Source organism: Lathyrus oleraceus, chromosome 3, assembly GCF_024323335.1.
Source record: "Lathyrus oleraceus cultivar Zhongwan6 chromosome 3, CAAS_Psat_ZW6_1.0, whole genome shotgun sequence".
NCBI classification, from domain to species: Eukaryota; Viridiplantae; Streptophyta; class Magnoliopsida; order Fabales; family Fabaceae; genus Lathyrus; species Lathyrus oleraceus.
The window spans coordinates 156,839,805-156,911,893 of record NC_066581.1 but is presented as its reverse complement, the minus strand read 5'-3'; positions in this window follow the sequence as shown (position 1 = coordinate 156,911,893).

The window sequence follows — 72,089 nt, the reverse complement described above, 5'->3', positions numbered from 1 at the left end:
TTCTTGACTTTGCAATCTGTAAGACCCTAATTTTGACCCTAAGATCCCTCATGGCATCATTACGTTGCATTTGCATTGCCTCAAGGATCATAAGCATATTGGCTCTTTGCCTTTGGGGTGGGATCCCTTGTGAGTTGGTTTGAGATCACCAAGCATGCTTGAATTGTATATTATTGCTTTTATCATCTTATTCACTAACCAAAAGCACAAAAATATGCCACTAACATCTCTTGTTTGTAGCTTGAGTAGTCACAAGGTCAAAAGCTTCTAGGAGATCCTATGTGCAATGATATGGTGAAGAGGAGATGAAAGCAAACATGGCAATGGTTCCCATAGCTCTCATCCATCAAATATGCCTCCCAAGTATCTCAATTCATCATTTTTATCAAATCAAATCAAAGGGGCTTGAGGCTTGTTTCCCAAGGAAACCCTAATTCATTTGTTCATCAACTGCCTTGCTCATGAAGCAACCTTAACCCATGATCAAATGCAATCAAGGGAAGTTCCTTAGTTCATCATCTCATGCATATTTGAACTTATTTTAGTGTCCTCAATCATCCATTCATCAAGATATGAGTTTTGGACTTGAGAAGTTGATCAGTCAATTCATCTAACTATTTTGAAATACACTGAGACCTAACCTTTTATGTGTTGGTCTAATGGAGATTACCCCAAGAGAAACAATGTTATTAAGTACAATATGAACAACTTTAATGTTCATCAAAATTTGATTTTAAGCTTGGAAGGTCATCATCCATTCCAAGACATTATAGGTCATTTTGACTGAAACCCTAATTTTGGGTCAAATTCCCAAGAACATAACTCATTCATTTTTCATGTTTTTGAGGTGAGACTTAATGAATTGGAAATATTATTGTGTCTACTTAAAATGTTATGTTGAGCAAAATTGCAAAATCTCAAAAGAAATACATGTGATAATGCAAAACATTATAGGTCACTTTGGACCAAATGCATTGAAATGTGAAAAAGTCCAACTTCAAGTGCCCATAACTTCTTCATTAAAACTCCAAATGATGCAAAATTTAATTCCAAATTGATTGCCTTGAAAATATATACAACTTTCATGTTTAAGATTTTGTCATTTGGAGTTCGCATCATTGAGACAGAAGGGCTTGAACATTGGCCAAATTTGGAAATTTCACATATGCATGTTTTGCACCCTACACTTCAAGTTCAGTTTTCATTAATTTCCAAGGCCCAAATGAAGTTTTGATCAACATGACATTTGTTCCTTATGCAATAAGCTTTCCAACCATTACTCATAAGGTTGCATTTGGATTTTGGACATGGCATTTTCGAAGGCTTCAATGTAATAGTGCATTTTGTGAAAATCATTTCAATTGCCATGCATGAGCTCATTACATTACTTCTGCACGTCCATTCCATATAATTATGATATAAGCTTGCCATTCCAATCAGAATTGGGCCCTCCATGCGCCTGTACAGGCCCATGCATGGAGGCCCTCTTCTCCCATGCACACGATTTTGATCATGCTTGCAGCTCCCTTCATCTATAAATACAAGGCCTTGGCTTCATAATTTCTCAACCTTAAGGCGCCCTACATGCTGTGCAACTGAAATCCCACCCTCACACCAAAGGAACTCTCTCTTGTCTCTCAAAATTTCAGATCTAGAATTCAGTTTCCTCGACTATTTTCTTAGATCTAAAAGTTCCTAGACCTCTTCACCTTCATCCATAGATCACACTGCAAGCTTAAGCATCAAGAAATCGTGCTCTCAAATTCTCGATTTCAGAGGTTTACTTCAGATTTTGATTTCTTCGAATCTCATTGTACATTGCTTGTTTCTTGTTATTGCTGTGTTGTATGAAGTCCTCTTCATAGAGGCAATCATTTTGAGCTTTGAATTGTTGAAATCCATCAAGTTCCAGTTGGACACCACAAAATTCAAGCTCTGATTCCTCTTGCTATGGAAGCCTATAGCTGAATTGGTTGGTACAGGAGTGATGTACATCACTCCACCTTTCGTTTGGTACCTGGATCGCGCATTTTGGTGCACATTTATTTCTCTGTAATTTTTGACCTTCACCGGAGCTGGCCGGAGAAGACGGTGGCGGTGGTCACCGTCTGTTCTCCAGATTCAATCACAGCCTTCTATTTCATTTCCCAGATTGAATCTCAGTCGTGTCTTGTTATGACTTGCAATAATGCCACATGTGATGCATTGACTGAGAAACACGTTAGGCGTGCGCTTGTGGACTCTTGGATTTGCCAGCTCAATTAATGAGCCCAGATCCAATGGCTCACGCTTTTTCCCTTTTTTATTTTCTGATTTTAATTTCTTTTATTTCTTTTAATTCCATTTTATTTCTAAAATTCATATCTCTCTCGTTATTGGTCCAAAAATTATGGGACCAATTGTATTATTTCTCTTTTAATTTCTAATTTCTAAAAATGATTTTTAATATTTTTTATTTTATCATTTGATATTTTTCATGAATTTTCTCTTTTCTGGTCATTTTTAATTCATTTTAAATAGTTTTTGATATTCAAAAAATACAAAAATATTTTTCCAACCTCTTTGAATGATGATAGATCTATGAAAAATATTCTCATCAATTTATTAATTGATTTGAGATTTATTTGAGATTTTAGTTCAATTAGGTTATTTTTATGCATTTTTAATTGATTTAAAATAGTTTCTGACTTCTAAAAATGCTGAAATTTTTGTCAAATTTTGTTTGACCTTGTTGAACTTGGGATAATTAACTTGGACTTTTCAAAGTTGATTTGAAGTGAGTTTGAAGTTTGACATTTCTTTATTATTTTAATTCAAGTTTATTTTTAAATATTAAAATGCCAAAAATATTTTTATTTGTTTCTTGACTTTTAATCTTCATTTTTCTTCTGTTTTCTATTGTTTGACCTTGATTTTCTCTATCTTTGGTCATAGCTTGTTGATTATCTCATTCCATTTCATTTAATGCACTTTAGTTCTTCATCTCATTCTTCTCCTTCTTCTTTTTTTTCTTTTTTTGATCAATGAGTTAAAGATTGGTGGTTAGCATTGATTAGGAAGATTTAATCTTCCTTGATTCAAATCTAATTCATCTTGATCATGGATCAAGTGAATGGCTTTGCATTAAGGATAGATTGCTTCCTAAATCATGCAAAGAACCTAAATCAATACAAGATCATTTCTCATCTTCTTTTGGCATGGCAAGTTGTTGAAGTTTGATTCACTAATCAAGACCTCTAACTTGTGTTGTTGCCTACATTATTATTGACCGACCTCAGATAGTTGTGACTTCTACATAAGTCCAATTACGATTGCTTAACATAGCGCTAAATTTGCCTTATGGCACACTAACTATTAACACTAACTATTAACCATTAACATTTAATTCTTGCTCTTTACATTTGTGCAATTTACTATTCTTGTACATATTATTCATTTGCTTTTTCCTTTTCTCATTTGAGCACATGTCTATATTAATGCAATTTGCCTTTTGCTCACTTGAGCACATAATTGTGTATATATCATTGTGCTTGTGTTTTGTTTTGATTGTTGTGGACCAAATGCAAAGAAATGGACAAATGGACTTAGACTTTAGGACTTTTCCCTATGCAAATTTGGAGTCAAAGAGAAACTAGGCATTGGGCCTTTAGAATGCTATTGAAGTCAAAGAGCAACTAGGCATTGGGCCTTTAGAATGCTATAAATGTGGAAGAGGACTTTGAAAGGACCAATTTTTAAACTCCTTCTTGTTCATTCTTGATTTGTTTGATAGAACCTTTTAATGTGTGTGTTCTTGTGCTAGGGATTCCAACATTGGGACTAAGAGAGGAACCATTGCCATGAGCTTCTAAGAGAGAGAGACCTAAGAGCCATTGAGGAACTTTCCAAGAACTTGTTTGATCATGTTGATTGCTTGAGCTTACTATTATTTTGCTTGCATATTCCAAAGGATGGGAGCTACTTGGATCATCAATATGATCTCAAGAGAGGAACTCCATTTGTGGTCTTGCTTCTTATCCCTTATCTCTTGTATGATTAGGACTTTAGCCATTCTTCTTCTTCCCTCCACTCTAACCCAAGTCAAAACTTTTGTGCAAACATTTAACACTTCTTTTCCAACATTAGAAACCTAAGCATTATGCTTTTGATTTTCAAACTTTCTTTTCATAACAATTATTTTGAATTGGATCTTTAAATCAACTTTGACCATATTTTGTAAATACTTTTCATTGGTAAATATAACTCATCCAAATACTTTTGTGGTTTCAATGGCCACTTTCTTAATCAAAATTTTTCATAACCTTTAGCTATTAGGTTTGAGTTATCCTTAAGGTAGATGTAATACTCACCTATATCCTTAGTGATGGACAATGAGTCTTCCATGCTTATTATAGGGTTAACCCCTCACTAGCATGTTGAAGCTATCCTCACATGGTGGATTTGTGGTTTTAGGTTGAGTTTTCTCTGTTGGATAACAAAAAACCTTAAGGCTTTTGGACCAATCAATTCACCAACTCATTTTGAGATTTTTACCCCGAACTACGAGGTTTTGATCCTAATCTTTTTTAAGATGGTACGTAGGCAATGGGTTTATCCATCCAAACACAAAATGTAAATAACTTGTATATTCTCTTCTCATCTCTTCAATCATGTTTGCACAAATAAATTTTCACAAAATACCAACCTTACAACAAAATGTGAAAAGGGCTCCCTAGGAGTACCTAGGATGTTTTGGGTGCTTAAAACCTTCCCATTGCATAACCAACCCCCTTACCCCGATCTCTGACATTTTTACTAGTTTTTGATTCGATAAAACTTTTAGGTTTTTGTTCGCTTTCTAACCATTCCTTTCGATAAATAGAAGTGCGGTGGCGACTCGACTTGTATGGTTTACCTTGGATTTGGTCAATATCTCTAATGGTAACGAATACCCCGCTACAGAAAAGTGGCGACTCTGCTGGGGACATTTGCCTAGTGGGTTATGCCTACTTTTCATTTTTTTTGTATTGTATTGTATATTATTTTGTGATATATTTTTGTGCAATTTGGGATTACTGTATTGTATGTAATGATTGAATTGCTTGAATATTAATTCCTTGTATGCTTGGTGATCTTTGTGAGATGAGTTCTATACCCAAACTCGAGTGCACTTAGGATAGGAGAATGGCATAGTCTTGTTGACTTGTGTGGAGTTATTCCTTAGCAAGTTGACTTGCAAGTCCATTCACTTGGTGGAGGTCGTGTTGGGATCAATAATGTCACACAAGTAGTTGTGGTTAGACATTACTCTTTCCAATATAGACCTTAGAAGCCAAGGACCTTAGTTTACCAAGCCCATCTTGGCCTATTCATAGGATGTAGTGTGAAAGTCGTTCAAGTGTAAGATTTGATACGATTGTTACGCGATACTACACTCATAAGAGTCTCTCTTGAGAATATTTTTGGAATACGAGTAGTCGTTTATCCGATAATATCCGAAAGATGGGATGATGACTATGGGAACCTCTTGTAGAACATGTTTGGCAGGTTTAACCCTAGTATACTCCCTTTGGGTGGTTCTTAACCGAGACTCCATGCTCGTGACTTGCAACAAACCCTTGATTCATGGTTGATCCGTTCTTGTATCCTTAATATCAATGGACCTTGGGTGTTGATAAGGTGTAAGCCATAATCCACCAAAATGGATGATTGATATTAAGGATGACATGATCCATCCCATGACCTTTGTTTGCTGTGCTTTGCTTGATCCTTGAGTGTGATTGTTGCATTCATGCACCCATTTGCATCCATATCATCAATAATAAGAAAATTTTCAAGGAACTTAAGAGGTCTATTTGCAAATTTTCAGACATGGAAAGACAAAGAAGGAATACGAAGAAGTACAGTTTCAGACAACCCGACTTGAAAGAGCTAAGTGTCGCAACCTAAAAATTGCGAAACGAAACAACCGGCGGAAAAAAGAAGAAACAGAAGAGTCGCCACCGTTCGTTATTTATCCTAAAGGAGGGAAAGGAAACGATCGAAGAAAACCTAAAGAGAAAGGAAAAGACAAGGTCTCGCAACCAAATCTTGGGTTCGGGAGTCGATTATGCGAAGGGAAGGTATTAGCATCCCTACACATCCATAGTACTCTACGGGATCCACTCTTGTTGTTCTCGTCTAAAGGATGTGTGTTTATCTAAGGTACTATTTACTAAAAGAGGGGTCAAAATAAAATGACTCGCACGGATGTCGCGTCCACTGCATACATATCTCATCTGAACATGAGAATTAGAGTCTTCGTAGTTCGGCTACCTATGGGCTAAGATAAGTGTGCTCGCTAAGACATCGCGACTTATGCCTACGTATCTCATATGGAATGAGAATCAGAGTAAAACGTAGTTCAGCTAACTACGGGAACAAGTGTCTCGATTGCAACTAGGGCAAGAGAAAGGGAAGGTCTCGATCGCAACGAGGGTGAGAGAAAAGAATCGCAGCAAGGGCGAAAGCGAACAAGGAGTAGTTGTTAGTCGTCAGTCAAAAACTCGGCAAGACATCGCATCTCATGCCTACGTATCTCATCTGAACATGAGAATCAGAGTTGTCGTAGTTCGACTAACTAGGGGTTAAGGATTGGCATCTGAACATGGACTTCCAAAAGAGGACACCAGCTGTGTCAAAAGAGAGTGGGCAATGTGTTCACGTCCTAGCAGTAGGTGTCGCAGCTCACTGAATCGAGTCTTAGGTAGTTACCTCTTTGCGATAGAACATACTGACATGCCACAAGATCGGAGACGCACGGAAGGTCTAAAAGTGGGGAAGCTCCGTCCTAGAGTTGTCATGAAATGTGGACCTATGTGTTAGGATTTACAAATGGGAACATCTACCTAATGTTAGCATGCAAAGAATAAGGGAATTCTACATATGTTATCATACAAAGGGTTCTACCTAATGGGTGCTACCTAAACGAAACAAGAGTCGACGGATGAAGCAAGGAAAGGAACCACGGTTAAAGGGTAGATGGCGATGCCTGAGGCAATCGAATTACAGGTAGATGGCGATGCATGAAGCAATCGACTTACAAGAGAAATGGCGATGCCTGAGGCAATCGACTTACAAAAGGATGGATGAATACGTGCTGGTTCTGTTAAGTTTTGAAAATGATTACTCGACGTTGGATCGAGGTTTTGATCTTGTTTTTGAAATGGTTATCGGATGTTCGTTTTAATTCTTGTATTAACAGATGAATAAAGAATGAAAGAATAAGTATTATAGACTTCACGGGAGAGGGGTTCATTTGTTATGAATGGGGATGGTTCATGGCAATCAAACAATAAGAATATATGCCTCATACATCATACAAGTAGGCAACAGTTATCAATCAAACAGATAAGATAAGCAAACATGTATATAATCAAATCAAATGATCAAAGAATGGAATAATGAAGCATTAGAGAATGCATGTGAAGTATAAACATGTTAAACAATCAAACAATAGTATGCATGGATGAAAGAAATAGGTATAAGAGATAACAGATGAATCAGACAGATGAAACTATGCACACAAAGGATCACTGAATAATTTAATCGGGAATTGAAGTAAGGACCAAATAAAATCAAGATGAAAGGCCTCTAATACATGGCATATGAGATGAACAAGGGAGGATCAAAAGATCTCTTCAATTGCCTTAAGCAATCCCTAAGTCAAACATCAATTATAGAAAAGTCAACTGAAAAGTCAAGTCAACTTAAAAAATATGAAATAAATAGCAAATTAATCAAGAAAATTATAAAAAATTAAACTAAGTTAGGTGGGGTCAGGACATCATCATCCCCCAAAAATATTTAAAAATAATGTGAATTAGTGTATAAATTAATTGAAATAAAACAGAAGTCAAATGAAAAGTCAACCAAACAAACTAGGTCAAAAATAAATCCAAAATAAACTAAAAATGAGAAATAAAATTCCAAGAAAAGGTCAGGTTGACCATGAGACATTGGTCAACCCTCATCCCAAAAATCAGAACCTAAAAATAATTTTAAGTCATGAAAATAAAATCAAGAAATAAATGTGTATTAAAATGATCCACTTGAAATAAATAATTGAAATAAAATATTAACATTAAAATAAATATGAAAATAAAAATTAAATAAAATTAAATAAAACATTAAGAAATGTGGAAAATATTTTTGGTATTTTTATGAATAAATAAAATATTTTTGTTAATTAAAAACAAAACAGAAAAATAAAATAAGAATTAAAAATGGAAATGAAAATAAAGTGGTGTAATAGTGATGGGCCAGGCGTATGGGGTGCGGATAGCGTACAGGGGAAAAGCCCAGTCCAAACAATAATCAGGCGTGACATAAATAATGTACGTTTTATTACAAATATTCATGTGACTTGTGCATCAATTGGCCAAGTGGAGTTTAAGTACTACAAGACAAAACACGGCCTGGATGGACATGACAAAAATAGTGGCTTAAACATGAAGAAAAATGGACAGCAGCGTGGCCACATGCACACGGCTACAACATAAAACAATATCACAAACTCAAACTTAATAGCAATGCCTCATGTTGAGGGCTTTATAAGCATGCATAGCATAACATTAACATGGAAAATCATCATGAAACAAGCATGGCAATGGTATGAAAAAAACAGTAATGAACAAGGTAAGCATGGTATGAGCAAAGCCATAATCATGGGAATGGATTGAAAAGCTTACCTAGTGGATGTAAGGTCCACTGCCTCTTGGTATTGGAGAGGATGGAAGGAAGAATGTGTTGTTTCAATGCTTCAATGCTTTAACTTGAGAAATAAAAACAGCCTTCAATGCTTTCCTTGCTTGCCTTGCTCGAAAGTAACAGCCTCCTCCTTCAGATTAGGGTTTCAATGCTTTAAATATGTAGGGTTTAAAGTGTCTAATGGGCTGAAATGTTTGGTCTTGGTTATGTGCACTATGATACAAAAGGTGAGGTGGTGAAAGCAAGTTCTTGTTTTGGCAAAACTTAAGTTGGTGTAAACAAAAGTACATGGCCAAATAAGGAAAAACAACACATGTGCTGGTTTTATGGTCTGGCTGCAGCATGACATGGTTTGGAAATAAGTTCAAGAGGGTGACTTTATGACTATGTATCTTGATGAGTATATGACCAAATGGCAAGGCAATGCAAACAGTAGGAAGAGTGCACGAAGCTTAACATATTTCATGTTGGGCACAAGTTGAAATGATAAGTGGAAAGAGGTGAAAAATGGCCATAAAATCGTGTCTCATCATCTGCAAAATGGCTGGGCCAGTTTGGCCTAACATGCTGCCTAGAAATTTAGTTCATGATGCCAACTTTAGATGAGTGCATCTCTCAAACCAATGATCCAAATGGGATGATTCCAAAAGGAGGTGAAATAGGACATGGAAAGGTACAATTGTTATGAAGAAAGTATTTTCAAAAGATGCCTTGAAGTGCAAGAAATCTGGCCAAGAAGTCTTGACAAATTTTGAAGATTTTGGACTTAGAAAATTTTCTAAGTGTCCTAAAATAGTGTCTCACTTTGACCAAGGATAACTTTCTCAATATTGACCCAAATAGAGAAAACTTTATATCTCTAGAAAGCTTGGAACAAGAGGAACAACTTTCATGTTGGAGCAATTTTTAAATAGAGCTTGCATCTTGATGGAAAATGGGCTTAAATTTAGTGCAACAATCATGAAAACTTGCCCTAAATGGAAAGTCAACCATTTCCAAATTAGGTAACTTCTTCAATTCCTGATTAAATGATGAATCCATGATCCAACCTTGATAAAATTTCACATCTAGGCTCCCTTAGGCATGGATTTTGAGATTCCACTCTCAAAATGTCAGGAGTTGACTTTTCTGGTCCCACAGTTGACTTTTCCCAAACTATCTGATTCCCGATTCCATTGATCAATTGAAGCACCTCTGGCTCAAATGAAGAGCTGATTTTTTGTATGTAGACCCTTGTGGACATATGGAGGGCCATGGAAAATAGTTTCACCCAAAGAATCAGAAATAAACTGATTTTATACCAAACCCTAGTTTTAGGGCTGTAAGACCCCAATTTTGGGCCCTAAGATCCCTCATGGCCCATATCATTCATATCATAACCTCAAGGATCAATGCATGCCTTTGCTTTCCTCTTAGTGGATAGATTGCCTTGTGGGTTGTTTCTTGATCACCAAGCATACTTTGCATTTGTATATCTTTGCTTTCATATGTTTATCATTCAAAAAGTACAAAAATATTGTCAGTCTAATCTTTTTGCTTGCAGTTGAAGCAGTCATCAGCAATTAGGTCAAAATCAGTCATTGATCAGTCAAAGCAATGGATGATGGCCATTCTTGTGGAATTTGGGCATCATGATGAATAAGCAAGAGTTCATACAACTTGAGACATCATTTGAAGTCAAGTTCTCAAGGAATTAGGGTTTGGAAATCATCAGAAGTGGTCCAGTCACTCAAAACCCTAGAAAAGTCAAACTTGGTCAACTGTTGATTTAATCAGAGATTTGATGGATAGAATTGATCTGAAGGAGCTCCTTCATGCTTGTATAAGCCTCATCTATCATGTCCAACCTCATCATGGAAGAAAATCAAGTCAAATCAGAAAATTTTCCAGAAATAGAAAGTGGACCTGTAATTTCAACTGCCAAAAATGGAAACTTCTTGATCTTAAACTTACATCATGATACAAGCTTCAAATGAATTTTTGCCCAACATGAAAGTTGAAGATCTTGTCTTCCCATTTTCAAAAAGTCCAAGAACTCTCAAATCCCATGTGTGGTTGTCAAGATATGATCAAATCATTTTCACCAAATTTTGAACTTCAACAAGCCATATCTCTCAAACCATAAGGCCAAATTTGGTGGGGTTTTTTCCTACAAACCACATTTTTCATCCTCTTTCCAAAAATATAAATTTCATGACCTAAAACCTTACCATTCAAAATGGCATTTTTGGACCTTTTTCATTTAAATTCAAAGTTTGACCAAACTTTGACTTTTTGAGTTTTTGACTTTTTCTTGATTTGGTCATTTGGGAAGTGTTTCATATCACATTTGAAACTTGCCTCAAGTCCTAATTCATGGTCATACCACCATTACACCACCATTTGGTATTAAAATGCAAAAACTTGGAAATAAGCAAATAACCTCATTTGAGCAAATCAAGTACAGCAGCTCTGCAGCACACATAAGACAGCAATTAGCAAGGCCACTAGCAGCCTGTACCCAGCCCAAACGTGCAGCATACACCCTCCCATACTCACTTTTATGCCAATTAGCAAAAATGCAAATCATTCCATTAGAGCTAAACCAATTTATCATTCCTTAAACCAACCTAAAACAGACCATATAAAGTCTTTTTTCTGACATTGGCCAACCCTAGAAGCGGCAGCCACAGACCAAATACACATCACCTTCACATTTTGCATTTTGGCATTTTGGGAATTGTTTCTGCACCAACACTAAAAACCCTTGAACAATCTTCATTGTTCCTTCACTTGGACACGATTTGGGAGCATTTTTGGACTTCATTTCCCAACTGAAACCACATTATCAAGCTCTGTTTTCTTCAAGTCATTTCAATGGCAGCTCGCAAGTTACTCATTTCCAAGCAAGTTTGAGCTGAAGCACCTTCATCATCCATCATTTAGAGCTGGAATCTTCAACTGTTCGAGCAAATACCATCAAATGATCACTGTGCCATCGAGTTCTTCAAATTAAGTAAGTTTTTCGACCCTCTCTTTTCTCTTATCCATGCTATGCCATGTGAACTCCTTAACTTGCTGATGCCAGTAGATTTTAAACCATCGAAAATGATCCATTGTGTTAAGAGAAATATGGTTTTGAAGTTTTACGCTCAAACTTGTTTTTGTGTATTTCTCTGTCATGTGCTCGAGTAAATGAATTTGGTTAGTGGATTGTGCTTGTATTTGGCTTGCTGAAGCTATTGTTGTGCATGGTGTTAACTTCTGGGCACATTTGTTCATGTCGATTTTGAGAAAAATGATGCTGTTTGCTGTTGTTGCTTAAACATAACCTTGTCCAGAATTTGCTCATGATCTTGTTGGGATTGTATGCTGTATGAGAAACCTAGTATTGCATGAAAACCCATAAAATTCAAAGTTGATTGACTGCTGTTTATGTGCTATTGTGTGATCTGTTTGTTTCGAGTGTTAGTTGATGATTATGAGCATGAGGTGATGATGTTTGTTGCTGCTGTTATTTGAACTAAACACCATGTCCAGAAAATCCATGTGAAATATGTTGGTTTATTTGTTTGTTTGCTGTGTGAATGATGATGATTATTGTATGCTGGTCGAATGTTGTATGAACTTGGAAATGCCATGCTGTTGTTCTATGCTGCATGAGTATTACATTTGTGTTATCATGTTGGTTTGCGTGATTTTGTCGGAGGTTTGTTGGCCATGATAATTGTTTGAAGATGAGCATGTGCCCTGCTAGTAGAAACCCTAAGGTCTGCATGAGAATCCAGAAATTGTGAAGTTCATTGGCTGGTTGTTGCTTGTATTTGTATGAGCATATTGTTATTGCTGTGATGATTTGTATGCTGTAACTGATAATGAATGCTTGCTGCTGTTCAAACCTGACCATTGCCCAAAAAACCATTTGATTTATGCTGAATGCTGTTGTTTGTTGGCTGTGTGAGCATCACCATGAAAACCATGTTGCATTTTTTAAAACCCTCATTGATTTGTCAAGGCTATGCTGTTGGGTGGTGTGGTCGAATCATGTTGTTTAATGTTTGTTGATACCATGAAGATAATACCATGCTGTTGTTTATTTGGTTTGGTTGATAAATAATGATGAATGTGTGATTGGTGATGAACCATGTTGCTGTTGCTGCCAATGCCATGATTGGTTTGTTGCTGTCCATTTGATGTTATTTTGATAGATTACATGAGAAACAATACTGAGCTGCCATGCTATATGTACCTTGCTGCAGTTTAAAACATTATGAACATGCTTAGAAAGTTCGCATGAACCATGTTGAATGCTGTTGATTGCCTGCTGCTACACATTGCCAAATGCTTGCTACTTTGTGCTGTTGTTTGTTTTGCTTTGTTTGGTCGAATGAACATGATGATGAATGAATTATACTGCTGTCCAAACTTTTACCCTGCACCAGGATTCCTCATGTTTGTTGTTAGATTGTTGTGTATGATGAGCTTGCATGAAGAGCCTTACTACTACCATGCCGTGTGTTTGATTCAATTCGAATGTTGATTGCTTAATGTTGGATGAACTTTGAATGCTGAAACCCTGCTGTTGTATGCTTGGTCGGATTATGTCGCCTGATGTTGTCTAGCTACAATGATGAATGCTGTTATGCTATGCTACATTGCTGCTGTTTTGTTTGGTTCGATGATGATGCTGTTTGCCAAGCCATGCTGTCTGCTTGATGTTGTTTGTCCATGATCGTTGCTTAACATGCCATGATTATTTGTTGATGATGCTTGATGATGATGATGAATACCACTGCTGCATATGCCCTGCTGATGAAAAACTTCGAAATTGCTCATAAAATCTACATGTTTTTGTGCTAGCTGTATTTGGCCGTGGGTGTTTGATTGTTGCATAATGGTTATGATACATGTTGCTGTTCATTTGTTGTTGTTCTGGTTGATTGATTAAGACTGAATGATGAGCCATTGCTGTTGTTTGTTTTGTTTTGGATCAATACCATGAGCCATGCTGCATAAACCCTAAGGGTTTTGACCTTGAAACACAATTGGTTGTTTTGATAGAATTTCCTGCGTGTGTACTGTTTTATTGCCAGCCAACCAATCACAACATTTTATTCTGTTTGCCAAAACGCTGTAGTTTTAATTAGTGACTTCACTATTTACACAATTGCCATCGGTTGACTTGGTTTGACCCCATTCTCCATGCCATTTGTTCATATTTCATCCAAATGTTCATCAACTTCCACAATTCATTTTAAATTCATTTTAACTCCGAAAATTGTGAGATTTTTTGCATTTAACTCATGAATGTGTCTAGTATTTTATGGTGAATTTTAATTAATTTTTCATGTTCTGGATTTTAAATGATAAATGATTTCCCAACATGTATGCCAAAATGATACATTGTGCCATTCTTATTGTGAAATTGTCATATTGCATCCAATGAGTTTGAAATTTTTTGTAGTGAAACTAGACACATTGATCTTCATTTCCATATAGAGTTTGTGCATTTATCATTTGTGGGTTGAGAGTTATGATTTTCTGAAGTTATGTGTTACATTTGGTGCTATACCATGATCATGCATTTTCATATTTTTTGTTCACATGCTTCCTCTTATCCAATTGACCCCAAATTTTGCATGAACCATCCTTCATATGTCTAGTTTGTGTATGAATTTTCTTGGAATTAATCATGCTGTTTTCCATTTAATTGAGAATTTTCTTCCATACTTGGTCATTTGTTGACTTTTTGTGCTATGCCTTGCCAAATCTTTTGTGAAATTCTCAAATCTTATTGTATGACCATGAAATTTCATATGTGATAACTAGACTCTTTGAGCTTTGCATTGGTGTTAATCTCATTCATTTCTCTTCTGTTTTCAAATTGATATGATTTTTTGAAGTTGACCCATGCTTGTTGACTTTCACCATGCTTACTTGAATTTGGTTTAACTTCATGATTTTTGTTGACTGCCTTCCTCTCATCCAAATGCATTGAAATTTGACATGCTAGCCATGTTAGATGTTAGGATTGAGTGTGATTTATTTCATGATTTTTTGAAAATGTTTGAGTTGACTTTTGAATGAAGTCTTTGCTGTTGACTTTTGTATGCTTCTCTTGCCATGCTTTGCATCCTTTTGCATATGAAATGACCATGATGCATGATTTTATTATGAATTCAATTGAGAATGCTTCTTGAATGTTTAAACTTGGTTTGGGTGGACTTTTTCCTTGCTGCCTTGACTTTTTCTTTCATCTTTGACCCTAGGCTAGTCCTAGTGGTCTTCTAAGCTTATGTTGAGTTCATCTGTTTCAGGTTGAGCACCAATGCCCCAAAGACCTTTCAATTTTGATTGAGTTGGTTTGTTTATCATGTGCTAACACTTGTTTTGTAGGGTGACTCATATGCTTGAGTCTTTGTGCCTTGCACAATTGGTCCCTCTGTTGGTTGACTTTTGGTTCATTTCTCTTTGTTTTAATTGTTGAACTGTTTACTAATTGGTTTGACTTTTTTCAGGTACTTTAGTTGCCTAAGTTCTTTGAACTTGCTTGCTTTGCTTTTTAGCATTTGCTTTGAGGTATAATTACTTCTTCTTCATGTAGTCTGGAGACCCGGTCTGTTATTTGACCGGGCAAACTGTCTGAAGTCCTCCTTAAGAGGCAATGCCTGTGTTTGCTTATATTTGTCCTAAGCAGGAAAAGTCCTTCAAGTAAGGCAATTGGTGGAAGGTAGGGATAAGCAATCTATCCCCCACTATTCAGTGTGTCCTCTCTTTGCTCCCATTACATGGTTGAAGCAATGAGATAGATACCCAAGATCTAATCGAGTCAATAATGTGGAGAGAGTTCCTACTTTCTGAACTCCCACACTTTCTTTGATGCTCTCTCTGATCTGAGATAGAAGCAATGAGGCACACCCCTCATCTCCTTTTCATCTGCTTCACCTGAGCCCCTCAATGGCCAGGTTAAGAGCGATCTTTACCCATTACAGTGGACTTTCAAAGTCAAACCCTCTTGTGTGAGCCCCCCATTGTTTGGCTATAGAGTGTGCTGTTTGATATTCATTGACTGATTGATTGCTCCATATGCACTTGCTTGCTTGTATGCTATGCATTTATCATCATCATCAATTGCCATTAATGCATGATCATCTCATTTGCTTTTTGTGATGCTATCATTGTTGTTTGCCCATTGAGGACAATTGTAAGTCCATTGCTTTGGCATTTGCTCCTGTGATATGGAAAGATAGAGTGTAAGACCTCTTTGGTCACTCATATCTTCTGTTTATCTGTTTGTATGTGAGGATACAGTTATAAGTCCCTGTAAGTTGGCATCTGTTGTCCTGTGATCATAATTTGATCTGTTTGGTTTGTATGTGAGGTTGCAGTTATAAGTCCCTGTAAGTTGGCGTCTGCTTTCCTGTGATCATAATTTGTTTCATCTGTTTATGTGAGGTTGCAACTGTAAGTCCCAGCAAGTTGGCATTTGCATTCCTGTGATCATATTGTTGCTTTTGTTCTTGTATGTGAGGATCCACTGTAAGTCCCTGCAACGTGGCATTGGTATTCCTATGAGCATATTTGTGGAGTTAACCTAAGTCCAGACAGATTGGCAGTTGACTTCCATGTTTCATCTTTGTTTTCTTTTGAGGAGATTAGTGTAAGTCCATTGAGTGGCATCTGATATCCATTTATGTTTTAGGAGACTGGTGTAAATCCATCTATTGGTATCCGGTATCCGCTTTTTATTTCTTTGCCTGTGGAGATTAGTGTAAGACCATTGAGTGGCCTCTGATATCCCGTTTTGTTTTAGGAGATTGGTATAAGACCAGTGATTGGCATCCGATATCCGTTTTTGCTTGCTTTGCTTGTTTGTTATTATTAATTGCTATTCCAAAGGACACACTTGAATCATCTCCCATATGATTTCAAGAAGTGAACCTTCTAAGAAGTTTACTATCCATCCTTATCCATTCATCATTCATTATGTCCTAAACCTTTTCACACTTTGATTTCAAACTTGACATAAGTGTCGTGCAAACATCTTCATGTTTTCTAACTAAAAACCTGGACTCAAGTCCTTGACCTTTTTTCAAACTTCATTGTCATAATACTTCTTTGAATCAATCTTAATCATACTTTGACTTCACTTTCATAATCACAATCAATTAACTTCACTCATTCACTTGTTTTGGCTCTGTCCATTGTTAATCTTTTCACATTAGCCATAGGCTTCAATTATCTTTGTGGTTGATGTAAATCTTGCCTATCCTTAGTGAGTCGACAGTAAGACTTCCGTACTTCAAACAGGGCTAACCCCTCTAGTACGTCGAAGCTATCCTCGCATGGTGGATGTTGTTTTTGGTCGAGTGTTCTCCCATTGATAATGAAAAGCCTCAGTGCTTGTGTTTAAAACTGAATCCACCAACTTTTGGAAATCTTTTAGCCGAACTACGGCGTTCTGATCCTTACCTTTGATGGAAGGTACGTAGGCAACGGGTTCATCCGTTCGAACCCAATAAATAATAAAATGTATATTCTTTTCTCACCATCCCAATCATGTTTGCACAATGTTTATGTCATACAAATAACAATCTTTTACAACAAGTGTGAAAAGGGCTCCCTAGGAGTACCTAGGACGTAGTGGGTGCCTAACACCTTCCCATTGCGTAATTTACCCCTTACCCAGAATCTCTGATCTTTTTATTAGTTTTCTACGTGTAAAACTTCTTAGGCTTTTGTTCGCTTTTTAGCCAGTCCTTTGGATAAATAAAAGTGCGGTGGCGACTCGAAAATTTTCAATGTATCTCTTAGCTTATGGTTTAATCGATAGATCATATAGCGACGAATACACCGTCACAAGGGCAAAAATGATCAAGAACTGATTGCACTGACTGCCAATGGATCTTTCCGAGATAACTGTGGATCTTCATATGACAAGATGCCTCTATAATCATGACATGAATGAGCCCCTCTACTTCCAACCAAACATTGCTTGTTGTAGATAGCTATGAAACTCTAATTTCTAATTAAATGCAGATGCACACTCTAAGAGCTATGAATCTTCCACTAATGAACTGAGAACCATAATAAGACACTTGGACCCCCTTGAGACCCTTGAGACTTGTATACTTGTAGAATGAAGTCCAAATCTCAATTTTGCTTTGTGTGGGCTCCTTCTGTTAAGGAGCGATCAATCAAACCCTGATTTTCCATGTCACTGATGCAGTATGCAATGAGTATGACCTAGTATGATGCTAATGAAGTGTGAAACAAAATCCCATGCTTCCATGAAAAATGAAGGGTAAATTTTGGGGTATTACAGCTGCCCCTATTCAATCAACTGGAGACCCGAAAGGAAGATAGCAACGGCTTTCGCACATTCGAGGTATCAAGGGGTTGAATACAATAAAAGCCCAAAAATTTACACTGAAGTGAAAAATGAAGTAACAATGCCTGTCAGAATCGGCAAAGAGGCGGTCTAAAAAAAAGAATCCGTCTGGTACGGTGAGAGTCGGTCCGAACACCATAAAAGAATGTTAGCTTGAATACCAAAATAAATGGTAACACAGGAATCTTGATTTGAGCATCAACAAAGAATCCGTCTGGTACGGTGAGAGTCGGTCTGAACACTAGAAAAGAATGTTAACTTGGATACCAAAATAAATGGTAACACAGAAATAATCATGGCCTGAATGCCGCTCATCAGTCTGAATACTGGAAATGACTCCGATCTGAACATCGGAAGATACTGGATTATCAAACATCGGTCTGAACACCAGGAAACTGGCCTGAATGTCACTTCGCTCTGAATACCGGAAAAACTGGCCTGAATGCCACTTCGGTCTGAATACCGGAAAAAACTGGCCTGAATGCCATAAGTTGCGTCGACCTGAACGTCGGAAACTTCTTCGATCTGAACATCGGAAAAAAACTGGCCTGAATGCCACTTTGGTCTGAACATCGGAAACTGGCCTGAATGCCACAAGTTGCATCGACCTGAACGTCGGAAACTTCTTCGATCTAAACATCGGAAAATTGGCCTGAATGCCACTTCGGTCTGGATACCGGAAAACTGGCCTGAATGCCACAAGTTGCATCGACCTGAACGTCGAAAACTTCTTCGATCAGAACATCGGAAAATTGGTCTGAATGCCACTTCGGTCTGAATACCGGAAAACTGGCCTGAATGCCACTTCGGTATGAATACCGGAAAACTGGCCTGAATGCCACTTCGATCTGATTACCGGAAAATTGGCCTGAATGCTACTTCAGTCTGAATACCAGAAACTTTCATGCCTGCCAGCATCAGCAAAAATATGGAAAATGATAATTGAGGCGGCACGTGGGCCAACAACCCCTGCTGGGAATAATAGAGGATAAGTAATGAACAACCTTCAGTCTGAGTATTGGAAACAAGCTTCTGGTTTATCACTTGGGATACCAAGAATGTTTTATACTTCACATGCGTATGTTTGAATTTTTCAATGGCGTAATGCTCCATGAAAATGGAAATGCTACGCGATTTGGGAGGATGCAATGCAATATGATTCTACATGCAGGGATGCGAAATGATAGGTTGGAGAGAACGCCAAGTCGAGGCAAGGAATTCTGCTGGGGAAATGATCACAATCTTCTGGACCCTGGCAATGCTGTTGGAGATACACATCACAATGAACTCTGTGGGGAAATGAGCAGCCGCGCGGTGTTCTGGCAATAACAAAAATACCGAGACTCTGACTGGGGAGAGAATGGCACTGAAAGCTTGCTGCTAAGGAAAGCGACAGTGGTTCAGGCAACCATAATCTGCGAGAGAGACGACTCAGCAGGGGAAGCAAACACCGATACGGTACCGAGATTCTGCTTCAAGGAAAGAGACCACGGATCTGGCGTCGAGATCATCGATCTGGCATCGAACTCTGAAGAGCAGCCGCTTCTGCTGGAAAGATACAGTCTGGCACTGTCAACTCCGCTGGGGATATACAGTCTGGCACTGTCAACTCTACTGGGGAGTGTATAGTCTGAAACACCTGCTTGGGGAAGTACAGTAGTGATAAGCTGCTGGGGATTGAAGAATCCAATGCTGGGACCAACTCTACAGGGATAAGATACCAAAGTACCAACTGTTGAGGAAAAACATTCGCAATCATCTGCTGGGGACCTTAAGGAAATGCCCCGAGTGTACCTGTTTTGAATAGACGATCCAGAGTACTTAAAATTTACAGCAACTTTAAATGTTTATTAAGCATGTACCTGTAAAGCTCTTATGTTTCATGATGCAATGTTTATCAAAAATTCGGACGTCATTTTTGCAAACAAAACAGTAAAATGAAAAATGAACACAGAGATATACTGGATATCATGATTTTATTGATTGAATGGCCTCTGAATAGGCATTTACATTAGAAAGCAATCCCTGGAAAGAGGTAATTGCACAAAAGATAAAAACAGGAATTAATCTAATGGCAATGTGAAATGGATTTCTATCGGGTTCCAATTCTGCTATAACTCGCTCTTCTTCAAGATTCTCCAGATGATTAGCTTTCTGAAAAAGTGATTGGACTGTTTCCTATCCTTCGAAAGTTTCCAGTTATCGACACGAAATGAGATTCAGAACTACTTAGAACACAGTAATTCGCTTAATCCCTAACTTTTGCCTGGATCGCCCTATCGGGTTTTCAATTCACCGGGATACCCATTTTTGCCTAAGTTTCCTTTTCAGGTTTTCAACTTATCAGGTGCAGAATCTTTTCATTTTTTATCCCTAACTTTTCCCGAACCTTTTTTTCATTTTCTCGGTTCGCCGGGATGCCCATTTTTTTGCATGGACTATTCTTTTTATTGTCCAGCGGGTCTATTTTATGCGAAGTAGTTTTTAACTGCGTCTGAGTTCACAGGGGAAGTGAAGTCTTCACCATCCATAGTTGCAAGCATTAAGGCTCCACCATCAAAGATCTTGGTGACAATATATGGTTCATCATAGTTAGGATTCCACTTGCCCCTGTGATCTGTCTGAGGAGGAAGGATCCTTTTCAACACCAAATCTCCAACTTGGAAACACCGAGGATGCACTTTCTGATCAAAGGCTCTTTTCATCCGACTTTGATACAACTGCCCATGACAAATGGCTGCCATTCGCTTCTCTTCGATAAGACTCAACTCGTTGAACCTTGTTCGAATCCATTCAGCTTCGTCTAACTTGACATCCAACAGGACTCTTAGAGAAAGAATCTCCACTTCAACAGGTAGGACTGCCTCCATACCATACACAAGGGAGTAAGGGGTTGCCCCGGTCGACGTACGTACTGAAGTGCGGTACCCATGCAAGGCGAAGGGTAGCATGTCATGCCAATCTCTATACGTAACGACCATCTTCTGCACAATCTTCTTTATGTTCTTATTTGCTGCCTCAACACCACCGTTCATCTTAGGATGATAAGGGGAAGAATTGTGATGCTGAATGTTGAAGTTCTGACACAACTCCTTCATCATTTTGTTATTGAGATTAGAACCATTGTTAGTAATGATTCTTTTGGGAACCCCATAACGACAAATGATTTCTTTCTTAATGAACCGGACAACCACATGTCTGGTGACCTTTGCAAATGACGCTGCTTCGACCCACTTGGTGAAATAGTCGATGGCAACAAGGATGAAGCGACGCCCATTGGAAGTAGTCGGCTCAATCTTTCCAATCATATCAATGCCCCACATGGCAAACGACCACGGCGAAGACATCACATTCAGAGGATTTGGCGGCACATGCACCTTATCAGCATAAATCTGGCAATTATGACACTTCCGAGTATATCTGAAACAATCAGATTCCATGGTCATCCAGTAATAACCCGCTCTCAACAATTTCTTAGCCATTGCATGTCCGCCGGCATGAGTACCGAAGGAGCCTTCATGAACTTCCTGCATTAACATGTCCGCTTCGTGCCTATCCACGCATCTAAGCAGAACCATGTCGAAGTTCCTCTTATACAGCACATCGTCTTTGTTCAAGAAGAAACTGCCTGCCAATCTTCTCAAAGTCTTTCTGTCATTGTTGGATGCCCCTGCAGGGTACTCTTGATTCTTCAGAAAGAACCTGATGTCGTGGTACCAGGGCTTGTCATCAACTACCAGTTCAGCAGCAAACACATACGCGGCCTTATCAAGGCGCATAACATCGATCATGGGAGCATGGTTCCACCGAATCACCTTGATCATGGAGGATAGAGTGGCAAGAGCGTCTGTCATCTGGTTCTCATCACGAGGTATATGATACAGCTTTACTGTTGTGAAGAAAGTCAACAATCTTCTCGTGTAATCTCTATAGGGGACCAGATTAGGCTGGAGAGTATTCCAATCGCCATTCACTTGATTGATCACAAGAGCTGAATCTCTAAAGATGTCCAGAGTCTTGATTCTCAAATCAATGGCTTGCTCAATACCCAGGATACAGGCTTCATACTCAGCTTCATTATTGGTGCACTCGAAAGTCAGGCGAGCAGTGAAAGGCTTGTGGGCACCTTTCAGAGTGGTAATGACAGCACCAATTCCACTTCCTTTGGCATTGACGGCCCCATCAAACATTAAAGTCCATTTTTCATCTGGATTTGGTCCCTCCTCAACAACTGGCTCTTCACAGTCTTTCATCCTGAGGAACATGATGTCTTCATCCGGGAAATCAAACTTCATCGGCTCATAATCATCAATCGGTTGCTGAGCAAGATAGTCTGACAAAATACTTCCTTTGATGGCTTTCTGGGATGTATACTGGATTTCGTACTCAGTCAGTACCATTTGCCAACGAGCAACCCTTCCGGTGAGAGCTGGCTTCTCAAATATATACTTGACTGGATCCATTTTGGAGATCAGTAAGGTTGTGTGAGTCAGCATGTATTGTCTCAATCACTTAGCAGCCCATACAAGTGCACAATATGTCTTTTCAAGCATTGAGTATCTCGACTCGCAATCTGTGAATTTTTTACTCAGGTAGTAGATGGCATGTTCTTTCCTACCTGTCTCGTCATGTTGACCGAGAACACAACCCATGGAATTGTCAAGTACTGTCAAGTACATAATCAGCGGTCTCCCTGGGACTGGAGGCATAAGGATAGGAGGATTCTGCAAATATTCTTTTATTTTCTCGAAAGCCCTTTGGCAATCATCATTCCACCTGATAGCCTGATCTTTTCTTAACAATTTGAATATTTGCTCACACGTCGCTGTTAGGTGAGAGATGAACCTTGCAATGTAGTTCAACCTTCCTAAGAAACCACGAATTTGTTTCTCTGTTCTTGGCTCAGGCATTTCCTGTATCACTTTCACTTTGTCAGGATCCACCTCAATCCCTTTTTCGCTAACAATAAAACCCAACAGTTTTCCAGATCTCACCCCGAAAGTACACTTGTTCGGATTAAGCCTCAGCTTGAATTTCCTCAAACGCTCAAACAATTTCTGTAGATTCACCAAATGTCCTTCTTCTGTCTGAGATTTGGCAATCATATCATCAACATAAACCTCGATTTCATGATGAATCATATCATGGAAAAGAGTCACCATAGTTCGTTGATATGTTTCCCCAGCATTTTTCAGACCAAACGACATCACCTTGTAGCAGAAGGTGCCCCATGGGGTTATGAAAGTTGTCTTCTCCATGTCTTCTGGTGCCATATTAATTTGATTATAGCCAGAAAAGCCATCCATGAAGGAGAATACCGAGAACTGAGCCGTGTTATCCACCAAAACGTCGATGTGAGGTAATGGGAAATCATCTTTAGGACTAGCTCTGTTCAGATCCCGGTAGTCAACACACATCCGTACCTTTCCATCCTTCTTAGGTACGGGAACGATGTTTGCAACCCATGGCGGATAATTGGTAATTGCTAGAAACCCTGCATCCAACTGCTTTTGCACTTCTTCCTTTATCTTGACAGCCATCTCTGGTCTTGTTCTTCTGAGCTTCTGCTTGACCGGAGGACAATCCTCTTTGAGAGGCAAACGGTGTACCACAATGTCTGTGTCTAGCTTTGGCATGTCCTGATAAGACCAAGCGAAGACGTCAACATACTCTTGCAGCAATTCAATCAACCCCTTCTTCATATTATCTTCCAAAGCAGCCCTTATCTTGATTTCTCTCTTGACGTCCTCGGTGCCAAGATTAATCACTTCAACAGACTCTTGATGCGGTTGAATAACCCTTTCCTCTTGTTTTAACAGCCTGGCAAGTTCTTCAGGGAGTTCACAGTCTTCATCACCCTCTTCTTCAGCTTGAAAGATGGGATTTTCAAAGTCGAAGCGAGCCATAGAAGAAACGTTATCAATAGGAACCGGTGACGTGCATCTGCATGAGTGATGGTATGTGCTTATGAGTGTGAACAATGAGTGAAAACTAAACAAAACATTGTCAAATATTTTTGTTTTTTTTTTGAAAACTGCAAAAACAGAAAGACAGTGAACAAAATATTTGAATGCAAAAAGACGTCCTTTATTTATGATAAAAAATGCAGGTACTCACATAGATGAGCCCTACAATGAGTCATTACGCCCTGGGCGGAACGTAAGACTTGGACATGCACAAATGAACCAAGAAAAATACTCTTCAAGAAGAGTGACTTGGATAATCTCTTCAGAAGACCAATTGTTGATGATTTCACCCAGAACCCTCGGACACACCCAGTTGTCTATGTCGCAATCACTATCCCCCTCTTCTTCGTTGATTGCAGAGATCTGGCCATACTGAATGATGCCAGTGCTGGAGAACGTAATCGTCCCCTGACGAGTCTGAGGCGTTGAAGTTGTAGAAGTCAGAGCTGGATGATACCCAATCCCAAACTTGTCTTCTTTCATCGGTAAATCCAACAGACGTCCCCAACCGGGAGCAACGCCTGAATTTACCACGGCCCGTGCCTGCTTGAAGAACGAGATAGAGGCACCTGCTTTAATCTCTTCCACCGGAGCTGCGTCCCTGATCTGAACTGCCTCAAAGGCCTGGCACAGGGTCTCATGGATCTCACCTTCTACCTCTACATATTTGAATGTAGACAGGTTACTGACCAGAATGTCCTCCTCGCCACAAACAGTGATAATTCTTCCATTGACTGGGAACTTGATCTTCTGATGTAAAGTTGAGGAGACTGCCCCAGCATTTTGGATCCAAGGACGACCCAACAAGCAGCTATACGAAGGACTGATATCCATCACATAGAAGACGGTGTTGAAGGTTTGTGATCCAATCTGAATTGGCAATTCTACCTCTCCAAACACCGACCTCTTAGAACCATCGGAGGCTCTCACAACGAGATAGGAAGGCTTCAAGACCAAACCTTCTACTTCTAACCTTGACAGGGCTCTCTTGAGTAGCACATTGAGAGAGGAACCTGTATCCACCAGAACATGAGATAACACTGTGTCTTTGCATTCCATCGAGATGTGCAAAGCCTTGTTATGATTGCGTCCAGCTGGTGTCAAGTCAGAATCAGTAAAACCCAACCCGTTGCTTGCATGAACATTTGCAACGATCCCTTCTAGTTGGTTTACTGAGATCTCCTGAGGCACATATGCAACATTTAGGACTTTCAGCAGTGCCTCCCTATGTGCCTCCGAACACAACAGAAGCGAGAGAATAGATATCTTAGACTGCGTCTGAATCAGCTGATCAACTACCTTGTAGTCTCTTTTCTTTATGATTCTCAGGAGCTCATCCACATCCTTCGTAAAAGTAGGCTCAGAGCCAGCCTGTGGTGCAAAGGTACCCTTATTCACAACTTGTTTGCCCTTGGCTTTCACCGCGGCGTCAACACTATCAGCTTGGGTAACTGGTGGTGAGAACAGTCTACCACTCCTAGTGAATCGCTTGATTCCACCAACATATTCCACTGCGGGATCTTTTATCTCCACCTCAGATTCAGACTTCTGATTCTGCACCTCTTCTGTTTTCAATGGTTGTTCCACTCCATGATCGTGCATGTACACACTGCCCCATACTGCCACGGAATGGCCCTTTCGCTGGTGAAAGGTAAAAGACCAGGGGTCGTGATGGTCATAGTGGATGGTCGCACTGGGGGTACTGGTTGCGCTTCTGGCACACCGATCTGAGTAGTTAGGTAGAAAATTGTGATAGTGGCAACATCATAGTCATACTCAGAAATCTCATTCATTGAAACATAAACATCCGAAACATCGGAATCAAGTTCAACAGATACATCAGAATTAAACACATTGTTTGGAATATCAGCAACAACATTGGGAAAACTAAATACACAATCAACAGGATCAACATTAGTGAATTCTTCAGCAGCACCTTCAAACACCTCTTCAGCAACCCCTTCAACAGATTTTTGGGCAGATAGGTCTTCATCCTGGAGGATACCATCATCGAGCAAGGCCTGGATACCCTGCTGCAGCTTCAAACAACCTCTGCTTTGTGCAGCACAACCCAAACAACCGTTCCCACAACTGGGGAAAACATCGGCCTTCAGCAAGTATTCTTTAATCTCCAACAGCGGAGTCTCAACTTCAACACATCCTTGACGGACCTGGCTTCTTCTTCCACCATATTAACATTTGCACCACCATGCTGCGGCATGGGATTGTTGACAACATTAGGAGCCGGCGCAAAGTTAATGGCCTTTGAATCAATGAGGTCCTGAACTACATGCTTAAAAGCTTTGCAGTTCTCAATATTGTGGCCAGGTGCCCCAGAGTGGAAATTACACCTAGCGTTGGCGTCATATCCCACTGGAAGCCTGCCAACGGGAGGAGCCAGAGTGCGTAACTGCACGAGTTGTAATTGTTGAAGGCTAGGGAGCAACTGAGCGTACGACATTGGAAGAGTGTCGAAACGCCTGTCCATCATCTTTTGTCTCTGCTGGTAGGCGGGTCTGTTACTCGGTTGTTGTTGGTACTGAGTTTGTTGACGTTGTGGTTGTTGTTGTTGTTGCACTGGTGCTGCAGCCAGAATGGTCACAGTTGCAACATAAGGCTGCTGATGGTAATTCTGGAAGCTGTTCCTCCGGATACCCCTGCTCTGATATGAAGACAAAGAATTTGCATCCCCCTCTCTTCTCTTATGCCCTCCAATGAACGGCTTCTTCGCCCCTGATGATGATCCAACCCCATTCTGGATCTTACATGTCTTCAAGTAGTTCTCCACCCTTTCACCGGTTGAGACTATATCAGCAAAATTGGAGGCGTTGCAACCCACCAGACGCTCCAAGTAAGACCCCGGTAGTGTGCTCATGAACATGTTGGCAATCTCCTTCTCCAACATAGGAGGCTGAACACGGGAAGCTGTCTCTCTCCAGTGTTGAGCATATTCTCTGAAGCATTCATTGCTTTTGAGTGACAGATTCTGGAGTTGAGTTCTGTCGGGCGCCATATCCGTGTTGTACTGATATTGCTTTACAAAGGCCTCAGCCAAGTCCCTCCAGCAGCGAATATGGGCTCTGTCCAGCCTCATATACCATTCCAGGGATGCCCCAGCTAGGCTGTCCTGGAAGAAGTACATAAGCAACTTCTCATCATCGGAGTATGCAATCATCTTGCGGAAGTAGGCTTGCACATGAGTCTTTGGGCAAGAGTTGCCGTTGTATTTGTCAAACACTGGAACTCTGAATTTTGATGGCACCCTCACGCCTGGGACTAGCCCTAAGTCAGTAACATCTACCCCAGAGCATTCTGCCCCTCCACAGCCTTCAGCCTCTCCTCCAATCTCCTAAACATGGGGTCCATGTCATGGCCCATACCAAAGTCCTCCGACAGCAAGGTGAACTGATCCTCCTGATCATCATGAATGGGTTGTTGATCAGGGTTGTTACGTGGGATTGGGATAGGCCCCGGTCCACTGGGTCCATTAACCTCTCCAGCTGGAGGATCGATCACGGTCTCTGGTTGAGTAGTTGGGGGATTCCTCTGTATCATCTGTCTAAGCTCCTTCTGTCCTTAAGCCACTCCTTGAACCACATCCATGAACTGGTTCATACAGATCCTCATCTCGGAGAGTTCTTCTTGTAGGCCTTCCATTGCTCTCTGTTGATTCCTGCGGGTACCGTACCGATGAATGCCTGAATCAGCTATCCTGCTAGTGGAACACCAAACAAAATGAGAACCACTGTGGCGGTACCTGTTATGCAAGACATGCAAATGAATATGTAAATGAAATGACATGTTTATCAATCCCAAAGGGTATTCTACCCCCTTGATTCCAGTCTCACATTAGGTAAATAGTGCAAGAAGATTGAGTCATGGATAAGCTTCTGAGATCAAGATGCAATAGAGAGAAAACCTTCATACAAATAAGTTCAAAGAGAAAGGCCTTAGCCAACAGTATATCAAAAGAGGATTCCCACAACAAACCTGTTGATCATCACTACAACACAACAAGCAGAAAGAGGAACAAAAATCAAGAATCAGCCTCTTGTATGCAACCCATAGGGACTGCTCCTAACTTCAGCCAGCAGTGCCACCGTGTCAGGATGATCTGAAGATTCTATCAAACGCCGAATAAGCATATTCCTCTTGTGAATAACCCCATCCAGTTTGTTGATGTGCTCTATGTAGTAATTCCCATCATCCTCTACGAATACCTCTTCAAGTCTGGATTTCTTCAAACCTGCCAGCACCTCGAGTTCTTCAATCTGTTCTTGAGCCTTGTCGAGTTGATCTATGATGTAACCATTGGTTGAACAGGCACACAGAAGCTCGTTGTTCTTCTCTTTCAGCATAGTCTTCAACTTCTCCAACTGATCAGTCAATTGAGCCACCATCTCTTCCTCTTTTGCCTTCCGAGAAGCTAAAAATGCATCCCACTTTTCTTGCCACCCAGCTAACTTACCACGGACATCTGTTAACTGCTGCTTGACTCGCCTCAACTCAGAACTGTATGACCCCAAGGCTTTGTCAATCTTCCTGAAGAAGTCCATCTCCATAGCTAATTTCTTCTCTGTTTCCTCTAGCAATCTGACAGCCTCCCCCTTCTGATATTCTGCCTCATGGTATAGATGCATACAGTCTTGCAATTTCACACTCAACTCTGAGTTTTCAGTTTGAAGCTCCTCCATGGCTTTCTTCAATTTGTCATACTCGTCTCGATTCACCATTGTTGAATGCTTAGGAGTAGGTGGATACAAAGGTTCTTCAATACGAAACGGCAGACCAAACTCTTCAACTCTTCCCTGAAGCCAATCTTCATACCGAGGGTAAGTCCTGCAATCTCCTTTTCCAAGCACAGTCCTTCCTCTCTTGATCACCTTGAGCCAGGCCTCAGCTGCCTTATGGGATACAGTCAAATCAGATGAAGAATGGAAAAACAGAGATTCTTCCACATCCTTTTCCAAAGGCGGAGTTCTTAAAGCATATCCAAACTGTCTGACTACTAGAGAAGGATTATAGTTGATTCCTCCTCTTCTTCCTACCAACGGTATATTCGGGAAGTTCCCACAACTATGAATAATATCCGCCCGAAGCAAGTTCTGGTCTGACCACCAAGAAATATCTTTAGCTCTTATCCCCATCAGCCTCTTCGACCAACTCAACGAGTCCTTGAGATCAACGAACGCTCCTGACTTGGGTAGGTGGGAACTGAACCACTTATGAAACAAGGGTGCACAACAATTCACCAATCCTCATTTCCTATTCTCATTCCTGTGATGCACTGAATGAGAGAAATCTCCCAACAAGGTCGGCACTAGATTACCCAACACGAAGAGGCGCATTGCGTCTATGTCCACAAATTTGGCAACATTAGGGAACAGGACAATCCCGTATACGCAAAGAGCCAACACAGCATTGAAACCTCTCTGATCAACTTCTTCAAGCTTCTTCTTGGCTTCTCCCACCAAGAAATTCAAATGAAAACCACTGAGTCCTCCCTTCTGACACATATTAGCCTTCAAGATTGATTTCCCCAAATATGTGGCTGAAGCAACCATGCTGAGATCGGGCAGAAACTCGGAACTGTAGAATAGCAACTGTGACTTGATAGGAACTCTGAGAAAACTAGCAACCTCCTCCAAAGTAGGGACCAAGATATAGTTTGGGAACGTAAAACACCTTAATGGAGGGTCATAGAACTGCAGCAATGTAAAGAGAGCATCGTGTTGATCCTTGGAGAGAATTGTAACGAAGCTTAGAATCAAACCGTAATCCTTCCGGAATCCTTCTAGAGAATCATGATCCATTAACTTCATCAGCTGCTGAATGGGATCCAAACAAACCATAGGAAACTTGTAGGCGACATGTCTTTTTCTGCCAATATCCATCTTAGGAGAACCAGAAAACCCCGACTAGAATCAAGAAGAAGATATAAACCCCTACGAATAGATAAACATGTGTTAAATGATATGAATGCAAAATGATGTGATGCAATGCAGTGACATGGGAATCAGGATTGCTGTATCTGCTTGAACAATCGTCAGGTTGCACTGTCTGAAGAGAAACCCACTGAGGAATATAATACGAGATCAAAGCTCTGCTCCAGAAAACCGGGTTGGTTGAAGGTTAAGGTTTCCAGAATTTAGCCCGCCCCTCACTGGTAGGTTCTAAGAACAGAAGTTTGTCAGCTTCAGCCCTTCAGTCGAGAATAATACGTTTACTACTGAATGTTTGGCATTATTACGAGACAAAAGACCTCCACTGACTCCCCTCAACAGGACATCCTAAAGCAAGTTCCCAGCCTCGGGGTCTTCGGATTGAGCAGCGAGAATGCGCCCACCAGAGCTAACATAAACGCGTCTCGGAGGAGAGGCCTCGACTGAGTCCTCGGGAAATGGTCACCAGAGTCGACGATTTCTAAAGGAACATCTGTCGTTATGGAACACCCATAGGACAACATATATCCAAAAGAAACCTCGTCTGGATGTGGGTCTCATGAACAACTTAACGTAGCAACATGTTACACAAGCCTCATGACTATCCACTCTAAAACCTATGTGTACGCTCAAGCCTGGGTAGTGGGCTTATCTCTCATAGAACAACCCATCCCAACAAACAATCAACCCCCACAAAGCCAACAGATACAACAATGATATATACATAATGCAATAAGATAAAGCAGATAAATGCTGAAAGTAAATGACCGTACATAAGCATAAACACCCAACATACAGGAAACCTACAAAAGCTAGGAGGGACTCGCATAGCGAAACCAGGGTCCCCAACAGAGTCGCCAGCTGTCGCAACCTAAAAAATGCGAAACGAAACAACCGGCGAAAAAAAAGAAGAAACAGAAGAGTCGCCACTGTTCGTTATTTATCCCAAAGGAGGGAAAGGAAACGATCAAAGAAAACCTAAAGAGAAAGGAAAAGACAAGGTCTCGCAACCAAATCTTGGTTTCGGGAGTCGATTATGCAAAGGGAAGGTATTAGCACCCCTACGCATCCGTAGTACTCTACGGGATCCACTCTTGTTGTTCTCGTCTAAAGGGTGTGTGTTTATCTAAGGTACTATTTACTAAAAGAGGGGTCAAAAGAAAATGACTCGCACGGATGTCGCATCCACTGCATACGTATCTCATCTGAACATGAGAATCAGAGTCTTCGTAGCTCGGCTACCTATGGGCTAAGAGAAGTGTGCCCGCTAAGACATCGTGTCTTATGCCTACGTATCTCATCTGGAATGAGAATCAGAGCAAAACGTAGTTCAGCTAACTACGGGAACAAGGGTCTCGATTGCAACTAGGTCAAGAGAAAGGGAAGGTCTCATCGCAACGAGGGTGAGAGAAAAGAATCGCAGCAAGGGAGAAAGCGAACAAGGAGTAGTTGTTAGTCGTCAGTCAAAAACTCAGCAAGATATCGCATCTCGTGCCTACGTATCTCATCTGAACATGAGAATCAGAGTTATCGTAGTTCGACTAACTAGGGGTTAAGGATTGCCATCTGAAAATGGACTTCCAAAAGAGGACACCAGCTGTGTCAAAAGAGAGTGGGAAATGTGTTCACGTCCTAGCAGTAGGTGTCGCAGCTTGCAGAATCGAGTCTTAGGCAGTTACCTCTTTGCGATAGAACGGACTGACATGCCACAAGATCAGAGACGCACAGAAGGTCTAAAAGTGGGGAAGCTCTGCCCTAGAGTTGTCATGCAATGTGGACCTATGTGTTAGGATTTACAAATGGGAACATCCACCTAATGTTAGCATGCAAAGAATAAGGGAATTCTACCTATGTTATCATACAAAGGGTTCTACCTAATGGGTGCTACCTAAACGGAACAAGAGTCGACGGATGAAGCAAGGAAAGGAACCACGGATAAAGGGTAGATGGCGATGCCTGAGGCAATCGACTTACAGGTAGATGGCGATGCATGAAGCAATCGACTTACAAGAGAAATGGCGATGCCTGAGGCAATCGACTTACAAAAGGATGGATGAATACGTGCAGGTTCTGTTAAGTTTTGAAAATGATTACTCGACGTTGGATCGAGGTTTTGATCTTGTTTTTGAAATGGTTATCGGATGTTCGTTTTAATTCTTGTATTAATAGATGAATAAAGAATGAAAGAATAAATATTATACACTTCATGGGAGAGGGGTACATTTGTTATGAATGCGGTGGTTCATGGCAATCAAACAATAAGAATATATGCCTCATACATCATACAAGTAGGCAACAGTTATCAATCAAACAGATAAGATAAGCAAACATGTATATAATCAAATCAAATGATCAAAGAATGGAATAATGAAGCATTAGACAATGCATGAGAAGTATAAACATGTTAAACAATCAAACAATAGTATGCATGGATGAAAGAAATAGGTATAAGAGATAACAGATGAATCAGACAGATGAAACTATGCACACAAAGGATCACTGACTAATTTAATCAGGAATTGAGGTAAGGACCAAATAAAATCAAGATGAAAGGCCTCTAATACATGGCATATGAGATGAACAAGGGAGGATCAAAAGATCTCTTCAATTGCCTTAAGCAATCCCTAAGTCAAACATCAATCATAGAAAAGTCAACTGAAAAGTCAAGTCAACTTAAAAAATATGAAATAAATAGCAAATTAATCAAGAAAATTATGAAAAATTAAACTAAGTTAGGTGGGGTCAGGACATCATCATCCCCCAAAAAGATTTTAAAAATAATGTGAATTAGTGTATAAATTAATTGAAATAAAACATAAGTCAAATGAAAAGTCAACCAAACAAACTAGGTCAAAAATAAATCCAAAATAAACTAAAAATGAGAAATAAAATTCCAAGAAAAGGTCAGGTTGACCATGAGACATTGGTCAACCCTCATCCCAAAAATCAGAACCTAAAAATAATTCTAAGTCATGAAAATAAAATCAAGAAATAAATGTGTATTAAAATGATCCACTTGAAATAAATAATTGAAATAAAATATTAACATTAAAATAAATATGAAAATAAAAATTAAATAAAACATTAAGAAATATGGAAAATATTTTTTGGTATTTTTATGAATAAATAAAATATTTTTATTAATTAAAAATAAAATAGAAAAATAAAATAAGAATTAAAAATGGAAATGAAAATAAAGTGGTGTAATAGTGATGGGCCAGGCGTATGGGGTGCGGATAGCGTACAGGGGAAAAGCCCAGTCCAAACAATCATCAGGCGTGACATAAATAATGTACGTTTTATTAAAAATATTCATGTGACTTGTGCATCAATTGGTCAAGTGGAGTTTAAGTACTACAAGACAAAACACGGCCTGGACGGACATGATTAGAAGCTAAGCGCATGATCTAGCGATCCACAGCATGACACGTCTCATCTTCTCCACTAACATAATAAAACCCTAGTGCCATGCACTATTGGACTCGTGAAAACCAGTGTGCTTTCTCAACCTTCCAACCAAGACTACAAATGCTACGGTACACCAAATGACATGGTATAAAAAGTAAAGTTCAAGTATGCAATGAGTAGAACATCATGTTGTTTTATTTCAGTAAAAATAGTGGCTCAAACATGAAGAAGAGTGGACAGCAAGGTGGCCACATGCACACGGCTACAACAGAAAACAATATCACAAACTCAAACTTAATAGCAATGCCTCTTGTTAAGGGCTTTATAAGCATGCATAGCATAACATTAACATGGAAAATCAGCATGAAACAAGCATGGAAATGGTATGAAAAAAACAGTAATGAACAAGGTAAGCATGGTATGAGCATGAAATGAGCAAAGCCATAATCATGGGAATGGATTGAAAAGCTTACCTAGTGGATGTAAGGTCCACTGCCTCTTGGTATTGGAGAGGATGGAAGGAAGAATATGCTGTTTCAATGCTTCAATGCTTTAGCTTGAGAAATGAAAACAACCTTCAATGCTTTCCTTGCTTGCCTTGCTCGAAAGTAACAACCTCCTCCTTCAGATTAGGGTTTCAATGCTTTAAATATGTAGGGTTTAAAGTGTCTAATGGGCTGAAATGTTTGGTCTTGGTTATATGCACTATGATACAAAAGGTGAGGTGGTGAAAGCAAGCTCTTGTTTTGGCAAAACTTAAGTTGGTGTAAACAAATGTACATGACCAAATAAGGAAAAACAACACATGTGCTGGTTTTATGGTCTGGCTGCAGCATGGCATGGTTTGGAAATAAGTTCAAGAGGGTGACCTTATGACTATGTATCTTGATGAGTATATGACCAAATGGCAAGGCAATGTAAATAGTAGGAAGAGTGCATGGAGCTTAACATATTTCATGTTGGGCACAAGTTGAAATGATGAGTGGAAAGAGGTGAAAAATGGCCATAAAATCGTGTCTCATCATCTGCAAAATGGCTGGGCCAGTTTGGCCTAACATGCTGCCTAGAAATTCAGTTCATGATGCCAACTTTAGATAAGTGCATCTCTCAAACCAATGATCCAAATGGGATGATTCCAAAAGGAGGTGAAAGAGGACATGGCAAGTTACAATTGTTATGAAGAAAGTATTTTCAAAAGATGCCTTGAAGTGCAAGAAATATAGCCAAGAAGTCTTGACAAATTTTGAAGATTTTGGACTTAGAAAATTTTCTAAGTGTCCTAAAATAGTGTCTCACTTTGACCAAGCATAAATTTCTCAATATTGATCCAAATGGAGCAAACTTTATATATCTAGAAAGCTTGGAACAAGAGGAACAACTTTCATGTTGGAGAAAGTTTCAAATGGAGCTTTCATCTTGATGGAAAATGGGCTTAAAGTGAGTGCAACAATCATGAAAACTTGCCCTAAATGGAAAGTCAACCATTTCCAAATTAGGTAACTTCTTCAATTCCTGATTAAATGATGAATCCATGATCCAACCTTGATCGAATTTCACATGTAGGCTCTCTTAGGCATGGATTTTGAGATTCCACTCTCAAAATGTCAGGAGTTGACGTTTCTGGTCCCACAGTTGACTTTTCCCAAACTGTCTGATTCCCGATTCCATTGATCAATTGAAGCACCTCTGGCTCAAATAAAGAGCTGATTTTTTGTATGTAGACCCTGTCGCATCGCGCGAGAAACCGGCGGGAAAAGAAAGAAACAACAGAGCCGCCACCGTGCGTTATTTATCCCAAAAGAGGGAAAGGAAACGCTCGAAGTAAACCTAGGAAAGAACATGGTCTCGCGACCAAAGAGAATGGGTTCGGGAGTCGGTTATGCGAAGGGAAGGTGTTAGGCACCCTACGCATCCGTAGTACTCTACGGGATCCACGCACAAAAGGAAGGAAAATGGTTGCTAAAACGCTGCTCAAACACACACACACTGGCTGAAAGAGACAAAAGAGACTGACTGAAATTGACTCGGCAGGATGTCGCATCCTGGGCCTACTTAGTCTATCAGGCATAGACATCAGAGTCCAAGTAGTTCGGACTGGGGAAACGACACATGCTCGCTAGGATATCGCATCCTATGCATACGTATCTTCTCGGACGAGAGAAGAATCAGAGCATTCGTAGCTCAGCTGACACGCACACAAACAAACAAAACACAGGCAAACGTGGAGCCTGAATGCCAATCGTTGGACTTACATCAGCATCCGAACCAGAAAACGCACACAGGAAACCAACTGCCAATCGCTGGACTTATGTCGGACTCCAACCAGAACACACACAAGGGTGGTTAAGACACAAAGGGTGAAAAAAGAAAAAAGGGCGAACAAACAGACAAAGGCAAACGTGGAGCCCGACTGCCAATCACTGGACTTATGTCAGCATCCGAACCTAAACACACGCAAAGAGGCAAACGTGGAGCCCAAATGCCAATCACTGGACTTACATTGACATCCGAACCTAAACAACGCAAAGAGGCAAACGTGGAGCCCAAATGCCAATCACTGGACTTACATTGACATCCGAACCAAAACAACACAACAGATAAATAGGGAGTCGGGGACTCAGCCTACAACTGTCAAATACACACAAAAGAAAAGAAAAGGCGCCCGGAGAGATCAGCTCAATCTCCTGCCTACATACTTCATCTGGTGTGAAGATCAGGGCGATGTAGTTCCCCTACGCAGGGACAAGGATCTAGCCTAACCAGATAACAGAGGGAGACACAACACTAGGGAGACTACGACTCGAGCCTAGATGTTGTCATGCAAAGTCAACCCTAAGTTAAGGTTTCTAGCTAAATGGCACACGGGCCAACCTATCCTAGACACGGCTTGCACAGGAAGCAGGGGTCTCGATTGCAACTAGGGCAAGAGAAAGGGGAGGTCTCAATCACAACAAGGGTGAGAGAAAAGAATTAGATGTTAGTTGTTAGTGGTTAGTCAAACTCGGCAAGACATCGCGTCTCGTGCCTACGTATCTCATCTGAACATGAGAATCAGAGTTGCCGTAGTTCGGCCGGCAGGGACAAAGGGCTCAATTGCAACTAGGGCAAGAGAAAGGGAAAGTCTCGATCGCAACGAGGGCGAGAGAAAGGAAAAGTCTCGATCGCAACGAGGGCGAGAGAAAGGAAAAGGCTCGATCGCAACGAGGGCGAGAGAAAGGATCGCAACGAGGGCGAAAACAAACAAGGAGTAGCTGTTAGTTGTTAAACCTAACTTGCGCAGGAAGCAAGTCTAAGCTAAACTAAGAAGCAAAGCAATCACAATCACAGATAGCACACACTATATACATACAAGAGGCTCACACAAGGGTTAGGTTTTAGTCGAGGGGTCATATCAACCTCAACAAACAAACCTCTGGAATGGGGTGAAGTGTGCTCTTAACCTTGACATTGAGAGCCAAGGTGAAGCAGATGAAAGGATGAGTAGAGGATGAGACCTCACAGCTCTTATCCCTGGCCAGGGAGAGCTAATAGACAAATGAGCATGGGTCCAAAAAGTGGGAACCCTTCTATACTCGAAGACTCTGACACTGTACACTTTGTACAAGATCTTGGGTTTTTATCTCAATGCTTCAACCATGTAATGGGAGCAAAGAGAGGACACACTGAATAGTGGGGGATAGATTGCATATCCCTACCTTCCACCAATTGCCTTACTTGAAGGACTTTTCCTGCTTGGGACAATTTTAAACAAACACAGGCATTGCCTCTTAAGGAGGACTTCAGACAGTTTGCCCGGTCAAATAACAGACCGGGACTCCAGACTACATGAAGAGAAAGTAATTATACCTCAAAAGCAATTGCTAAATAGCAAAGCAAGCAACTAAAGCAACTAAAGTGTACCTGAGAAAAACCAAACAAATCAGTATGCAATTAAACAGTTAAAAGCAAAAGGAAAGAATAAACAGTCAACCACAGAAGGTCAACTGTGCAAAGCAAGACTCCAACACATGAGTCAAACCATCTACAAAACAAAGGTTAGTTCATATGTAAACCAATCCAATCACATTTGTATGATCTCAATGGCTATGGTGCTTAACCTGAAACAGAAACTCAATAGTAAGCACAGAAGACCACTAGGACTAGCCTAGGGTCAAAGATGAAAGAAAAAGTCAAGGCAGCAAGGAAAAGTCAACCAAAACCAAAGTCAAACATTTGAGAAGCTATCACAATTGGATTCACAATCATGTCATGCATTATGATCATTTCATGAACATTTGAAGTCAAAGTAAGGCAAATGAAAGCACAAAAAAGTCAACAGAATGACTTGCATCAAAAGTCAACTCAAACAATCTCAAAAATCATCAAATAAATCACACTCAATCCTAACATCTAACATGGTATACATGTAAAATTTCATGGCATTTGGATGAGAGGAAGGCAGTCAATTAAAATCATGAAGTCAACATAATTTCAAGTAAGCACAATGAAAGTCAACAAACATGGGTCAACTTCAAAAAATCATATCAAATTGAAAACAGATGAGAAATGAATGAGATTAACACCAATGCAAAGCTTGAGATGTCTAGTTATCACATATGAAATTTCATGATCATACAATATGGTATGAGGATTTCCCAAAAGATTTGGCAACATGTAGCACAAAAAGTCAAACATGGACTAGGCAGGGAAGAAAATTCGCAATCAAATGGAAAACAGCACAATTAATTCCAAGAAAATTCATACATCAGATAGACATATAAAGGATCATTCATGCAAAATTTGGGGTCATTTGGATGCAAGGAAGCATGTGGACAAAATTAGAGAAAATGCATGATCATGGTAAGACACCAAATGTAACCTCCAACTTCAAAAATTCATAACCAGAAATCCACAAATGGGAAATCCACAAACTTTATACCAAAATGAAGGTGAACATGTCTAGTTTCATCACAAAAAATTTCAAGCTCATTGGATGCAACATCATTATTTCACAATTGAAATGGCAAGAGACATCATTTATGCATACATGTTGGGAAAACAATTGCCAATTAAAATCCAGCCAATGAAAAAATGATTAAAAATCATAATCAAATACTAGACACATTCATGAACATGATAGAAAAAATCTCATGATTTTTGGATGAAAATTGAGTGAGAAATTAATTTTTGAAGATGAGGAAATAATTGAAGCAACATGAGCACAAAACAAGGCAAGGCAAGTCAACCTAAGTTGACCGATGGCACAAACGGTAATTTAAGAATCCACTAAACCAAACGACGTCACTTAGGGCCATGGAATAAAATGTTATGATTGGCCAGCTTCAACACAACAGTGACGCGGCATGCATGATACGTGAAAAGCCCAGAAAATGGAATGGCACTTAGGGTTTTGGATGAACAGTGGCACGGCCTTCATCTTCAACAATACTCATGTCACGATTTTTCCCAGAAATGAAAATTGAGTGTACTATTCTAATCAGCCAACATCACACACCAACAATACATAACTCATAATCACTAAATCCAACTACTCACGAAGAAATAAACAAAAGCATAATCGAGCATTAACTTTCAAACCAGCATAACTTTTAATAGAATCAACCAATCTCAAAACTAAAGCTATCAGTGAATTCAGCATCCAAAGATCTTTCCAAAACATGCAACAATTTAACAAAACAAAGGGGTCGAAAATTACTTGATTTCTGCAGAAAAGCTGAGATGCAGCAATGTTTTGGATGCTGTCAGCTCAAACAGTCAAAGGTCCAAGCTCCAAGTGATGGATGATGAAGTCAGTTGAGCTCAAACTTGCTCCATTCGACTTTAAATCCCAACTGCCATGGAAGAGTGGTTGAAGAAAACAGAGTTGGAGATGCTGTACCGGTGATGGATGATACTCGGGATGAGCTTACAATGTTGATTAGAGTATGGAGGAATCAAGTGTTGCTTGAGGGTTATGGAGATTTTGGCAAAAAAATGCAAGAGGAATCAAAATGCAAAAGTGAGAGAGCAATGTTTTTGGTCTGTTGGAGGCTGCTTCTTAGGGTTTGTTTGTGACAGAAAATAGCCTTATATTATCTGTTTAGCCTTACTAATCCAAGTGCTAAGCTGGTTTTGTCTTTTGAGCACCAAATGCAAATTTGCTAATCTTTGCATAAGTGTAAGTGGAGGTGCAATTGGCCACGAATTGGGCTTTGATTATGCTGTACAGGACCTTTGTAAATGCTGTTTTAGACTGCTACATGAATTGCTACATCTTGCCCTCACTTTATGAAGCTATTTGCACCATTTGTCAATTATGCATTTTGGTCTAGAATGGTGGTATGGAGATGTCATGAACATGAAATGATGCTTGGAACATGTCACAAATATGGTATAAAGTGGATCCCAATTGGCCAATTGTGCAAAAAGTCCATAAATCAAAAAGTCAACCTTGGGTCAAACTTTGATTTTTAATGAAAAAGGTCAAAAAATGCCATTTTGAATGGTAAGGTTTCAGGTCATGAAATTTACATTTTTGGAAAGAGGATGAAAAATGTGGTTTGTAGGAAAAAACCCCACCAAATTTGGCCTTATGGTTTGAGAGATATGCCCCTTTGAAGTTCAAGATTTTGTGAAAATGAATTGATCATATCTTGACAACCACACATGGGATTTAAGAGTTCTTGGACTTTTTGAAAATGGGAGAACAAGATCTTCAACTTTCATGTTGGGCAAAAATTCATTTGGAGCTTGTATCATGATGCAAGTTGAGGATCAAGAAGTTTCTATTTTTGGCAATTGAAATTACAGGTCCAGTTTCTATTTTTGGAAATTTTCTGATTGGCTTCAAATTCTTCAATGATGTTGATTGCCATGACACATGAGGCCTATTAGGACATGAATAAGCTCCTTCAAACCATTTCCATCCATCAAATCCAAAGAATCAACCACAGTTGACCAACTTTGACTTTCTAGGGTTTTTGACTGTCTATGCACTGACTGATGAATTCCAAACCCTAAATCCTTGAGACCTTGACTTCAAATGATATCCCAAGACATATGAACTCTTGATTATTGACCATGGTGCCCAAATTCCACAAGAATGGCCACCATCCACTGCTTTGACTGATTGTTGACTGTCTAGGGTTTTTGCCTGGCTATGCATTGACTGCTGACCTCTGAGCCTTTCAACCTTGACTTGAACACTTCAAAAAGACCCCCAAGGCATGTGAACTTGTTGGACAAACCCTAGGGCTTTGATTCCTTGAGAAATACCTTTGCTTGATTGATGGACTGATCTCCTGATCAGTTTGACCTAATTCTTGCTTGCTTGCTCTTGGGGCAACTGGGGACAATGCAAATGCTATGCAATGGATCATGATATGCTATGACCTAATATGAAATGGTATGTATAATGATAGGTGCAAATTTGAGGTGCTACAGCTGCCCCTATTCAATCAGCTGGGAACCCGAACGGATGATAGCAGTGGCTGTCAGACTTTCAGGGTAAACAGGGATTGAATACAAAAGAACCGTAGAAATTTGCACCGACTGGATATAATACAGGAATGCCTGTCAGGATCGGCAAAGAAACAGTCTTGAAAGAACAGTCCGTCTGGAACGGAAAAGAAATCGGCCTGAACACCGAAACAGAAAACGTCGACCTGGATACCAAAATAAATGGTAACACAGGGATAACCATGGCTTGAGCGCCGCAAGTCAGTTTGAATATTGAGCATCGGTGTGTGAGAGATTTGATGTCAATCTGAAACGTCGGAGATTGGCCTGATCGCCACCTCGGTATGAATACCGGAAAATTGGCCTGAGTGCCAAAGCGTGAATTGGTTGGTGTTCCAAAACACTCAACATCCTGAAGAGGGCTAGAAAAGCAGTCTTGTTAAAGGATGAACATCCGATTCCACAGGGAATACGAATCTTACTCTGCTGGTGATAACAATCGAAAGATTGACCAAAGAGTGCATGATATATATTATCTATAGCCGTCAAAACGTAGATAATAACCTCGCATGGAAGATTATCCATAACCGGGTTGTAGGTTGTTAGATGAATAATCGACCGAAAACATCCTGAAGAGAGCGAAGGCAAACTTGTTAAAGGATGAACATTCGATTCCACAAGGAATACGAATCTTACTCTGCTGGTGATAACAATCGAAAGATTGACCAAAGAGTGCATGAGATATATCATCTATAGCCGTCAGAACGTAGATAATAACCTCGCATGGAAGATTATCCATAACCGGGTTGTAGGTTGTTAGATGGATAAACGACCGAAAACATCCTGAAGAGAGCGAAGGCAAACTTGTTAAAGGATGAACATCCGATTCCGTGGGGAATACGAATCTTACTCTGCTGGTGATAACAATCGAAAGATTGACCAAAGAGCGCATGAGATATATTATCTATAGCCGTCAGAACGTAGATAATAACCTCGCATGGAAGATTATCCATAACCGGGTTGTAGGTTGTTAAATGAATAAACGACCGAAAACATCCTGAAGAGAGCGAAGGCAAACTTGTTAAAGGATGAACATCCGATTCCGTGGGGAATACGAATCTTACTCTGCTGGTGATAACAATCGAAAGATTGACCAAAGAGCGCATGAGATATATTATCTATAGCCGTCAGAACGTAGATAATAACCTCGCATGGAAGATTATCCATAACCGGGTTGTAGGTTGTTAGATGAATAATCGACCGAAAACATCCTGAAGAGAGCGAAGGCAAACTTGTTAAAGGATGAACATCCGATTCCGCAGGGAATACGAATCTTACTCTGCTGGTGATAACAATCGAAAGATTGACCAAAGAGCGCATGAGGTATATTATCTATAGCCGTCAGAACGTAGATAATAACCTCGCATGGAAGATTATCCATAACCGGGTTGTAGGTTGTTAAATGAATAATCGACCGAAAAGATCCTGAAGTGAGCAAAGGCAAACTTGTTAAAGGATGAACATCCGATTCCGCAGGGAATACGAATCTTACTCTGCTGGTGATAACAATCGAAAGATTGACCAAAGAGTGCATGAGGTATATTATCTATAGCCGTCAGAACGTAGATAATAACCTCGCATGGAAGATTATCCATAACCGGGTTGTAGGTTGTTAAATGAATAATCGACCGAAAAGAAAGGCATCTGGGTACCAGACTAGGTATGCAAAAGATGACCAATCCAAAGAGGATAAAGTTGCTTACTCGGAGCAAGTATCCGCGAAGAAGGTGAAGACCCAATGGGGACAATACTGCTTGATCAAGGCAAGTATCCAAAGGGGACAAGACCATTAATACCACAAAGAGGGGATTACATCTACCGGTTAGTGGGCAGAAAACCACGGAAAAGTAACCAGTCATCATCGGGATGAGCACACAGGGTTAACTCCAACAAGGGGAGGAATGTGGGATTTTACAACTACCAGCTAGTGGGTAGAAAACCACGAAAATAGGACTTACAACTACCGGTTTGTAGGTAGAGGCCAATGGAAAAGTAACCAGTCATCATCGGGATGAGCACAAAGGGTTAACTCTGCCAACGGGATGAAAGTGGGATTTTACAACTACCAGCTAGTGGGTAGAGAACCACGAAGATAGGACTTACAGCTACCGGTTTGTAGGTAGAAGCCAACAAATTCCGCTGAGGATAAGATGAATGAGTGTCGGTTAGTGAGCGACTATTCATTTATGCCCCAGGGAAGCACAAGAGACAGTTACAAGGAAGCCAGTTTAGGATTGATCCAAAAAGGCAAACTGAATCAAGACTCATCCTAATGAGGAAAGAACTCAATAGGGAAAACCCATCCCGTGTAGGGAGGGAACGGAAGCAACCGTCATCCACGAGGATGTATCTCAGTGGGGAAATGGCAGGAAAGGATAGACGCTTTCTGCTTAAGGGGTAGACTCTACATGGAGAGATCGGACACACCCGTATCTGCTAGGGGAAAATCTACTGGAGAGATCTGTATTACCAAATAGCAGGAAGTAACAAACAACAGATACCCGACAACAGCTGCAACATGAGTACCTGAATGCTATGATTATGCATGTATGCATTATATCTAAAATGTATGATGAATGCTGACAAACAGACATGCTCATCACACAGGTCCGGGAATCAACCACCCGGTACCACTCATCCGGAGGGAAAACCAAAGTCATCATCCTGCTGGGGAGGAAGAGCCACAAGAGGCTTCCGGAGGGATCGTCAATCACAACTGGAGAACAGAGTTCAACATACTGGCAGACGCGCCACAACAACTCGTGCTGGAAATCAGAGATACCAAGGAGCAACCAGATCTCTGATGAGGATAGATAGGCATTGAGAAAGCTCATCATGCCAACAACTCCGCTCGGGGATCCATCTGAGGGCATGACATAGTACTGGGATGTTGATCTACCAAATACTGAATCTTCAAAGAAAAACACCCACGTTGGGGGAGAGAGGAAGACTACTCTGTTGGAGAGACGAAAGTTGAAGTCTTCAGTAAACGCTCTGCTTGGGGAACTGCCCCACAATAATGTCCGAAACAGCAAACTTGCTGGGAATGCCCCACGGTAGGGCTCAAGCAGCACTCTACTGGGGATGCCCCACAATAGAGCTAACAGGGATTTGGAGGAAGAATCTGTACTGCCGAGAACATGAAGATGAACAACTTCAAACGACACTGCATTGGGCAACTTCACTGAGGAGAGACCATACGAGGTTCTGCAGGACAAAGATACAGTCATGCTCGAGATACGAACAATTGTCTTACCTGTTGGTAATCAAACCACCCTCGGGAGAGCACTGTGGGTCTCCTAAGTATCCTTCCATCATTGTGACGGTTCACTTTGTTTAAGAACAATAATTTTTTTGAAAAATTTGTTTATTTTGAAAACAATGATATTTTATCATTTAAAACATGCAAAACATTTGTTGAGTTAAAACAAATAAGAGTGCAAACAATTGGCTAAAAGCTCAAATTGATGTGATGGAATGGTAGTCTGCAAAGGGCGAGACTCCATAGATCTGTACAAGTTTGAAATCGGTGATGTATATTGGAGAGGGCTACATTGAACATAATGACCTTTCCTCTACCATTCTGAATTTTCGATGTATTCAAAGCTTCAGTCGACGACGAATCGAGAATCCCTGACGGATGACAGATATAGAGCACAGTCTTGTCAAGATGCAGTTACTTGCCAAATCCCTAATTTTTGCCTAGATTGCCCCAGTGTGAGGTGCTCAATCTAGCGGGATGCAAATTCTTTTTTTTTTTCAATGTCTCTAACTTTTTCCTGGATCGCCCTTTCGGGTTTTCAATCCACAAAGACGCTCCTTTTTTGCCTAGGTCGCCCTTTGGGGTGTTCGACTTAGCGAGCTTTTCTGTTTTTTTTTTCTTCTAGGCGAAGTATTTCTTGACTGCATCTGGAATTCACAGGACGAGTGAACTTCTCCATCCATTGTTGTAAGTGTCGAAACATTGCCTGAAGAGGCTCTCTTGAAAATGTACGGACGTTCGTAGCTTGTAGAGTTCACTTGCCCCTGGAGTCGGGTGTGAAAGACAAGACTTTCCTGAGCACACGGTCCTTTTCTCAGAACTCGAGATTTGACCTTCTTGTCGAATGCTTTTTCACTCTCTGCTGATATGACTGACCATGATACATGGCAGTTGATCTCTTCTTCTTGATCGAATTCAGCATCAGTCAACTTGGGACTTTGAGGGTGCTATCTTTCTTTTGTTTTTTTTTCTTTTGATTTTGCTTTTGATTTGGTTTTGATTTTGCACCCTCTCTTTTCTTTTTTTTTTTACTTTCTTTTTTTTGATGCCCCAGTTGGCCGTTCTGCTGATTCTCGAGATACAACTGAGTGTGATCTTCTTTTCTTGCTCAAGAAGTCGGGAAATCTCGTCAGGAATCCCTTCAATCATCATCTTCTTCCGCTTCGAATACAAGGAATTCAAAATTGGGAGATGACGTCCGATCACTATGTTCAATGGGTTTGAGAAACAACCTGCATAATGATTTTGATATGAAAAGCTTTTTGAAAATCAAACAAGGCAATCGTTATGCAGATGAAAAGATTGCTTTTATTCTTGTTTTTAAAGGTTTTTTGTGATCACCAATTTCATGCAAAAGCGAAAAGGGAAAACAAATGGAAAAACAAATGTTTAACATGAATTTATTTGAATGAAAATATCATTGCACAAAATGTTGCCAACAATGCCATCTCTTCTCCTTTTGGCATGGGAGAAGGGTTTTTAAACAAAGTGATTATTACAGAGACTTATGAACAACTGTAAGAAAGCCCACAGTGACCCAATTGTGATAGATCCCATCGGGGACGACAACTGTCAGTATTTCTTGCATTAGCAGCTTCTGCAACCGAACAACCCTTCTGAAGAAAAAGTCGGCGCCAGCCTAGGACTTGTTATCTTCAAACTTGACTAGCATTAGGACCTAAGTCCTCCAAGATCAGAATACCTGACCTCACAAGGTCTTGAACCTTCATCTTCAGCTGAAAGCAGCTATCCACATCATGACCAGGAGCACCCGAGTGATACACACAATGTTGTTCAGGCCTATACCACCACCGAGGGTTGACGGGTATGGGCGGCGGGTCTCTGGGTGTGATCAAGTTCCGCTCTATCAGAGTGGGATACAGTTCGGCGTAGGACATGGGGATTGGATCAAAAATGATCTTCTTCCTCTCATTACTTGTACCAGCTTGATTGTCAATGGGAGGCTGATAAGCCTGCTGCTGAGGATGACGTTGTGGAGTCTGATACTGCTGAGTTGGTCTTCTCGGCCGTTGTTGAGTTTGAGTTGCTGGAATAGTCACAGCAGCAACTTGCCGATATGGTCCTCTATTTGCACTCCTTCGACGGTGCACAGCATTTGTTTCATTCTCTCCCCTTTTGGGTGCCCCAGAGGATGGCTTCTTAGAATTAGAAGAGTTTGAAGAGCCAGGATCTTGTATCCTCCCTGCTTTGATAAGGCTCTCAGTTCTTTCTCCACAGACGACAACATCTGAAAAGCTACTGAACGGGCAACTTCCCAAACGATCCATGAACACACCTTGCAGGGTTCCAATGAACATGTCAGTCAGTTCTCTCTCCAGCATAGGAGGTTGCACTCTGGCGGCTAGCTCACGCCACCTCTGGGCATACTCTTTGAAACTCTCCTTATCTTTCTGATACAAGCTCTGTAACTGAGTTCGGCTCGGCGCCATGTCCATGTTGTGCTTGTATTGCCTTAGGAAGGCCTCACCCAAATCTTTCCAGCTTCTGACTGATTCTCGCTTCAGATCCATGTACCAGTCCAAAGATGCCCCAGATAAACTATCTTGGAAAAAGTACATCCACATTTTCTCATCGTCAGTGTATGCAGAGATCTTCCTGAAGTACGCCTGCACATGGGTGCGAGGACAGGAAGTGCCATTGTACTTGTCGAATGAGGGTGCCTTGAACTTGTAGGGGATCTTCAACCCTTCCACCAGACCCATGTCGGTCACATCAAACCCAAGGGAGTTCTGACATTCCATGACTCGGACCTTCTCAGCGAGAGCATCCACTTTTCTGTCCCTCTCTTCGGTTTTCACAACATCATAGTCCTCACTGAGGAGAGTAAACGTGTCCTCTTGTTGGTTGACAAACGGAGCTGGATGACGAATCGGAGCCCGGGTAGCTCTGACATTGACCTCTGCAGCAAGAGGTTGTCCATTGATTCTTATACCCTCAAGTTCATCCCCGACGGCATAGTCGTTAGTGGGAGCAGTAACATTGATAGTCTCATGAGCGGGTGCAGCAACAGGCGAAGCACGGTTGGATGTTGGAATCACAACTTCCTGTCTCTGGGCTAAGGCACGCAGCTCCTCTTGCCCCTGAACAACCCCTTGCATCATGTTCATGAACTGGGCCATGTTTGCCCTCATCTCGGCCAATTCTGCTTGAACCTAGTCCATAATCCTCTGATGATTGAGTCTGGTCGTGGCGATGCGGTCAGCGGTCAGCAATCCTGTCTCAGTCAAGAACCGAAGTGAGAAGTCTTGTCCCCAAACATGTCTGCAATGCAAGGATGATATGTGCATGATATGCATGATGCGGATGCTATTTTATCATGAATGATCCTGAAAAGGATATGCATATGCGAGTTAACTTTTTTCTTTTTTTTTTCATGCATTATTATTTTTTGAAAATAAACATGCTATGATGCAAATGATGCAACATGACTGGTCAAGCTGTGCGTCTCAAGGCACAAGGTCAATGCTTCGGCTTGAACTCTGATCACAAACATCTGAAACCCAAAGTCAATCTGATCAACTGGCATCTGAACCCAAATCTGGAGAACCGAGTCACCATAAATCCGACTTGTGGAGTTCCGAAATAAACGGAACTGGAGATTGCATTACTATCATCACAGGATCATCCACTGAACGGATGACAGCCAGCTCCTCTGAACAGGTACTCTCAAATTCAACCCGGGGATCCGAAATAAACGGAACCCGCTGATAAACCACGGACAGAACTCCGGCGTCCCAGAAATAAATGTCCATAATTCACAGTCACTGTCAGTACCGAGAGTCACCAACTGTACCTGTTAAAATGATCAATCCCCCCCACTCACGGGTGTAGTCTAGGCCAGGGTAAAGGCTGAGAGAGAAACGCAGCATAAATAACCTTTCGCAGAATACCATCATATACACACCCGAAGTATGTAACGACGATACCCCACCAGGGTCTGAACTGCTCGTGATATCAATGTTCCGCTAAGTGGCGCCATACCACCCGCTTCCCATGAATCACTCTATTCCTAGGTATCCTAGATTTCACTCATGGTCTGGGTATTGGACCTTTTACCTCAAGTGACTCCCCCCCACACAGAGAAAACAGACAACCAGCCAGGCAACAGCAAATGATGAATATGAATGCAAACATCAATGCACACAATCAATGCAAACAAATAAATGTACATATATACAATGAATGCAATAAAATACAACAAGCAGAAAGCAACCAAAACCCTAATCCTAGAGAGCGCTAGGAGAGACTCGCTCAGGGAAGATGGACCAGCATAAGTCAACTTCTCTTTCATCCCCAGCAGAGTCGCCAGCTGTCGCATCGCGCGAGAAACCGGCGGGAAAAGAAAGAAACAACAGAGCCGCCACCGTGCGTTATTTATCCCAAAAGAGGGAAAGGAAACGCTCGAAGTAAACCTAGGAAAGAACATGGTCTCGCGACCAAAGAGAATGGGTTCGGGAGTCGGTTATGCGAAGGGAAGGTGTTAGGCACCCTACGCATCCGTAGTACTCTACGGGATCCACGCACAAAAGGAAGGAAAATGGTTGCTAAAACGCTGCTCAAACACACACACACTGGCTGAAAGAGACAAAAGAGACTGACTGAAACTGACTCGGCAGGATGTCGCATCCTGGGCCTACTTAGTCTATCAGGCATAGACATCAGAGTCCAAGTAGTTCGGACTGGGGAAACGACACATGCTCGCTAGGATATCGCATCCTATGCATACGTATCTTCTCGGACGAGAGAAGAATCAGAGCATTCGTAGCTCAGCTGACACGCACACAAACAAACAAAACACAGGCAAACGTGGAGCCTGAATGCCAATCGTTGGACTTACATCAGCATCCGAACCAGAAAACGCACACAGGAAACCAACTGCCAATCGCTGGACTTATGTCGGACTCCAACCAGAACACACACAAGGGTGGTTAAGACACAAAGGGTGAAAAAAGAAAAAAGGGCGAACAAACAGACAAAGGCAAACGTGGAGCCCGACTGCCAATCACTGGACTTATGTCAGCATCCGAACCTAAACACACGCAAAGAGGCAAACGTGGAGCCCAAATGCCAATCACTGGACTTACATTGACATCCGAACCTAAACAACGCAAAGAGGCAAACGTGGAGCCCAAATGCCAATCACTGGACTTACATTGACATCCGAACCAAAACAACACAACAGATAAATAGGGAGTCGGGGACTCAGCCTACAACTGTCAAATACACACAAAAGAAAAGAAAAGGCGCCCGGAGAGATCAGCTCAATCTCCTGCCTACATACTTCATCTGGTGTGAAGATCAGGGCGATGTAGTTCCCCTACGCAGGGACAAGGATCTAGCCTAACCAGATAACAGAGGGAGACACAACACTAGGGAGACTACGACTCGAGCCTAGATGTTGTCATGCAAAGTCAACCCTAAGTTAAGGTTTCTAGCTAAATGGCACACGGGCCAACCTATCCTAGACACGGCTTGCACAGGAAGCAGGGGTCTCGATTGCAACTAGGGCAAGAGAAAGGGGAGGTCTCAATCACAGCAAGGGTGAGAGAAAAGAATTAGATGTTAGTTGTTAGTGGTTAGTCAAACTCGGCAAGACATCGCGTCTCGTGCCTACGTATCTCATCTGAACATGAGAATCAGAGTTGCCGTAGTTCGGCCGGCAGGGACAAAGGGCTCAATTGCAACTAGGGCAAGAGAAAGGGAAAGTCTCGATCGCAACGAGGGCGAGAGAAAGGAAAAGTCTCGATCGCAACGAGGGCGAGAGAAAGGAAAAGGCTCGATCGCAACGAGGGCGAGAGAAAGGATCGCAACGAGGGCGAAAACAAACAAGGAGTAGCTGTTAGTTGTTAAACCTAACTTGCGCAGGAAGCAAGTCTAAGCTAAACTAAGAAGCAAAGCAATCACAATCACAGATAGCACACACTATATACATACAAGAGGCTCACACAAGGGTTAGGTTTTAGTCGAGGGGTCATATCAACCTCAACAAACAAACCTCTGGAATGGGGTGAAGTGTGCTCTTAACCTTGACATTGAGAGCCAAGGTGAAGCAGATGAAAGGATGAGTAGAGGATGAGACCTCACAGCTCTTATCCCTGGCCAGGGAGAGCTAATAGACAAATGAGCATGGGTCCAGAAAGTGGGAACCCTTCTATACTCGAAGACTCTGACACTGTACACTTTGTACAAGATCTTGGGTTTTTATCTCAATGCTTCAACCATGTAATGGGAGCAAAGAGAGGACACACTGAATAGTGGGGGATAGATTGCATATCCCTACCTTCCACCAATTGCCTTACTTGAAGGACTTTTCCTGCTTGGGACAATTTTAAACAAACACAGGCATTGCCTCTTAAGGAGGACTTCAGACAGTTTGCCGGTCAAATAACAGACCGGGACTCCAGACTACATGAAGAGAAAGTAATTATACCTCAAAAGCAATTGCTAAATAGCAAAGCAAGCAACTAAAGCAACTAAAGTGTACCTGAGAAAAACCAAACAAATCAGTATGCAATTAAACAGTTAAAAGCAAAAGGAAAGAATAAACAGTCAACCACAGAAGGTCAACTGTGCAAAGCAAGACTCCAACACATGAGTCAAACCATCTACAAAACAAAGGTTAGTTCATATGTAAACCAATCCAATCACATTTGTATGATCTCAATGGCTATGGTGCTTAACCTGAAACAGAAACTCAATAGTAAGCACAGAAGACCACTAGGACTAGCCTAGGGTCAAAGATGAAAGAAAAAGTCAAGGCAGCAAGGAAAAGTCAACCAAAACCAAAGTCAAACATTTGAGAAGCTATCACAATTGGATTCACAATCATGTCATGCATTATGATCATTTCATGAACATTTGAAGTCAAAGTAAGGCAAATGAAAGCACAAAAAAGTCAACAGAATGACTTGCATCAAAAGTCAACTCAAACAATCTCAAAAATCATCAAATAAATCACACTCAATCCTAACATCTAACATGGTATACATGTAAAATTTCATGGCATTTGGATGAGAGGAAGGCAGTCAATTAAAATCATGAAGTCAACATAATTTCAAGTAAGCACAATGAAAGTCAACAAACATGGGTCAACTTCAAAAAATCATATCAAATTGAAAACAGATGAGAAATGAATGAGATTAACACCAATGCAAAGCTTGAGATGTCTAGTTATCACATATGAAATTTCATGATCATACAATATGGTATGAGGATTTCCCAAAAGATTTGGCAACATGTAGCACAAAAAGTCAAACATGGACTAGGCAGGGAAGAAAATTCGCAATCAAATGGAAAACAGCACAATTAATTCCAAGAAAATTCATACATCAGATAGACATATAAAGGATCATTCATGCAAAATTTGGGGTCATTTGGATGCAAGGAAGCATGTGGACAAAATTAGAGAAAATGCATGATCATGGTAAGACACCAAATGTAACCTCCAACTTCAAAAATTCATAACCAGAAATCCACAAATGGGAAATCCACAAACTTTATACCAAAATGAAGGTGAACATGTCTAGTTTCATCACAAAATATTTCAAGCTCATTGGATGCAACATCATTATTTCACAATTGAAATGGCAAGAGACATCATTTATGCATACATGTTGGGAAAACAATTGCCAATTAAAATCCAGCCAATGAAAAAATGATTAAAAATCATAATCAAATACTAGACACATTCATGAACATGATAGAAAAAATCTCATGATTTTTGGATGAAAATTGAGTGAGAAATTAATTTTGAAGATGAGGAAATAATTGAAGCAACATGAGCACAAAACAAGGCAAGGCAAGTCAACCTAAGTTGACCGATGGCACAAACGGTAATTTAAGAATCCACTAAACCAAACGACGTCACTTAGGGCCATGGAATAAAATGTTATGATTGGCCAGCTTCAACACAACAGTGACGCGGCATGCATGATACGTGAAAAGCCCAGAAAATGGAATGGCACTTAGGGTTTTGGATGAACAGTGGCACGGCCTTCATCTTCAACAATACTCATGTCACGATTTTTCCCAGAAATGAAAATTGAGTGTACTATTCTAATCAGCCAACATCACACACCAACAATACATAACTCATAATCACTAAATCCAACTACTCACGAAGAAATAAACAAAAGCATAATCGAGCATTAACTTTCAAACCAGCATAACTTTTAATAGAATCAACCAATCTCAAAACTAAAGCTATCAGTGAATTCAGCATCCAAAGATCTTTCCAAAACATGCAACAATTTAACAAAACAAAGGGGTCGAAAATTACTTGATTTCTGCAGAAAAGCTGAGATGCAGCAATGTTTTGGATGCTGTCAGCTCAAACACTCAAAGGTCCAAGCTCCAAGTGATGGATGATGAAGTCAGTTGAGCTCAAACTTGCTCCATTCGACTTTAAATCCCAACTGCCATGGAAGAGTGGTTGAAGAAAACAGAGTTGGAGATGCTGTACCGGTGATGGATGATACTCGGGATGAGCTTACAATGTTGATTAGAGTATGGAGGAATCAAGTGTTGCTTGAGGGTTATGGAGATTTTGGCAAAAAAATGCAAGAGGAATCAAAATGCAAAAGTGAGAGAGCAATGTTTTTGGTCTGTTGGAGGCTGCTTCTTAGGGTTTGTTTGTGACAGAAAATAGCCTTATATTATCTGTTTAGCCTTACTAATCCAAGTGCTAAGCTGGTTTTGTCTTTTGAGCACCAAATGCAAATTTGCTAATCTTTGCATAAGTGTAAGTGGAGGTGCAATTGGCCACGAATTGGGCTTTGATTATGCTGTACAGGACCTTTGTAAATGCTGTTTTAGACTGCTACATGAATTGCTACATCTTGCCCTCACTTTATGAAGCTATTTGCACCATTTGTCAATTATGCATTTTGGTCTAGAATGGTGGTATGGAGATGTCATGAACATGAAATGATGCTTGGAACATGTCACAAATATGGTATAAAGTGGATCCCAATTGGCCAATTGTGCAAAAAGTCCATAAATCAAAAAGTCAACCTTGGGTCAAACTTTGATTTTTAATGAAAAAGGTCAAAAAATGCCATTTTGAATGGTAAGGTTTCAGGTCATGAAATTTACATTTTTGGAAAGAGGATGAAAAATGTGGTTTGTAGGAAAAAACCCCACCAAATTTGGCCTTATGGTTTGAGAGATATGCCCCTTTGAAGTTCAAGATTTTGTGAAAATGAATTGATCATATCTTGACAACCACACATGGGATTTAAGAGTTCTTGGACTTTTTGAAAATGGGAGAACAAGATCTTCAACTTTCATGTTGGGCAAAAATTCATTTGGAGCTTGTATCATGATGCAAGTTGAGGATCAAGAAGTTTCTATTTTTGGCAATTGAAATTACAGGTCCAGTTTCTATTTTTGGAAATTTTCTGATTGGCTTCAAATTCTTCAATGATGTTGATTGCCATGACACATGAGGCCTATTAGGACATGAATAAGCTCCTTCAAACCATTTCCATCCATCAAATCCAAAGAATCAACCACAGTTGACCAACTTTGACTTTCTAGGGTTTTTGACTGTCTATGCACTGACTGATGAATTCCAAACCCTAAATCCTTGAGAGCTTGACTTCAAATGATATCCCAAGACATATGAACTCTTGATTATTGACCATGGTGCCCAAATTCCACAAGAATGGCCACCATCCACTGCTTTGACTGATTGTTGACTGTCTAGGGTTTTTGCCTGGCTATGCATTGACTGCTGACCTCTGAGCCTTTCAACCTTGACTTGAACACTTCAAAAAGACCCCCAAGGCATGTGAACTTGTTGGACAAACCCTAGGGCTTTGATTCCTTGAGAAATACCTTTGCTTGATTGATGGACTGATCTCCTGATCAGTTTGACCTAATTCTTGCTTGCTTGCTCTTGGGGCAACTGGGGACAATGCAAATGCTATGCAATGGATCATGATATGCTATGACCTAATATGAAATGGTATGTATAATGATAGGTGCAAATTTGAGGTGCTACAGACCCTTGTGGACATATGGAGGGCCATTGAAAATGGTTTCACCCAAAGAATCAGAAATAAACTGATTTTATACCAAACCGTAGTTTTAGGGCAAAAATGATCTAGAACTGATTGTACTGACTGCCAATGGATCTTTCTGAGATAATTGTGGATCTTCTTAGGACAAGATGCCTCTATAATCATGACATGAATGAGCCCTTCTACTTCCAACCAAACATTTCCTGTTGCAGATAGCCATGAAACCCTAATTTCTGATTAAATGCAGATGCACACTCTGAGAGCTCCGAATCTCCCACTGGTGAACTGAGAACCATAATAAGACACTTGGACCCCCTTGAGACCCTTGAGACTTGTATACTTGTAGAATGAAGTCCAAATCTCAATTTTTCTTTGTGTGGGCTCCTTCTGTTAAGGAGCGATCAATCAAACCCTGATTTTCCATGTCATTGATGCAGTATGAAATGAGTATGACCTAGTATGATGCTAATGAAGTGTGAAACAAAATCCCATGCTTCCATGAAAAATGAAGGGTAAATTTTTGGGTATTACACTAAGGAATTTGACATCCTATGTATTAGATCCCTTGGGTTTCAAGGATCGTTTTGGGAAGCTTCTATCTGTTCTGACTACTCAAGTGGACGAAGGATTGATGAATGTATTGGTGCAGTTCTATGATCCTTTGTACCGTTGCTTCACATTTCCGGATTTTCAGCTTTTGCCCACGCTTGAGGATTATGCCTACCTTGTGGGTATACCTATTCTAGACCAGTCGCCGTTCAGTGGCTTAGAGAGTATTCCTACTTCTCGAGAGATAACTGATATGTTGCATATAGATGAATCTCTAGTTGGTGCTCATATGACTACCAAAGGTGGAATTCAAGGTCTCCCTTATGAGTTCCTCATTGCTTAAGCTACTGTGTATGGGAAGGCCATGAGTGAGGACGCCTTTGAAGCCATATTTGTACTTCTCATCTATGGACTAGTGTTATTCCCCAACATCGACAAGTTTGTGGATGTGAATGCTATTAGGATTTTCTCTACTCTTAATCCCGTTCCGAATCTGTTGGATGATACTTACTTTTCTTTGCATATGAAGAATGCAAAGGGTGGAGGTACCATTGTATGCTGTTTGCCTCTGTTGTACAAGTGGTTTATTTCACACTTGCCTCAGACGGTCGCCTTCAAGGAGAACAAAGGATGTCTACGGTGGTCCACGAGACTCATGTCTCTCACCAATGATGATATCTCTTGGTACAACCGTGTATATGATGGTGGGCAGATTATCGACTCTTGTGGAGAATTCTCCAATGTGCCTCTTCTTGGTACATGTGGTAGGATTAACTACAACCCTATTTTGGCACGTCGTCAGCTTGGGTTCCCCCAAAAGGATAAACCCAATAACGTTCTGTTAGAGGGAGTATTCTTACAGGAGGGTAAAGATCCCCAAGGCTTGAAGAGCAGGATGGTCCGCGCTTGGCGCAAGATCCATAGGAAGGGAAGGAAGGAGCTAGGTCCGAAGAATTGTATTGCATTGGAGCCTTATACTTCTTGGATTAGGAGGAGAGCTTCCGAGTACCTCATGCCTTATGAGTATCCGAGACCTACACCTTTGGTAGTGGCTGGGCCTTCAACCCTCCCTGACCAAGGAGTAGAGGAGGTGAGAGACGAAGACCGTTCACGTGCCTGTATCCATGAACGAGAGGAGTTGCTTCAGCAGATCAAGGAGAAGGATGCTTTGATAGAGTTCCTCGAGCACCAGGTTATTGATGATCCTGATGATGCATGGACTTCTCTACTTCCTCAGTCTTCCAAGTTTTGGAAGAGGAAGTACGATCGACTCGCCAAGGAGAAGGCAAACATGGAGGCAGCCTACGAGGAGGAGGTGAAGAGGCTTTATGCATCTTATCTTCCAGTCTCCCGAGCTTTAGATGATTGTTTCTAGAGATCCATAGGATGATCATTTTCCTTCTCTCTTGTATTGTATTTGGTTACCAAGGCTGTACTTCTTTGGTGTAAAAATATTTTCCATATATTTTTGATGAGATATTTCCATATATGCCTAAATGATTAACATTTCCAATATTTGCAAATAGAACTATAAAGTTCCTCTGATAAATAAAAAACAAATCATATGCACAAGCATTGCATGCATCATGTGCATAAGCAGATTTTGCTCCAGGTTTCTTGGTCTATGATCTAACTCTGTGTTCTTCATTTATTTTGAAGACAAACTGACTCACTGGTACTACACTCAAGCCAACATTTCAAGACTGGTGGATCATTTGGAACAAGAGAACCATGAACTTAAGGAGGAAGTAGCCAGATTGACTGCCCTGATGGAATCATTCGTGGCTGCCCAGAGCCAGTCGTCTCCAACACCTTCAACTCCTCCCCAGAGGACAATCATCTCTGAGATTGTCTCTTCAACAGCCATTTGAGGGCAGTCATCTCTGCGGCCAGCGCACACTTTTCTCCAACAGCCATGCCAGCCGGGTTTCCGTGGGGGATGCCTCCCAACTTCATGCCTGAGGGTCCTGCACCCACCTTTGCTTCTCTGCCGGCATCTAGCCCGGTCCTTGCTGTTCCTTCTCCTGTCGTGCATACTATGCCCAGAGTAGACGACACCATCTATCATTCTGAGCCGTCTGAGGGCCCAGATGTCTATGAAAAGATGGATGCTATGAATGATCAATTTCTTGAGCTCCGCAAGGAATTGAAAACTCTCCGAGGAAAAGACCTTTTCGGCAAGTCTGTTGCTGAACTCTGCTTGGTCCCAAATGTCAAAATCCCTGTCAAGTTCAAAGTACCTGACTTTGAAAAGTACAAGGGAAATACTTGCCCTCTCAGCCACCTAGTCATGTATGCCAGGAAGATGTCGACTCAGACTGACAATGACCAACTGCTCATCCACTACTTTCAGGACAGTTTGTCCGGTGCTGCCCTACGTTGGTACATGGGCTTGGACAATGCGAACATCCAATCCTTCAATGACCTTGGTGAGGCCTTCATCAATCAATACAAATACAACGTGGATATGGCTCCCGATAGGGATCAATTGAGAGCCATGTCCCAAAAGGACAAGGAAAATTTTAGAGAGTACGCCCAGAGGTGGCGAGAGTTAGCAGCACAGATTGTGCCCCCGCTGGAGGAGAAAGATATGACCAAGATCTTTCTGAAGACCTTGAGTTCTTTTTATTACGAGCGGATGATTGCCAGCGCTCCTTCTGAATTCACCGAGATGGTGAACATAGGGATGCGTCTGGAAGAGGGAGTCAGGGAAGGGCGCCTGACTAGAGAAGAAGGCTCTTCTGCCAAACGGTATGGAACGTTTGGAAAGAAGAAAGATGGCGAGGCACATGCTATGACCTCCCATGTTAAACCAACAAGACCCTCAGTGAGGAGGAAAACCGTGCGTCCTGCCGATAATCAGCATCAGGTGGCTCACATAGCACCTGCTTTCAGAGATAATCAACAGTATCAGCATCACAATAATAATCAGCAACAACAACATCCACAATATCAACAACAACAACACCGTCCTCAATAGCAGGCCTATCAGCCTCGAAACAATAATTAAGCCAGCACAAGCTACGAGAGGAAGAGGGTCACCTTTGATCCTATTCCGATGACGTATGCAGAACTATATCCCTCTTTGATAGAGAGGAAGTTGATTACTCCACGAGACCCACCGACTATACCTACCAACCCCCAGTGGTGGTATAAGCCAGAATTACAATGCGTTTATCATTCTGGTGCTCCCGGACATGATGTGGAAAATTGCTACCCACTGAAGACCTAGGTTCAAGACCTTGTGAGATGTGGTATTCTGTGTTTCGAGGACGTAGGTCCTAATGTGAAGAAAAACCCATTGCCCGAGCATGGGAAGTCTGTCAACATGGTCCAGGGCTGCCCTGGTAAATACAAAGTCAAATATGTCAGCCATATTCGACAATCTCTGGTCGAGATGCATAGATTGCTGTGTGAATACAGTCATTACGAGCACAACCAGGATAGATGCCGAGTTTGCTCTGTCAATCAAAGAGGATGTCGCCAAGTGCACAAAGATGTTCAAGAAATGCTGGATGAAGGAGTTATTGAGATACTTCAAAACAGAAATGTTGACGAGGATGCTGATGTAGTCAATGTAATTTCTCCAATGTTTCGAATCCCTGAGCCTATTATCATCAAGTATGATGGTAGCAAGCAAAAGACTTCTCCTACTTTGACCATTAAACCAGCTGGCCCTGTGCCTTATTCTTCTGAGAAAGTGGTTCCCTATCACTACAATGCAGTAGCATTGGAGAATGGGAAAGAGGTGCCCCTGCCCTCTACATCTGTTGTTAATATTGCCGACGTCAGCGGCCTGACCCGTAGCGGTCGTGTATTCTCGACTCCGCCGAAACCCCAGGCTGATGTTCGAAGAGCTGATACTGCTGATTATGCTGAACGCCCGATTGGGACTGCTGTGAATGCTCCGAATCCGGCACTTGTTGCTAAACCTGCCTCTACGTTGAAAACTTTTGTCTCTGTTGGCCCGAGTGGCAATGCGAAAGAAGACTGTGATGAGATACTGAGGCTCATCAAAAGAAGTGAGTATAACGTGGTAGACTAGCTTCTACAAACGCCATCCAAAATCTCCGTACTATCATTGCTGATGAATTCAGAACCACACCGAGAAGCTCTGCAGAAGGTGTTGGATATGGCGCATGTGGATCATGACGTCACGATAGAGCAATTTGACAGTATTGTTGCAAACATCACCGCTTAAAACAATTTAAGTTTTTGTGATGCTGATCTCCCCGAGGAGGGAAGAGACCACAACCTGGCATTACACATATCCATGAACTGCAAAGATGATGCCATGTCCAATGTGCTGGTGGACACTGGGTCATCATTGAATGTGTTGCCAAAGTCCACTCTTGCAAAATTGTCATATCAGGGGCCTCCCAGTAGGCATAGTGGAGTGGTGGTGAAAGCCTTCGATGGGTCTCGTAAAACTGTGACTGGAGAGGTTGATCTCCCAGTCAAAATTGGACCAAGTGATTTCCTGATTACCTTCCAGGTCATGGACATTCACCCATCATATAGCTGTCTCTTGGGCAGACCATGGATTCACGAGGCAGGCGCCGTGACATCCACCCTACACCAGAAATTGAAGTTTGTGAGAAACAAGAAACTGGTGGTGGTAGGGGGAGAAAAGGCTCTCCTGGTTAGCCATTTGTCTTCCTTCTCTTATATAGATGTTGAGGATGAAGTTGGAACTCCGTTCCAAGCTTTATCTATTGCTGAGCCTATTAAGAAGGGAAATTCTTCATTCGCGTCCTATAAAGATGCGAAGTTGGCCATTGAGCATGGTGCAACTGCCGGATTGGGGCAAATGATTAAGCTGGAAGACAACAAATCCCGGGCTGGCATATGGTATTCTACTGGTGTCTTCAACAAGCAAGGGTTGTTCAAGAGTGGTGGATTCATCCACACCGGTCGAGATGAGGAAGCTGCTGCTATTGTGGAAGAGGATGCAGAGGATTCTGGCAACTTTGTCATCCCTGGAGGGGTCTGCAATAATTGGGTCGCTGTTGATGTTCCAACAGTTATCCATGAGTCAAAGTAATGTTCATTGTGTTTGAAAACCCTTCTCCCATGCCAAAAGGAGAAGTGATGACATTATTGGCTCATAAATACAATGATATTTTCATTCAATAAATTCTTGTTAAATGTTTGTTTTTCCAATTATTTTCCCTTTTCGCTTTCGCATGAAATTGGTGATCACATAAAACTCTAAATAGAATAAAATCAATCTTTTCATCTGCATAATGATTTGCCTTGCTTGAATTCTAAAATCTCTTTTATATCCAAAATCATTATGCAGGTTGATCAAACCCATTGAACATAATGATCCAACACCATCTCCCAACTTTGAATTCCCTGTATTTGAGGCAGAAGAAGATGATGTTGAAGAGATTCCTGATGAGATTACCCGTTTACTTGAGCATGAAGAGAAGATCATTCAGCCACATCTTGAGAATCTAGAAACAGTCAACTTGGGGTCTGAAGACTGTGTGCGAGAAGTAAAGATTGGGGCACTCCTGGAAGAATCTGTTAAGAAGGGGTTGATTGAGTTGCTACGAGAATATGTCGACGTCTTTGCTTGGTCGTATGAAGACATGCCTGGTCTGGATACATATATCGTGCAACATTTCCTGCCTTTGAAGCCTGAGTGCATGCCTGTGAAGCAGAAGCTCAGAAGAACTCATCCTGATATGGCAATGAAAATCAAAGAAGAAGTTCAGAAGCAAATTGATGCGGGGTTTCTGGTGACTTCTACATATCCTCAATGGGTGGCCAATATTGTGCCCGTGCCTAAGAAAGATGGAAAAGTCCGAATGTGTGTGGACTATAGAGACTTGAATAAAGCTAGTCCAAAAGATGATTTCCCTCTACCACATATTGATATGTTGGTAGATAATACAATTAAATTCAATGTCTTCTCGTTTATGGATGGATTTTCCGGATATAATCAGATTAAAATGGCACCCGAGGATATGGAGAAGACAACATTCATCACACCTTAGGGAACATTTTGTTATCGAGTGATGCCCTTCGGTTTGAAGAACGCCGGAGCCACGTATCAACGAGCTATGACTACCTTGTTTCATGATATGATGCACAAGGAGATCGAGGTATATGTTGATGATATGATTGCCAAGTCGAGAACGGAAGTTGAACATGTAGAGCACTTGTTGAAGCTTTTTCAGCGTTTGAGGAAGTACAAGCTTCGTCTGAATCCCAACAAGTGTACATTTGGATTCCGTTCTGGCAAGTTATTGGGCTTTATTGTCAGCGAAAGAGGTATTGAGGTTGATCCTGCAAAGGTCAAAGCAGTACAAGAGATGCCTGCGCCCAGAACTGAGAAGCAAGTTCGAGGTTTTCTTGGCCACTTGAATTATATTTCCAGATTTATATCCCACATGACTGCCACATGTGCGTCGATATTCAAGCTCCTCCGGAAAGATCAGTCTCATGATTGGACCGAGGATTGCCAAAAGGCCTTTGACAGTATTAAAGAGTATTTGTCTGAGCCTCCGATTCTGTCTCCGCTTGTGGAAGGAAGACCGATGATTATGTATTTCACAGTTCTTGAAGACTCAATGGGTTGTGTTCTTGGTCAGCAAGATGAGTCGGGGAAGAAAGAGTATGCTATCTACTACCTGAGTAAAAAGTTCAATGATTGTGAGTCTCGATACTCGATGCTTGAGAAAACATGTTGCGCTTTGGCTTGGGCTGCTAAGCGCTTACGCCAGTATATGTTAAATCATACGACTTGGTTGATATCCAAAATGGATCCAATCAAGTATATCTTCGAGAAGCCTGCTTTAACTGAGAGGATTTCCCGTTGGCAGATGTTGTTCTCTGAGTATGATATTGAGTATCGAGCTCAAAAGGCAATTAAAGGTAGTATCTTGGCTGACCACTTGGCACATCAACCAATTGAGGATTATCAGTCTGTTCAGTATGACTTCCCAAATGAGGAGATTCTGTATTTGAAAATGAAAGATTGTGATAAGCCTACGCTCGATGAAGGGCCAAAGCCTGGTTACCGATGGAGCATGGTGTTTGATGGCGCTGTAAATCAATATGGAAATGGTATTGGGGCAGTGATTATTACTCCTCAGGGCACACATTTTCCTTTTACAGCAAGGCTAACTTTCAAATGCACGAATAATATGGCTGAGTATGAGGCCTGTTGTAGCGGGGTATTCGTTACCATTGGAGATATTGACTAAATCCAAGGTAAATCATACAAAGTCGAGTCGTCACCGCACTTCTATTTATCCAAAGGAATGGTTAGAAAGCGAACAAAAACCTAAAAGTTTTACAAACAAAACTAGTAAAAGAAACAGAGATCTGGGTAAGGGGGTTGGTTATGCAATGGGAAGGTGTTAGGCACCCAAAACATCCTAGGTAATCCTAGGGAGCCCTTTTCATACTTGTGAAGGTTATTGTTTTTGTGAAAATTTTATTTGTGCAAACATGATTGAAGAGATGAGAAAAGAATATACAAGTTTATTTACATTTTGTGTTTGGATGGATAAACCCATTGCCTACGTACCCTCTTATAAAAAGATTAGGACCAAAACCTCGTAGTTCGGGGTAAAAATCTCAAAACAAATGAGTGGATTGATTGGTCCAAAAGCCTTAAGGTCTTTTGTTATCAAAGGGAGAAAACTCAACCTAAAACCATAAGTCCACCATGTGAGGATAGCTTCAACATGCTAGTTTGGGGTTAACCCTATAATAAGCATGGAAGACTCATTGTCCATCACTAAGGATAAAGGTGAGTATTACATCTACCACAAAGATAACTCAAACCTAATAGCTAAAGGTTATGGAAAATTTGATTAAGAAGTGATCATTGAAACCACAAAAGCACACTTGAATGGGTTATATTTACCAATTAGAAGTATATACAAAAATGGTCAAAGTTGACTTAAAGATTCAATTTAAAATGAGTGTTATGAAAAGAAAGTTTGAAAATCAAAAGCATAAGGCTTAGGTTTCTAATGTTGAAAACAAAGTCAAGTGTTTGCACAAAAAGTGTTTTGGCTTGGGTTAGAGTGGAGAAATGAAGCAGAAGGGTTAAGTCCTAAAGAGAACAAAAAGGTGAGGGTTAAGAAATGAAACCACACTAGGAGTTCCTCTCTTGAGATCATATAGATAATCCAAGTAGATCCCATCCTTTGGAATAAGCAAGCACAAAGCATAAGCAATCAAACAAGTCTCATTAGAGATCCTCAATGCATCTTGTATCTTCCACTTAGATGAACATGATAATGATCCTTCAATTAAGCTCAAATGGAAACTCCTAGTTCAAGAGCACACACATCAAAAAGTTCACAAGTAAACAAACATCACACACTATGTACATACAAGAGGCTCAAACAATGGGTAGGCTTTAGTCAAGAGGGGTCATGTCAACCTCGATAAACAAGTCAAACTGTAATGGGTAATATGTAGCTCTTAACCACTAACATTGAACGTTAGGGTGAAGCTGATCAAAATGGTAATGAGGATGAGACCTCATGCTCTTAACCCGGGCCAGGGTGAGCTCATGACAAAGAAAGCGTGGGGATCCAGAAAGTGGGATCCTATTCCACTTGACAGACACTGGACAAAGATCTTGGGTACATGTTCAGAAGCATCAGCACGTAGTGCGAGCATAAAGAACGACACACTGAATAACGGGGGATTGGCTACTAATCCCTTTTATCCGTCAATTGCCTCAACTCTTGGAGGTCTTATCAAATAACACATGCCTCATCTTGGAGGTCTTTGAGCACAAACTTAAACAAACACAAACAGAGCCTCTGAAGGAGGACTTGCCACCAAAATGCCTGCCAAAAAGGTGACAGGACTTCAGACTACATGAAGTAAGAAGCTAACTACCTGAGTGGTGTGTCAACCACAATCCTAAGCTCAAGCAAGAGCTAAAGTAAGCAAGGAACTAAGGTACATGTACAAGGACTAAACAATTAGTACTTCAGTCATAAAACCAACAGACAAATAGTGAAACCCACTAACAGTTACAATTCAATGCATAAGTGCCATAGCACTCAAATGAGCTCATGAGTTCACCACATCAATTAAAACCCTACAAAACAACAATAGGTCAGTACTCAATGCATTTTGTATTCCACAATATCATCAATGAGTATCCACACCTGAAACAAGTGACAGAGTTAGTTTATGTACACAACAAAACACCAACAAACAAAGGCATAAGAGATGAATTCAAAACCCAACCAAATGACCAAAACAGAACCCAATCTTCTTCACATCACACCTTCAAACACATCATAAAATGTCCTCAAAAGGACCAGCATCAAATCAAAAAGCAAGTGCCTCGAATGATCTATGTCATGCAAGGACAAAAAATGTGCACAAAATGAACTTCCAACTTAGAAAATTCACATCAAATCAGAAATGAATGCAATAACTTTGATATTTTTTATGCAAGTTCCTCATGTCATGAACAATCAATATGCAAAAGATCAAATCCAGAAAGGTTCAAATGGTATATGAACAAAAATGTAACAATTCAATGTCAAAAATGTGACACAAATTGTCACATTTATCTCCATGTGTCAAAAGTGATGATAACATGTGAGAAAAATTCCAAACCAGTGACCAAAAATTCATATTATGTGTGAAGATCATGTATGCAAAAGAGGGGATCAAATGGCTCAACATAGAGAATTTCACAAAGCATTGAAGGCACCATATCAAATTAGCACAATGTTCATTCAAAAATTCACAAATAAAAATCCATCCATCAACAAATCATGAAATCAGCACCAAAAAATAGTAGAGATCAAAATAAAACTATGAAAAAAAATTGGGATTAAATTGGACTATTTTTGCATTTTTTATGAATTTTCTAAAATGAGCAAAATAATTGAATAACCAAATGGAAAATGGAGGGAAAAGATTATTTGAAATAAATCAGAAAAAACATCAACCATTGGATATGGCGCGCTCAGGAGATCAAAGGCTCTCATTCAAACGGTGAAACGCACCGTTTCACTAATCCCACTCATCAATTCAGCGCTTGCATGGCTTGGTCAAAGAAACCGTGTCCAATCAAACGTCCACGCATGAGCCACATGGATCCCACGCATGCAAACCTTAAAATAACACGCAGACGCCGGAGCTAAGCTCCGGTCGTCTTCTCCGGCCAGCTGCACGGCGGCTCCGCCCAAAATAATTCCAGAAATCCCCAAGGCTTATATCAATCGAACCGCCTTTCAATGTAGGTTCCAAATATCATATCCAAATCTCCTAATTCCCCATGGATTTTGCAAATCGAAGAAGAACATTTCTGAGATCTAAACTTCCAGTTCACATATCATGCTCAATACTCAACCATATTCAAATCTAAACATATGTACATAACCTATGCAACACGATCTTCACATCTATGATCAAAAAACAGCAAAATGAGAGATCGAATTTCAACTCACCTGAAATTGGAGCTTCTTGAAATCGTGTTCTCTCAAGCTCTAATGCTCAAGATCCACTCCTATACACTTGCCTTGAAGCTTTATGCAAACAGGATCAATTGAAACCACTTGAATCCACCTCAATTTCCAACTTCCATTGCCATGAGAGTGTTCTTGATCTGCTCGAATTCTGGCTCAATTGCAACAAACAGTGGATGATTCTTGATCAATGAAGTATGAGGATCAAGAATCTACAAGAATATTTGTGGTTTGTGTGAAGAAAATCCAAATTCGAAGAGAGAGAAATTGGAGGGAGTTTTTCAATTTTGATCTGAAAATGCTTGTTATGGCAGTTAGGATTAGGGTTTCAGCTTTTATATCCCATGCTAATGACATTGCTAATCACACTTTTCAATGGTTAATCATGATTAGTGAGTATTGGAGCAATTTATAAAAATGCAAAATGAGCTCATGAGGCCATACTACACGTGCAATCTCCCATGCTGAGCTTCTAATCCACTCAAAATCATCCAATGGTCATGCTTTGAAGAGTAATTTGCTTGCACCTTAAGCCAAAAATGACTAATGAAATATTGCTTCAATTTGCACATGTGTGAACTAGTGAACTCTTGGTCATGATTCCTTTGCACAATTGAGCCAAATGAGGTCATTTTGAGATGCCTTGATCATGAGAAGCATTTTGCAAAAAGAATGAATCAATTTGGAGCATTGTATCCGAAGTTATGCCATTTTGAATTTCCATGCACACCTTGTGATCAAATGACCATAACTTCTCAACCATTCATCATATGGACATGAATTTGGACCTTTTGGAAAGGGGAGACAAAGATATACAACTTTCATGTTCACCAAAAGTCCATTTGAAACTTCTTTGACATTGACAAGTCAAGTTGAATGTGGACCAAAAACTTGCCAAATTTGGAAACTTTGAATTACAGGTCATTTTCCATTTTTAGTAACTTTTGCCATGACCTTTGAATCTTCAAGATGGATGTTTAGAATGAAGAATAGACCTCATTTGAACATGATTGAGGTGTCTCAACTCATTTCCCCACCTCATAGCCCTCAGTTGATTGCACAGTTGACTTTTTGGTCCTCAGATGACCTTGAAGTGTCTTGATTAACTTGAGCCTCTACCACTTGGGGAAATTGCTTCAAAATGAAACCCTAGCTCATGTAAGCTTCTTATAATAATCATGTGATCCTCATCCCAAGAAAATACCTCATCTCTTGCACAAAGGATCTTCTTGAAGCTCTTGACCTAGTGATTGCTTAAGCTACAACAAAAGATGTTAATGATATATTTTTGTGCTTTTGGTTAGTAAATAAAACAAGAAAAGCAATGATATACAATTCAAGCATGCTTGGTGATCTCAAACCACTCACAAGAGATCCCTACCCAAAGGGAAAGGGAGCCAAGATGCTCAATGATCCTTGAGGCTATGCAATGCAATGTTATGATGCCATGAGGGATCTTAGGGACAAAATTGGGGTCTTATAGATGCCCCTATTTAAGGTCATTCTAGCCGGAGAAGTGAAGGTTAAAATCTTTGTCTCGACGAGGTAGAATGGGCTTAAATAATAACAAAGAGACAAATTTTGGTCCCTAAGAGACCTCATAATGCAAATGTATGTATGCAAAACAAACAAACTCTGTGGGGATATATGTCCACAAAGAAGAAAAGATCAGAAGGAATTTGACAATCCCTATGAGTTATCCACTCCATGGGGAAGGGAATCTACCGGGGACTCTTATGGGGATAGAAAAGGAGATAAAATTGCATGAGCTGGTCACGACTCAAAGCTGGGGAAAAGAGTTTCCAAAGGGAATAAATCCATTGGAAAGACTCGAGCTGACTCGAAGATGCATGTATTGGGGAATATGCCAATATAGCAAAACTATCCGCAATGGATACTTTGGATAAAAATCCGGACAAAAACCATCCACTAAGGGACTTCGCTGGGGATGTCTAAAAAAGACTCTCCTGGGGGAGCAGCGGGATGAGGTGTTACCGGTTACTGGGTAACAAGCTCAATGAGACATGTGATCTGATCACCGGTATAAGGGTGAGAGAACAACAAGCTCGGGAAGAATGAATATCTAAGACCGGTATAAGGGTGAGAGATATCAATCAACCAAATCATCTGAGGAAGACCTAAAAGGTATATCTCAACTCAGGAAAATCTGACTCCACAGGGGACCAAAGTCATAATAGGGAGCAGAAAGAAGGAACACCAGGGATACCAGTTACTGGGCATACAATAGGTGACCAACCAATGCATGAATTGGGGAATATTCCCAAAACACTCATCATCCAAAAAGAGGGCAGAACGCAAACTCAATTATAGGATGGACATTCGACTCCGCAAAGGGGAACGAATCTTACTCAACTGGGGAAGAACAAAAGGCTTCGACCAAAGAGTGCATGAGATATATTATCTATTACCGTCGGAACGTAGATAATATACTCGCATGGAAGATTATCCACAACCGGTTACTGGGTTAATAAAGGATAAATCAACCAAAAGAGAAAGGCATCGGGATACCAAAACTAGGTATATAATGATGACCAATCAAGGGGAGCAACAAACATCACCGGCAAACGGTAAATGAAAGAGGACCCGCTGGGGATAAAATTGCTTAATCAAAGCAATTATCCAAAAGAAGGAGGGAATATCAATACCGAATATTGGATAATGATAACCGTCAAAGAGGGGATTACATCTACCGGATACTGGGTAGAAAACCAGGGAAGAGTAACCGTCATCACCTAGGATGAACAACAATGATTAACTCTGCAAAGGGGGAATGAATCTTACTCAACTAGGGAAGAACAAAAGGCTTCGACCGAAGAGTGCATGAGATGTACTATTTATTACCGTCAGAACGTAGATAGTATACTCGCATGGAAGATTATCCACAACCGGTTACTGGGTTAATAAAGGATAAATCGACCGAAAGAGAAAAAAGGTATCGGGATACCGAAACGAGGTATATAATGATGACCAATTCAGGAGAGAAACAATCGTTACCAACAAGAACAGGATAGACGAAGGATGACTCGCTGGGGATAAATTGCGAGCGCAAGGCAATTATCCAGGAAAAAGAGGGAATATCAACATCGAATACTGGACGAAGATAACCATCAAGGAGGGGATTACACCTACCGGATACTGGGTAGAAAACCACGGAAGAGTAACCGTCATCAACTAGGATGAACAACAATGGTTAACTCTACAAAGGGAAGAAAATAGGGTTTACAACTACCGGTATAAGGGTAGAAAACCAAAGAAATAGGACTTATAACTACCGGTATAAGGGTAGAAAGCCAAATAAAAAGGACTTATAACTACCGGTATAAGGGTAGAAAGCCAAAGAAATAGGACTTAAACTACCGGTATAAGGGTATAAAGCCACAAACTCCGTTGAGTATAAGGTGAATAATTATCGATTACCGAGCAATTATTCATTTACCACAGGGAAACACCAGAGACAGACACACGAGGCCAATTTAGGATCAAACCAAAAAGGAAAACTGAATCAAGACTCATCCTAATGAGGATATAACTCAATAGGGGAACCCATCCCAATATATGTGTTGGGGGGAAGCAAAAAACAACCGTCGTCCACGAGGATATAACTCAGTGGGGAAATGGCAGGAAAGATAAACACTTTCTGCTTAAAGGGGCTGACTCTATATTGAGAGATCAGACACACACATCTGCTTGGGGAAATATATATCACCAAATAGCAGGGGATAACAAACAACGATATATGGCAAAGAATGCAACATGAATATCTGAATGTTATAATTATGCATGTATATGCGTGATTTATGTATGATGAATGCTGACAAACAGACATATCTAACACACATAGGTCCAGGAATCAACCACCCGGTACTACATCTCAAGAGAAGGAGCCAGGATCACCAGAGAATATCCAATCTGCTGGGGATCAGGGACAACAATATCTCTGCAGGGATGAATCATCAGTCTCAGCTGGGAAAAAAGTTCATTGTACAGGCAGAAACTGCCACAAAAGCAACTCTACTGGGGAATCCATCTGAGGGAGATAAGGGGAATCTGGTGATCCAACACCAAGTACCAAACTCACTAAGGAAATCACACCTGCTGAGGGGAAAAATCGCTCTTCTGCTGAAGGGGAGAATGGTGAACATCATCACAGATAAAATCCACCATACCAACAACTCCACTAGGGATGAACCATTACAGATAAAATCCACCACACCAACAACTCTACTGGGGATTTATCCGAGGAAATGAAGGAATACTGGGGATCAACCACCAGGTACCGAACCTTCCAAAGAGGACACATCTTCCGAGGAGGGAAGACCACTGCTCTGCTGAAGGGAGGGGAGGTGAATAACCTCAACAAGCACTCCACTCGGTGGAATAAACCACAACACATATTCTGGGAGAAGAGGATACAGTCATGCCAGGAACATGAACAAATGTCTTACCCTGTTGGAAATCATGCCACCCTTGGGAGAGCACTGAGGATTTCTTAAGTATCCTTTCATCATTGTGAATGTTCACTTTGTTTAAAAAACAATTTATGAAAAATTTGTTTATTTAAAACAATGATATTTTCTCAATTAAAACATGCAAAACATTTGTTGAATAGAAACAAATAAGAGTGCAAATAATTGGATAAAAGGCTCAAATTCGTTTGATGGAATGGTAGTCTGCAAATGGCAAGACTCCATAGATCTTTACAAATTTGAAATTGGTGATATATATTGGAAAAGGGCTACATTGAACATAATGACCATTTCCCCACCAATTCTGAGTTCGATGTATTCGAAGCTTTGGTTGACGACGAATGAACAAGAATCTCTGACGGATGACAGTTGTAGAACACAGTCTTGTCAGGATGCAGTTACTTGCCAAATCCCTGATTTTTTCCTAGATTGCCCCAAGATGAGGTACTCAATCTAGCGGGATGCATATATTTTTTTTATGTCTCTAACTTTTGCCTGGATCGCCCTTTCGGGTTTTCAATCCACCGAGACGCTCATTTTTGCCTAAGCCGCCCTTTCGGGTTTTCAACTTAGCGAGCCATTCTTTTTTTATTTTTAGGCAAAGTATTTCTTGACTGCATCTGAATTCACAGGACGAGTGAAATCCTCCCCATCCATAGTTGTAAGTATCACAACACTGCCTGAAAAGGCTCTCTTAACAACATATGGACCTTCATAGTTTGGAGTCCACTTGCCCCTGGAATCGGGCACGAAAGACAAGACTTTCTTGAGCACAAGGTCACCTTCTCGGAACACACGAGGCTTAACCTTCTTATCAAAAGCTTTCTTCATTCTTTGCTGATATAACTGACCATGGCACATGGCAGTCAATCTCTTCTCTTCAATCAAGTTCAGCTGGTCATAGCGACTTTAAACCCATTCAGCATCAGTGAACTTGGCTTCCATCAAGACTCTCATTGATGGGATCTCCACCTCTACTGGGAGTACGGCTTCCATGCCATAAACAAGAGAAAAAGGGGTTGCCCCTGTTGAAGTACGAACAGTTGTACGGTATCCATGCAAAGCAAATGGCAGCATCTCATGCCAATCTTTGTACGTGACAACCATCTTTTAGATAATTTTCTTGATGTTCTTATTAGAAGCTTCAACAGCCCCATTCATCTTGGGTCTATAAGGAGAAGAATTATGATGTGCAATCTTGAACTCACTACACAACTCTTTCATCATCTTGTTGTTCAAATTAGATCCATTATCAGTAATGATCTTATCTGGCACACCATAACGGCATATGAGTTGATTCTTGATAAACTTCACAACCACCTGCCTGGTCACATTAGCATATGATGCTGCTTCAACCCACTTAGTGAAGTAATCAATTGCTATGAGAATGAACATGTGTCCATTGGACGCTTTCGGCTCAATCATGTCAATCATGTCAATTCCCCACATAGAGAAAGGCCATGGTGATGAAATCACATTCAGAAGTGTCGGAGGAATATGAATCTTATCCGCATAAATCTGACACTTATGGCATTTCTTTACATATTTGCAGCAGTCAGACTCCATTGTCAACCAATAGTAGTCTGCTCTCAACATCTTTCTAGCCATGGCATGTCCATTGGAATGAGTACCAAATGAACCCTCATGGACCTCAGTCATCAACAGGTCTGCTTCGTGTCTATCCACGCATCTGAGCAAAACCATGTCAAAATTTCTCTTATAAAGTACTTCGCCATTGAGGTAGAAACTGCCTGACAATCTTCTCAAAGTCTTCCTATCTTTCACAGATGCCCCAGGCGGATAAACCTGGTTCTGAAGGAAACATTTGATGTCATAATACCATGGCTTATCATCTTTCACTTCTTCAACTGCAAATTCATGAGCTGGTCTTTCCAAGCGCATCACAGTGATATTGGGAACTTCATTCCAATATTTAACCACAATCATCGAAGCAAGCGTAGCAAGAGCATCTGCCATCCGATTATCATCTCGAGGAATGTGATGGAAGTCAACCTTAGTAAAGAATGTTGAAATCCTCCTCGCATAATCTCTATATGGAATAAGACCAGGCTGATTCGTTTCCCATTCACCCTTAATCTGATTAACAACGAGGGCCGAATCACCATAAACATCAAGATGCTTGATCCTTAGATCAATACATTCTTCCAATCCCATAATACAGGCCGCATACTCAGCCATATTATTCGTGCATTTGAAAGTTAGCCTTGCTGTAAAAGGAATATGTGTGCCCTGAGGAGTAATAATTACTGCCCCAATACCATTTCCGTACTGATTTACAGCGCCATCAAATACCATACTCCATCTGGAACCAGGCTCTGGCCCTTCATCGAGTGTAGGCTCATCACAAT